Below are 72,089 nucleotides of genomic sequence, written 5' to 3'. Positions count from 1 at the left end.
CCAAGGTTAATTATCTCTTCTCAATGATTCCCACACAACCGCCGTTAAAATGGTTCAAAACATTAGATTCATTCATATCAAGCTTTGTATGGAACAACAAACCTGCAAGAATTAGTCTAAAAACTTTAAAATCTGCAAAAAGCTGTGGAGGATTAGAATTACCTAACTTCCACAAATACTTTCTTGCAAATAGATTACAATACATCTTAAAATGGTTAAAAAATAATCCAGAAACTAACTCATGGTTAGACTTGGAACAGGCGTTATGTGGAAAGATCAACCTATCAGATCTTCCATTTATTAGCCAAACAGTTAAAAAACAGGATTGTTTCAAAAGCATTAATATAAATGCCACTTTAACAGCCTGGTGGGAATTTCTCAAAATATCAAAATCATCAATTCAACCGTGCAAATTGACACCCATCTGGAACAACCCGGACATCCTTATTAACAAAAAAATGATTCACTTCCCAGCTTGGCAAGCAGGGGGCATAAAACAACTAGAGCACGTAATTACTGATAGAAGATTCATAGCTCCCCAGGAACTTCAAGACAAATATGGAATAAATAATGGAATATCAGCAACTTAAATCAAGTATTACTAAAAAGTATAAATTTAAAGACAACGATTTAAAGCTACCAGATGTAGTTACCACTCTGATTAATTTTTCAATGAATAAAACTCTCTCCAAAATATACAAACTTTTATGTAATTTAGATAACAATATTGCCCTTCCAACAAAAAAATGGGATGCAGATTTGAGCATCAGCACAGATGAAAGCTTCTGGTCAGAACTCTGTCTAAACACCTTTAAACTGACAAAAAGTCCAAATCTGCAGCTAATCCATCTCAAAACTCTTCACAGAATTTACTACACTGGACAGAGGATGTTCAAGATGGGTCTCAGTAACTCAGACATTTGGGAGCACTGTGATAGTAATCTACCCGACAGCTACATGCACGCACTGTGGTTCTGCACTCCTGTCCAGGCTCTCTGGCAGCAGGTATGTGCCGATTCATCAGTCTGGCTTAAGGTTTCAATCACTGCCTCACCGTCACTTTGTGTGCTTGGTGACATGAGTGCCATCGATATGGAAGAAGGATTAGCATCTATCATTTTCATAACTCTTTGTATTGCCAAAAAAACTATTTTAATAAATTGGAAAAACAAGAAAAATATAAACATAAGTCAACACAGAAATCTGCTGTTTGATCATATCAGCTTGGAAAAAATGTCAGCCCAAAGCTCAAGTAACTTTGAAAGAATTCAGTCTCTCTGGTCTCCTGTGGTTGACTCCATGACTTAGGGGGTGGAGGGCCTGGTCGTCGCTGCTCCTTGCCCCTCTGCTGTGGTTTGGGGTGGGGGTCGGGGCTTCCGGTGCCTGGCGGGGGCGGTGGGGGGCTCCGTTGGTCGGGGGGTTGGGTCCGGTGCCTGGGTGGGGCGGGCTGGGGCGCTGCGTGGTCCTCTGGGCTTGGGTGTGGGGGTGCGTGGTGGGGGGGTGGGGTGGTGGTCTGGCTTGGCTTGGAGGGGTGGTCCCTTTGCCTGTGCTGGGGGGGGTTGGCGGGGGGCCCTGCTCGGGGGGGGGGGGGGGGGGGGGGCAGCGGCGCCGGATGGGCTGCCCATCTGCACCTGGGGCTGGGATCGGCCCTTCCCTGGCTCTGGGACGGGACGGGACAACCCTCTCGGGGCCCCCGGTCGCTCTGGGTGTCACCCGCTTCGGCTGCGGGGTCTGGGGTGGGGTGGGGTGGGGGGCTTGTCGGCCCTGTCCTGTGGGGGGGCGTTCTGGGGGGGAGGCCCATCATTTGTACGGGTCGGGGGGGCTAACGGGTCGGGGTCTCCGCTGAGGCAATCGGTGGTTGCCTCGGCCGGTTGGCCTCCTTGGTCCCGTCGAGGCCTGACCAGAGCTCCTCTAGGGCTGGCGTCTGGGGGTGGGGGCCTGGGCTTGCTCCGGGGGGGGGGGGGGGGCGACGCTTTCCGGCTCCTCTCTCTCTGTGTGGGGTGGGTGGTGCCGGGCCTGGGGTGTCGGCGCCTCCGGGGGTGGGGCCCCTGGGCTGGGTGGCCCTGGCCCCTTTGCTGGGGGGGGGGCTGGGGGACGGCTGTTTCACCAGGGGACAGTCTACCAGCTGTCCCCAACTTACCCCCTTCCTCATATAACCTCATATTAGGGTGAGGGGGTGGGGGGCCTAGCCTGCGATGCGCCTTGGGGGGGGGGGGCTACTTGGCAGTGGCCCCCCTCCTATGGTTGCCGTATATCTTTCGGTTTTATTTGCACCTTAGACATGTAGGGTCCTTGGTAGGGGGGGTGCTTGGACATCACTGCAAGCAAGCAGCAGATGTCCTCCTGGCACCCTACCCGCCAATTTTAACCGCACCTTAGACATTTAGGGCCCCTTGGTGTGGAGGGTGAGGGGACATCACTGTGAGTAATCAGGAGATGTCCCCTTAGTGCCCTACTCGCCAATTTTAACTGCACCCCCCTTAGTACACACACCCCTCCCCCTTCAATATATACACTCAAACATAAACACACACACATGCACACAAACACCCTCTCAAACACCCATACACGCACACACATTTTACAAGGAAGGTGGGACCTGGGTCCATCTGTCCCCTACCCCTTCCCTGGTGGGGGGTGGGGGCCCCTTGGCGATGGCGGCCGTGTCCCTTGGGTGCCGGTTTTCTGGGCCCGGCGGTGCTCTCTCCGCACGGTGGGGGGGTTCATATTACACCTGAGCCGGGGTGTTCGTGTCCCTGGGGGGTGGGTCCTGGTCCTTGCCCCTGGGCGCTGGGCCCCGCCAAACTTCCAACATGGCCGAGCCTGGTCGGGCCATATTTATAACACCCCTTGTGGGCCACCCTTTTTTCCCCGGGGTTCCCCCCTCCTGGGCGGGGGCGGCGGGCCCCTGCCTTGCTCCTACCTGGACCAACCGTGGGCCGGGTGGGTGGTTGCCTGGGGTGCGGAGCGGGTCTCCCTTGGGGGGTCCTGGCTCGTACCTGGGGTCGGGGCGGGGGGATGCCCGGAACTCCTGGGTGGTGGTGGGGTGCTCGTCTGGGGCTGTGGGCGCCCTCTCCGGTGGGGCCCTGCGTTGGGCTCTCCCGGCGCGGCGGGGGGGCTCCTTTCCTGGCTGGGCTGGGGCGGCGCTCTCTTTCCCTCCGCGCCTCCCTGCTCTCTGGCTCTGGGGGCCTCGCGGCGGTCCTGCTGGCCCTGGCCTGGGTGGCGGTCTTGGTCGCCCGGGGGGCGGTTGTTCCGTGCCTGTTCCCGTGTGGCGTTGGGGGAGTTCCGGCTGCCGCTGCTGCTGCGGCGGGGGTCTGGGTGTGGGGGTGGCTGGGCGCTCCTCCTCCTTCTTTTCACATTCCACCATCCATTTTAGAAGAACATAAACACTCACTTGAGCACAGGTGTAAGCTCACCTTTGCACTAATAGTTTGCATGATTGAATGAATGAAAGATTTCACACTAGTTGGTTTAAAGGCATAGGTATGCGTTCGTGAACACTATCTGTTTTGTGTACATGTTGACATGTGGACATTTTTACAGCTAGCAGGTGTGTTGATAATATTTGAGTGTGTGTGAACAGGCCCCGCCCTTTTTGTACTACATTTGAACCGTACCGTAATGATAAACAACCAGTAAACCTGTCTGCTCTATGCTGCTTCATGGTCTTACCCCCCTTCCCCTCCTATTATCACCCTCCTACCCCCCCCTCTCTCTAACGTCGCTCTCTCTTTTTCCCCTCTTTCCTTTTCCGTCCGGTCCAACACCAAAGATTTTCAAACATGATTGAAATTCATAAAGTTTGGCCTCAATTACAAAAGGGGTTTATTCAGACATACCTTTGGTTTGTCTGAAGATTAATAACAATAACACAAGAGGCCCTCAGTTCTCATCTGTTTGCCTAGCTGTTGGACAGGACAAGTTTAGAGAAAAAAAAAAAAAAAAAAAAGAAAGATTAAACACTCAGGCCATGTCTCGATTACCGCAAACTGAACCAGATCACCGTCAAAGATAAATACTCCCTGCCATTGATCTCATCCGTTTTTGACTCCTTTCAAAAGCATTTTCACGAAGTTAGATCTCTGTAACGCTTACCATTTGGTTCGCATCAAACAAGGCAACGAATGGAAGACTGCCTTCAAAACCCCCCTTGGGCACTACGAATATTTGGTCATGCCCTTTGGCCTCACCAACGCCAATAACCACCCTCCTGTCCCCAGGGGTACCTTGTTCGTGCCGGCAGATCTCCGTTCTGAAGTTATCACCTGGGGTCATACTTCCTGTTTGGCTTGCCATGGGGGGGTGCACCGGACCCTAAGTCTCATCCGCAAGATGTTCCATTGCCCCTCCACTGAGAAAGATGTGCGTGAGTACATCGCTGCCTGCTCCACGTGTGCCCCGTCAAAGTCGTCATCCTTTGCTCCAGCAGGTCTGCTCCATCCTCTCCCCACTCCTAACCGTCCTTGGTCTCATCTAGCCATGGATTTCGTCACCGGTCTTCCCCCGTCTCACGGTAACCAATTTATCAATCAATCAATTTATTATTTGTATAGCACTTATAAAAGCCAAGGCAACCAAAGTGCTTAACATAAAATCAATAAAATCACAAACAATATGATGCAATAAAGAAACAATCACAATAAAACAATAAAATCAATTGAACAATAAAAGCAATAAAAAAATAAAAACAATAAAAGAATTAAATTAATAAAATGAACAAGTCCCACTAGATATGCTCACTGGAGTTAAAAACCTGAGTAAAAAGATGTGTTTTTAAAAGAGTCTTAAAATTACTGACAGTTCTGGCAGACCTCACAGAATAGGGGAGAGCATTCCAGAGTTTAGGACCTGCAACTGAAAAGGCTCTGTCTCCCCGAGTCACAAGCCGAGTCCTGGGAACCACTAAAAGTATTTGATATTCAGACCTTAGGACTCGACATGGACGATAAACATGCAAAAGCTCAGAAAGATACTGAGGTGCCAGACCATTCAGACATTTAAAAACCAAAAGTAGAATCTTAAAAGAAATTCTAAAAGACACAGGCAGCCAGTGAAGTGAGCGTAATATCGGGGTTATATGCTCACACCGTCTGGTCCCCGTTAACAGGCTGGCCGCTGAATTTTGAACCAGCTGGAGACGGCGGAGCAGAGACTGATCCATACCACTGTACAGAGAGTTACAGTAGTCCACTCTAGAGAAGATCAAGGCATGAATCACTTGTTGCAAAGCGTGAGGAGGTAGATATGGCTTGACTTTGCTGATTAGCCTTAAGTGATAAAAACTAGACTGGACTACAATACTGACCTGTTTGTCAAATTTAAAATGCCTGTCAAGGTTTACCCCAAGATTTCTAATGAACGGAGCATCTGAAGGGTCCAGGGGGCCAACAGCACTACAGCAGCCTGTCAGCAGGTCAGACTTTCCAAAAACAAACATCTCTGTCTTGTTTTTGTTCAGACAGAGGAAGTTCAGCTCCATCCAAGACTTGATGTCTGCTAAGCAGTTCTGCAATCTGTCGAGACCCTCCGCTCCACCAGATTTTAGGTAGATCTTAAGATAGATCTGGATATCATCTGCGTAGCAGTGGAATGACACGTTATATTTCCTAAAAATGGACCCCAGTGGCAGCAGATAAAGTGAGAATAAAAGCGGGCCTAAAACTGAGCCCTGGGGTACACCATATTTGAGCGGAGCCTCTGAAGAAGAGCACTGTCCTAGTTGGACAGAAAAACTCCTGCCACATAAATATAAACTGAACCAACTGAGTGCTGTGCCCTTCACATCGACAGACTGCTCCAGTCAGGATAATAAAACACTGTGATCCACTGTGTCGAAAGCAGCAGAGAGATCTAAAAGAATTAAAACAGTGGAGGCCCCAGAATCAGCAGCTAGAAGCAGGTCGTTACACACCCTGAGGAGAGCCGTTTCAGTGCTGTGGCAGGATTTAAAACCAGACTGAAACTTCTCGAAAATATCGTAATTTGTTAGACGGTCCTGCAGCTGTAGATAAACAACCTTCTCTAAAATTTTTGAAAGAATAGATAACTTGGAGATCGGCCTAAAGTTTGATAGAACATTAGGATCCAAGTTATGCTTTTTCAAAAGGGGGTGCACAACAGCATGTTTAAAGGCAGCTGGCACACAACCCGAGACAAGAGAGGAGTTAAGGAGACCAACTATCCAGGGGCCAATGGCATCAAAGACCTCCTTCAGGAGTCTGGGGGGAATACAGTCACCTGGGCAGGAGGAACGCCTCAGGTGTTGAACTATCTCAGAAATCTGAGAGACAGTGACAGGCTCAAACTGGTCAAAAACAGCAGGTGGGGGCGTTAAAACAGAGGGGTCAGGGGTACAAGGAGAGGGTAAAAACTTGACAGTACTGACTTTGTCAATAAAAAAATGTTAAGGACTGTTCACAAAGAAAAACAGAAGGAGTCAGGCAGGATAAATTACCAGGACTTAAAAGAGACTTTAAAGAGTTAAAAAGGATCTTAGGCTTGCTGATGTTCTCAGACACAACATTTGACATAAACTGGGTCTTGGAATTTTTTACAGCAGCCTGATACTCAGTCAAGGAGTTTTTAAAAATCTGTAATGAAACATGAAGCCCGTCTTTTTTCCATTTACGCTCCGCGCGACGGCAGGAGCGTCTGAGCGAGCGAGTATGTTCATTAATCCAAGGCTCCGGGGCCGGTTTGCTGCGTTTAGGCTTATATGGAGCAATGACATCTAAAATGCCCGTGCATACAGAGCTAAAATCCTCCAGGAGCTTATCAACATCTCCATCCTGAACATGATCCAAGGAGCAAAGCTCAGAGGCTGAGAAAGCCGCTGAAAACTGCAGCGCCGTCTGCGCGTTCATCAGGCGGCGGGGGCACGCGGGGGCGAGTTTATCAGGCGGCAGCGTTAAGAGATCAAAGTCAAATAAAACGGGCAGATGGTCAGAAAAACGGGGATCAATAATCTCCTTGACATCTCCATGTAATCCCAGAGTTAAAACCAGATCCAAGATGTGTCCTTGTAACACCGTCATCCTCACTGTTGTCGATCGTTTTTCAAAGATGGCTCATTTCGTCCCTCTTCCCCAACTCCCCACTGCCACAGAGACCGCTAACATTATGCTCAACCACGTTTTCCGCCATCACAGCAACCCTCTTGACATTGTGGCCCCCAGTTCACTTCTCAAGTCTGAAAGGCCTTCTGCACGGCCTTGGGGGCCACGGTCAGTCTCACGTCCGGCTACCATCCCCAGTCTAATGGCCAAGCGGAGAGAGCGAACCAGGAACTAGAGGCAGCTCTCCGCTGTCTGGCGGCACAGAACAAACAGGACTGGTCCCAATTCCTAGTCTGGATGCCCATAATTCTCATCCTTCATCTGCCACCGGGATCTCTCCTTTTGAGGCCACCCTAGGTTACTCACCACCTCTGTTTCAGTCACAGGAATTGGACCTGGCAGTGCCTTCGGTCCAACACCATCTTCAGCGTTGCCAACACATATGGACCCAGACGAAGGCTGCTCACCGCCGCACCAAGGAGAGCAACTGCCGCATCGCCAACCGTCGCAGGGTGGTGGGGCCCGATTACCAACCAGGTCAGAGGGTCTGGCTCTCAACCCACAACATACCCATTCAGGCATCCTCCAAGAAACTGGCTCCTAGGTTCATCAGACCCTATGTCATTGGGAAACTCATCAACCCTACCTGCGTCCGTCTCCATTTGCCCAGAGCCCTGAAGTTACACCCGTCATTTCACATCTCTCAGGTCAAACCAGTCCAGGACAGTCCTCTGTGCCCGCTGTCCGCTTCCCCACCGCCCACCCGTATCATCGACGGCGCTCAGGCCTACGACGTCAGCCGGATCCTTGACAACAATCGCTGGGGTCGCAGATTCCAGTTCATGGTCGACTGGGTGGGCTACGGCCCGGAGGAGCGCTCATGGGTCTCCTGTTCGCTGATTTTGGATCCCTCGCTCATTGAGGACTTCTACCAGGCCCACCCAGATCGCCGGCCTTGACAGCCTGCAGGGGGTCGTTGAAGGGGGGGTACTGATATGGTGCCTCTGTCAGACTCCTCCCCCTTTCCTCTCCGCTTGGCTCCTGATTCAGCCCAGCTGCGATCACTTACCTCATCTCATCACCTGCCTTCATAAGGAACTCCAGGATCAGTATTCTTTGCCAGTCCGTTGCCCCTGATGGTGCATATTTGGTCTCCAAGTCAAGTTCTTTATTCTCTCGTTACGCCTAGCCTGCGCCTAATCTCTCTGTCTGCTCACCCCCAGGATTCCATAGCCACAAGTGGTCACCTGAATCTGCCTCAGCCCGGAACCCTCATTCTGCCTACTCCTCTGGACACACCTCGAGGCTCTGCCGTTTCTCCTGTCCCCCGGATCTCTACTGCCGACGACAACTTCTTCCAGGACCTGCGGAGGAACCCACCAGTGACGCCACCGAAGTCTGCCTCATGTGTTGTGATCCCCACGAATCCTTCTCACACTCGTCTAACTTACCTGTCCATTAAATCTACTTACCTGCCACGCTCGTCCTCCTCTGTATTTCTTCCGGGTTCCAGCGTCTGGGTTCGAAATTGTTCTGTAGCCATGACATGTATTCTTTTGAAATCTTCATAACACATTTATATCATTTAGATGTGAGGATGGAAAGAAAGACAAGAAGAAAGAATCAGGACAGATGGAGGAAAAAAACGTGCATTAGAAAGAAGTTTAATTAATTTAAAACAAGAAAATCTTCTTCGTCTTCTGCTTCTTCTTGTGGTGTAAATGGCGGTAGGCACCATTGACAAAAAACATGAAATACCGTAATTTCCGGACTATAAGCCGCTACTTTTTTCCTGCGCTTGCAGCCGTGCGGCTTATTCAGTGACGCGGCTAATTTATGGTTTTAATTGGCGGCCGCCATGTACGCATTTTCGGACACAGTGAATGATTTGTATTCTCTATCTAACACCAAACACAAGTCATTTGTTTTTCAACATACCTCTTAGCAGCCAAACAGCATGGACTTGACTTCAGGTCTTAGACACTTCAGTCATGGTTCAACAAAACGAAACAGGCATGCCCGGCCGCATCCCAGAATCCTTTGGTGCCATTAGACCCAACGTGCACGTGATCGCCACTACAATATGATGCAGCTTTCAAGTTAAAAGCAATCGTTAAAAACAGCGTGAAAAAATCCACCATCACCATCGGGTTTGGAAAAGCCGGTCAGCTGCGTGACGGAGAGAATAGCGCATGGAGTGAATTTACCTCTGAGTCATAGTGACTCGGCTGGCTGCACGTAAATATGTGAGAATAACATCAGCCTTTATTTTGTCGGGACACGACTGGAAACACAAATTGACGTGGTCGTGTTAACGGTTTCTAAGGACTGAGCGGAGTTTTACATTGAAACGCTCACAGCCTCCGTGTGAGCTGGAGACTGCGTGTCGTGTGAGCTGCGGGGCCGATGGCAGTCTGAAGGCTCCCACATGTAACAACGCATCCGCCCCTCATACACAAAACGTACAGTATTAAGTCCGATTGCTCTGCACAGACACGATTTGCTCCGTTCACCGGCGCAATGGGGACGAAGTGCTCCTCCTTGAAGCCGCCCTGGCCAGAGCTGTCGGAGTAGATAGGAAGGGGAGACAAGGAGCGCGCGGGAGCGCGGAGCGCAGAGGCGTCGAGCCATTCTGCAGGCTGCAGCCAGGGCTTACTCGAGGCGTCCGCGGAGCAACAGTGTTTGTTGTGGAAGGAAACTTCTGACCCACGCGCCGCGAGGAGGCGCGCGTATTGCGCTGAGGCGCGCGCTTTTCAGTCGTCGCTGCTTTATTTTACTAGTGTGTTTTTTAACCAGCCCTGTTAGTACCATAACGCTGCCGCGACACAAGCGGAAGGAGAGCTTTACCCGTTCACCCCTCCATGCACTGCTGATACTTGCTCATTCTTAAACATGTACAACAGTATGGCGAGCCAGGCATTGGCCCCGCCTTTAGCCCCTAAGACTCATGGGAAATGGGGGATCGCGGATGTAAATTTCCTCATCATAACTGAGGGATGTAATGTTGATTATATGGTTACTGTTTGTAATTTTATGTATGATACCTAGATTGTCAATAACTTAAAAATAAATAAATAAATAAAAAAAAAAAAAAAAAAAACCATAACTGAGGAACTTGTGAACAGAATAGAGTTCCATGCTGTTTGGCAGATGTAGATAAACTCAAATACTTGAGCCTGAGGCAAAGTTGACTCCACCCACTGTGTGCTAATGAATCACACTTACTCTGGGAGTCAGGACGTGATTTGTCAGGATGACAATGTTGCCTAATACATGCGGCTTGTATTCCCACGCAGCTTGTGTATGTATAAAAGTAGTTAAACACATGAAAATGGGTGGGTGCGGCTAGTAATCGGGTGCGCTTTGTAGTCCGGAATTTACGGTAATTGTTGTTTGGCCATGTGATTTAGTGAAGAAGAACACAGGCAAGAGGTGAAGGAGACAGACATGAGGTTGCTGATGCATCTGATATAAAAGAGAACAGAGATGACTTCAGGTAGGAATAATTAAACAACTGAAGCCACAAAAACTTAAATACTTGTTCTGGTTCGAAATTTCTGCTGACCAGCAGTTCACTGTGTCGTGTGATGATGATAATGATACAGAGAAAGAGAGACGATCAGCTGATGATGAAGAGGGAGAAGAACAAAGAGGTGCAGCATGAGGGCTGGGGCAAGGCACTGCTCTGAAGATCCTTCAATTTCAATTTATTTATATAGCCCAAACACGCCTGAGATATGTGAGCCTTAAATGATAAGTCCTGGTCAAATAAAACCCCAAGGTTTCCAACTGTGGAATTGGGGGCTATACTTATGTCATTCTGGGAGACTATCTGATCAGACAGAGCATCTCTGAGGTTTTTAGGACCTAGTATGATGACCTCAGTTTTTTCTGGGTTCAAGAGGAGGTAATTAATTGTCATCCAGGTCTTGATGTCTCTGATGCAGGCGTTCAGTTTTCTCTATATTGTCACTCTGGTCAGGTTTAATAGATAAATACAACTGTGTATCATCTGCATAACAGTGAAAACTGTGTTTCCTGATTATGTTTTCTAGGGGTAGCATGTAAAGCATAAACAGGATGGGTCCTAAAACTGATCCCTGTGGGACTCCATAGTTAACTTGAGCGCACTGAGGGGAATGTCCATTTACATTAACAAACCGGTACCTATCGGATGAATAGGATTTAAACCACTGGAGAGCAGATCCTCTGATCCCTATGTCATGCTCTAATCTTTGGAGTAAAATACTGTGGTCGATAGTGTCAAAGGCTGCACGGAGGTTTAACAGGACCAGAATAGATAGTAGTCCCTTTTCTGAGGCCAATAACAAGTCATTAGAGACTCTAACTAGTGCAGTTTTCGTGCTGTGGTGAGGTCTAAACCCCGACTGAAAGTCTTCAAAGTGGCTGTTGTCTTGTAGGTGGCAGTAAAGCTGCCTAACTACAACTCTTTCTAGGATTTTAGAAACAAAGGGGAGGTTTGATATTGGTCTATAGTTGGACAAGATGCTAGGATCCAAACTGGGCTTTTTCAGAAGAGATTTAACAACTGCATATTTAAAGGACTGTGGCATTTAACCTGTTTCTAGAGCGTTATTAATTATAGTTAACATGGATTCATTAATTAGGGGGAAGGTTTCTTTAAAAAGTCTAGTGGTAATTGAGTCTAAGAGAATGGTTGAGGATTTGGAGGACGTAATAATTGATTTTATTTCTGCTTGATCTACAGCAGTGAAGCAGTCTAATATTACAGAGGATTCTATGGATGCCTTCATTTCTACCATTTCAGCCTGCTCTGGGCTGGTGGTAGGAATAATTTGATTCAACTTATGTCTAATATTTGAGATTATACTATCAAAAAATGTGAGAAAATCATCACAGCTGAGAGAAACAGGAACATGTGGTTCTAATGAGCTCTGACTACGAGTTAATCTAGCAATAGTACTAAACATAAATGTTGGATTATTTCCATTCTCTGATATCAAGGTTGAATAGTACTGGCTTCTAGCTCTACGCAGAGCTTTTTTATAATTTAAAAGGCCATGTTTCCAGGTATTCAGAGACTGCTCTGAACCAGAGCGGCGCCATTCTCTTTCTAATTTACGGGTTACTTGTTTAAGAGAACGTGTTTCAGCGTAGCGTAAAACCACGGTGCCACTCGGTTTTGTCCAACAAGCTTAGGTTTCAGGGGGGCAACAAAATTGAGTGTACTCCTGAGGGCTTGTAAGGCATCATTGACAAACTGGTCATTTATACTAGGACTGATGCTATGGGAGCTGGACTCAGAGTATTTTCTCAGAACGTCACTAAGTACTGGTTGAACTGTGAGTTTAAACTCAGACACAGAACGGTCAGATAAGGTTCTTCTAAGCTGTTTCTTATTCACTGGGACAGTAGCATGTTCTAATTTAAACTGGAAGGTAATCAGAAAGTGATCAAAAATGATGGGGTTAAGAGGAAGGACACTCAACTGGCTGATCTCTATACCATGGGTTAGAACAAGATCCATGGTGTGCTTATGACAGTGAGTGGGTTCATTCACACTTTGGGTGAAACCAACATCGTCTAATAAAGCTGCAAAAGCATTTCCTAGACAGTCACTGGGGTCATCAACGTGAATATTAAAATGCCCTATTATTATAGTTTGATCAGAATCTAAGATAATAGTCGAAAGGGAGTCTGAAAAATCTGTTAAAAATTCTGAATATGGGCCGGGGGGGCGATAAATAATTATGAATAAAACAGGTTTTTGAGTCTTTCTGTTTGGGTGATTTATAGACAATATGATGCTTTCAAATGAATTATAAGCATTTTTAACTTTAGGGCTGAGAAGTAAGCTAGACTGTGATATTACTGCCAAACCACCTCCTTTCCCTGAAATCCTGGATTTCTGATAATAAGCATAAGTGTGTGTGTGTGTGTGTGTGTGTGTGTGTGTGGGGGTGTCACAATGTGATGTGACAAGAGTGGCCTGGTGTACATAGGAGGCAGATGGCTCTTAAGTTCAGGAACAGGTTTTATTCTCTGGTCTCACACTCTGGCTGCACAGCTCACACCTCCTCTCACACTGAGCTCCTCTTTTATGGGCTCCAGTTAATTGGCTGGCCACACCCAGGAAGGAAGTCACATTTAAACAAACATTTCTAATAATTACAACAAAAGATAGAAATGTCTTGTAAATAATACGGTTAAAGTCCTGCAAATAAAGACATACATAAATAAACAACTGAAATCATTACAACAAAATGTATATACAAAGAAATCCAAATTCTATCCACTTCCTGTGCCCAACTATTAAATAGGAAGTAAAGGCCTTGGCCACCATTTTGTTCCTTGGGCAACAGGAAGAGAAGGTGAGAAACATTACAAAAATCAAAGAAGTCTTAAACATCTGGTGAATATGCATTATGTGTCTAAAGGTGATGAGTTATGACAGACTGGTGACAAGTAGAAAACTACTTTGTCACAGGGGGGTTGCTTCATTCAATCTAACATAGTCATCCTGTTGGAGCCACGTATCTGTTAAGTCTAGTAGACCAAGTTTGCCATCATTAATTAATTCATTGACTAAGAGGGACTTGGATTGAATGTTTAATAAACCACATTTAATGACCTATATAATTCTGCTTGTGAGTACTGCTGTCTGTCACTTTAAGGTTTCTATGACGCGCTCCTTTCACTTGTCTTTCAGCACATAAGCTAAAACTGGGACCTGCTTGACTTTCCCTGCATGGGTTTTGCACCAGCACTAACCCTAAGGGAGGCTCAGAGGAGCGTTTTACACTGCTGCTCTGCGCCCGGGTCTCGTCTCTGGGTTGTCAGGTTGACCAACTAAGGCTAGCAGAAATGTTTCCAGAAAGAAGAGCGGCACTGTCCAGAGTAGGATGGATGTCATCTCTCTGCATGAGACCCTAATGCATGGCCTTCACCCCACAAATTTGGGGACTCATTGAGTGAGTCCCCAAATTTGTGGAGTGTGGAGTGAGTTCTAGTCAAACAGCAATGATTAATCTAGTGATAGGAACATGAGTGATGTCACAACAGAAATTTAAGCACAACAAAATACATAGAGGACAGATCTACTAAATAAAACAGGAAGTTCACTGTCAAATCAATTTTCACCATGGAACAACCCTTTTACTTCCTCTGAGGGAAGTTGGATAAAAACAGAAGTATTTGGAGCCAAGTAAGTTCTCCAAGTAACTACTTTGTGGCTTGTTACAAATTAGAGCGGGTCCCCATTTGCTCCAATGATAAATGGTATTCAACTTGTCTTGATTCTCTTGACTTCTTATGGTTCCAAACGAACAAAATAAAAATTCTTAGTTTAAAAAAGATATATTAGTCTTTTTACCAACAGTGACAATGAATCCTCATTTAGTTGATCAGCTCACAAGGGTGTCAGGCAGGCAAACTCACAGCAAATAGGTCCTGGTTCAAATACCAGCTGTGTGGAGTTTGCATGTTCTCCTCATGCATGTGTGGGTGTATTCTGGGCACTCCAGCTTCCACCCACAGTCTAATAATATTCATAGGTTAATTGATGTCTCCAAAATGTCCCTAGGTGTACGTGTCTGGTTGCATGGCCTTGTGACAGACTGGTGACCTGTCCAGGGTACATCCTGCCATCACTCAACAATAGCTGGGGTAGGCTCCCCATGACCCGAAAGGGATTGAGCAAGTTCATTAGATAGATGAATGGAGGGTGCCAGGCTGTCTCTAAGCCAAAAAATCTGACCTGCAATCAAACCAGACTGTGATGTCACAACACACTATACTGCTGCTAAAATAAATGTGGGTCATGTGAAAGAAAACATGTAGAATAACAAAAAAAAAAACATAAAGAATGAAAGAAGTCCCTTAGAACAGTGTTTTTCAACCTTTTTTGAGCCACGGCACACTTTAACCTTGACAAAAATTCCGCGGCACACCAGCATCCAAAAAAAAAAAAAAAAAAGCAGAAATTCATGGTCTGTATTGATCGACAGCCCCCCCCCGCCCGCAATCTCACTTTAAGCCAATGCATCACGGGAGATGTAGTGTGAAAACTGCCGAAAAATTGCAGAAAGACTCGCGTCTCTGAGCTTCATTGTTTTGTTCACGTGTTCCACGGTCTGACACCGGACTCTGTGGAAAGCTACACCGCTAAAGACGAGCTTTAGCTGGTACTTTTGTTAGAACTGAGCGACTTTATCAGCAGAATTAAGAACAAGGAAGTGAAGACTTTAAGCACTTCTGATTGGTCAGACTGATGACATGTGATTAAGCCTTCAAGAATGATTGGCGGAGACAGTTAAAGGGGCGGGACTTTTCCGCAAACTGTCATATCTGCAGGTAAATCGCGGTACAGTCATTCTTATCAAAATGTCTTTAATAGAATTAAATAAACACAAAGAAAAAGTAATTTTAAGATCTTTTATATTCCTAACTACTCAGTGTTTTATCAGGGCCTGTTTGGATGAACAAAGAGCTGATTTCCTGGAGATGGTTAATGTTTTTAGATCAGTTAATGAGGGCAATTTCCCACGGCACACATGACCATCTCCCACGGCACACTAGTGTGCCGCGGCACACTGGTTGAAAAACACTGCCTTAGAATACAGTGACTAATAAATCCTCAGTTTTTGTGTGTATGAATATCGCTGTAAACCCGAATAAGTTCAGTGAACTCATAATTTTTGAGGAAACCGATTGCAAAATAATTTTTAAGTTAACTTACTTAAAAAGTATAAGTTAATTTGAACTTAAAATGTTTGAGTTGAATAAAATAAAACAACTAAAATTAATTTAATTAACTATAAACTATAACTTTTTATTTAATTAACTTAAAGATTCTTACTTTACTGAACTAGCATATTTTGATTGTATTGAACCTTACTACATTAGTTAATTAACTAAAAGACTTTAATATATCTCAACTCAAAATTTATCTTTTGAAGTCTAAACTAAGTCTTTTCTATCCTTCTTAGTCAGGGCCATTCTTACAAAAGAAAAACTGAGGCAGAATTGCAATTGCAAGTTTATTTTTCAAACACCTTACACAAGTACATTTGAACAACTTGTGGTATTAGAAAATGTATAACACTGCAGAATTTGTGTAAAGAAAAAAAGTGCATCAGCCATCAAAAAAACATCAGTCTTTAAAACAAACAAATGTGCACCAATCTTTTTTTACACCATTTCCTTATACAACTTTATTAAAAAAGCATTCTGCATTTCAAGAAAAGCAAAAATTGAATATCAGCCTTTTTTTTTCACACTTTTCCCACATAAAACTTTTTCTTTGTTTGCCCTTTCCCACAAACATTAGCGCTCAAAAGAATACCCATTTGGGAATGTCGCCTACCACAAGCTCATCTTCCACCACACCTGCTGTACTGAGCGGACAGAAATGCACTGAAGTTGTACTGTTCTTGTTGACGGTCAGAATGCCAACAGAGGTGCTGCTGATGTCTGGCTCTGGTGACTCTTTAATCTGCAAAGAAAAAGGAACAGTGTAGTATTGAAGAGAGTGAATTGATCGTTTGAGGGAAGAAAACTTAATGCAAAAACTACAACCTGAAATTGAATGACATTTTAAAACAATTAAAGAGATTTTAAGTGTCCACATGAAGGAGGGATCCTCCCCAGGACGGACAGGCGATGTACCAGAACTCTTAGAGAAGAATTACATTTTCTAGCGCAACAACTGCATTTTTAAAGTCCAGCATATTGGCGTCATCCAGATGAAATAGAGGACGGCTGTGGGCCCGAGACGAGCCAGAGTCGAGGTCCACGGTCAGGTACAGGAGCACAGATGAGCTGGAGTGCAATATTTTAGGAGACTATGTGCTTTGCCACATAACATTGCTTTGGCACGACTTTCTGGTTAAGTTGTATTACCCACACAGCTGGAGTATTAACCAGCACACTTTCACTGGTACTATTTAGTGAATAAAACATTATCCACCATAAAGTACTTACATTCCAAACTTTGAAGAACTGTGGGTCCTCCTCACGTTTGTATATTGGAAGCCAGTACAGAACAGGAGTACGTTTGACATCAGCAGTCTGTTCTTGCTGCACAGAGACAAATACAAATTAATATGGCAAACGTATTTCAAATGACTGCACCCTTTGGTCTGGCTCAGTTCAGTTCATCTAGTCTTTTTAATTATCTTAAAATTGTACAGTTATTTCAAAAAATACACCAAACATAAGATGACATTACATTCATATTTACAAATGCATCGGGATCAACATTGATGTTTTTTTCATTCACTGAATTAGAAACGCTCAGTGATTAATATAAACCGATCCAAGTCAGCCCCTTCTTTTAGCTATACTAATGCATAATGTTGATCATGCCATGCAGTTACACCTCACCTGTTTATCATAGAGGTGCAGAATGTCGCATAGAGCCTTCCGGTTCGTGCTGCCTTCTGTCTCAAAAAGATCAGCATCCTCTGCGTCTGTCTGTCCAGGTCAAAATAAAACTGTTTTTGCAGGTTGACATTTGTGATGCGATGAAACTCAGCTCACATCTACAAAAAAATATTAAAATGTTAAACACATTTTAAAGCTTTTTCAAGCTACTGGTAGCTTGGAAAAATCGCTGCATTTTACAATAGCCTCAATACTCTGTCCACAATATGTAATCTAGGATGCATATTAATATTTTTTAATATTTGTTCATTAGCTAGAATGACATATTTCAGAGGATGTTTAAGGAAGAGACAAAACAGTTATATTAAAATATTTGACATTGTGAAACACAAATCACAACCAAACCAGTGGCCAAAATACCGTTTTTTGAGTCTTAAGCAAACTAAATGATACATTTAGTATTTTAACTCGAGCCAAATTCAGGACAAAGTTATAACTGCTACATAACATTAAGGTAGCTTGGACATTTTTACTTATTTATAATTAATTTGTCAAAAAGGTCAAATGTTCTCCATAGCCGGAGGATTCATTGGACTGGGAGCTGCTCGTGTCTTAAATATTGCAGCCATGTTAATTATTACAATCAAAACTTACCTCCGCTCTTATTTTTCAAACGCACCGCCGGTTCACTAAAAGAAGATACGAGAACACGTTAGCGTAAGGCAGCTAGCTTAGCCCACATTTGCATTTATTAGGTTACTACGTGAAATACAAGTTACACAAAAACATAACGATTACCAAATCACAGAGCCTGTGGTAAAAAGTAGTAGAAAAAAAAGGCAATTCCCACTGACTCGTATATGTGGCTGTGGCAGCCGCTCTGCCAGAGCTAGCGGTTAGCTAGTAGTAACGGTTAGCTAGTAGTAACGGTTAGATAATTTAAAATGTGCGCCAACCAACTCGGTAAACGTAAAACTTGAAACTTTGCCCCAACAACTTCTTTTAACCACAAGCAATAATTATCTGATGACATGATACTGCAAAACATACATAATTGTTTAATTCAGAACAAATATTCAAAGATACATACAAACTCGTGGAGCACGTCATGAATACAAAGGATATACTAGAAGGAACATCAAGAGAAGCAACAAATATATAATACAGAGGCGAAAGTCATACAATATGATAAAAAATAAAATAATACGACTTACCTAGACGTATGTGCGTTATCAACTTGGGCCAGACACTCGCATCAGACCTCCGCCATCTTGAAGACTTCTGTGGCTGAGTTCACGTTCATGGGCGTACGTTATGACGTCATCACGTCTCATTACTCATAAGTCTTGACTCCAAGGTTTCATTTACTCAAAATTTTTTAGTCCAATAAAGATATAACTGTGGCAAAAGTTGAATCGGCTTATAGGTTTTAAGCTGACTCAACTTGTTTGTTACTGTTGAGTTCAGTGATTATAAAACTTTTGAGCTCATTGGACTATCCGGGTTTACAGTGTAAAATAAAATAAAATAAAATAATACGATTTACCTAAACATGTGTAACTTATCAACTTGGGCTCGCTGCGCCTCGCTTCCGACCTCCGCTATCTTGAAGACTTCTGTGGCTGAGTTCACGTTCATGGACGTTATGATGTCATCACGTCTCTTTACTCATAAGTTTTGACACCAAGGTTTCATTTACTCAAAATGTTTTAGTCCAATAAAGATATAACTGTGGTCAAAGTTGAATCAGCTTATAGGTTTTAAGCTGACTCGACTAGTTTGTTACTTTTGAGTTCTGTGATTATAAAACTTCTGAGCTCATTGGACTATTTGGGCTTACAGGCTTCTATGGTAAGAGGACAAACACTGACCAAAACATGATGGGTTTGGGTCTGAGGCACCAACAACCAACACAAACTGCTGTACAGTTAGACAAAAAAACAACAGCAAAAGAAAGCAATTTCATTAACTGAACAAACAAACAAATACAATAACCAATTATCTAAAGTCAATGGTAAAAACTACCATGAAAATGGAATAAAAAACATAAAAAGTAGAACTGCATTATTAAGATTATTATCAAGCTTGATAGTTTCTCCAAGCTTTGCAAAAAAGTAGGGGTTTACATGCAGATTTTAAACCCAGAACAAGTTTTGAGCAGTTTCGATGTAGAAAGACTCAGAACCAAATATTGGAAAATGTCTTGCCCCCCTTAATTTAGATGTTGACTTTGAAACCTTCAGAAGAAGTGGAGTAAAGGTTAGGTTTCATTACATCTCCAACCAAATGCAAGCTGACACTCCATAAGCTCAAGTTCTGGACCTCTCCACCTAGGTTTCACTTTTTGGCCTTTAGCCTCGCCTCTCACTATTCACTGTGGCAGCAAGAAGTGAGTACTGTCTTCTTTCTGCACTGTGAGTGGTCTATTAGTAAGCTGCACAGCACTGAGTCTGAATTAGAATTCACTTCCACCTGCCGCAAGCAAAGGGGAGTCCAGGCAACATTTTATTCTTCCCACCACAGTCGCTGGCAATGACCTGTATCAAGTCTCTGAATTAATAAACCGTGACTTGGCTACACTGACCCATAAATTACTCTTGTTGTTGAAGATTATCGGCTCCTTTGAAACACAGGCCTTTGAAGGTTTTGGTCAGAGGGTAACGGTGTGCCACCAGAGATCAAATCCTGCCACTGCAAACATGTCCATCAGGTGTCTGAGCTCACATAATCTCAGTAAGTTTGCTGCCTGAAAGGGATTTTTTTTGGGGGGGGGGGTGTCATTAAAATACAGTGTCAGATCCCAGACAAAGTTTACATAACTTTATGGAAAGAGTTGTACTAAAATGAACATAAAACGAGATCTGACAGTGAATTTGAACAATTTGTGGAAAACTTTATATCACTAACTACCAAATCAGGAGCGCACAATAAAATGATCACCAGGTTATTCAACAGCATTATGGGGTGTAAAAAAGACGGCACTCTATATATTAAAGCAAAGTGGAAAAAAGAGGGTAATTTGACAAACACAGAGAAAAGCTGAAAACAAATGTACATTATAATTGGCTAAAGCTGAATCTAATATTCGGTATTAATTTTGCTAGAAAACTATTGTTAGATTTTTTTCGTTACACCGGTTCAGAAAAGGTATCGGGCCATGGGAGAATCTTGCTGGAGATGTGTATGGGGCTGCCAACCATTTCCATATTTTTTGGGACTGCCAAGTTATTTTTCAACATTGGTTTGCAAATCATTAACATATACATAATGACTGCATTTAGTTTTCCTTTGAACTTTGAAACCCTGTATTCAGGTAAAACCTGTATTTTAACAGACGTACGTAAAGGAACAAAATTCTTAGCATTTAGATTCATTTTTATAAAATGACAAAGAAAATGTGAACTTCTACCTGGTTTGTAAGTTATCCCATTAGAAAAGACCTTTTGGATTATGACGGTTCTACATTTATATATGACTAAATTATTAAAAAATGAACCAGGGTAAAATCTGGGAATAATCGAAAGAATGAAAAAAATAATGGTGTTCAGTTAAATACTGAACACCATTATTTACCACCAGTACAAACCTCAAGGTAATTTTTTCTCAAAACAGCACCACAATTTGCTACCTTCACCTCTGCTGCAGTTAGCATTTTACATGAAATCCTTTTACACATCTCATAAACTCACTCACCCTCTCTGACTTGGACATGTGTTAGTCATTTGCACTGAAAAACACAGAGTGATAGTGACAGACACTTGATAGAGGAGTCCTTGACTTGACAGGATGAGTGGTTTAGACAGACAGCGCTGCACAAAGGGTGAAGAGCTGAAGGCCTGCCAGGAAACCTGGCCTCCCACCCGCGGCCCTGCAGGACCCACAAGCTGGTGTGTGTTCATGCCAGTAGATGAGAACAGCCGGTGAGCAGACGATGTGTGCATTTGTGCGCCTTTGTGGGAGTATGCGTCGAATATGACGCCAGAAGACTACAAGCAGGTATAAGTATGTGTAGACATGGTGTTAACAAGCACAATACACAGGCTTGTGTAGGTTTTCCTAATCCTCCCTACTTTTTCATCTTAGTTTTTCTGAAAAAGCTTGTTACAAAGCAGATTTTTATACTCAAACATCTCTCTTAAATTTTAAACAACGGAGTGTAACATAATTAAGACTTAAATCACAAAATTTCAGTCTTTTAAAGTTTAAAACTGTAGAAGAAATCAGGATTAAATCTGAAACCAACATTTCTCTAATTAATAAGAGTACCGTAATTTCCGGACTATAAACCGCTGCTTTTTTCCTGCGCTTACAGCCCTGCGGCTTATTCAGTGACACGGCTAATTTATAGATTTAATTGGCGGCCGCCATGTACGTACTTTCGAACTCAGTGAATGATTTGAATTCTCTATCTAACATCAAGCACAAGTACATTGTTTTTCAACACACCTATCAGCAGCCAAACAGCATGCACCTCACTTCAGGTCTTAGACACTTCAGTCATGGTTCAACAAAAAGAAACACGCATGCCCGGCCGCATCCCAGAATCCTTTGGTGCCATTAGACCCAACGTGCACGTGATCGCCGCTACAATATGATGAAGCTTTCAAGTTAAAAGCAATCGTTAAAAGCAGCGTGAAAAAATCCACCATCACCAAGGGGTTTGGAAAAGCCGGTCAGCTGCGTGACGGAGAGAACAGCGCATGGAGTGAATTTACCTCTGAGTCATAGTGACTCGGCTGGCTGCACGTAAATACGTGGGAATAACATCAGCCTTTATTTTGTCGGGACACGACTGGAAACACAAATCCACGTGATCGTTTTTACTGAGCGGAATTTTGCATTGAAAAGCTCACAGCCTCTGTGTGAGCTGGAGACATCTTCTCCTGCTGCCCGATCACGTAGAGCTGTGGGGCCGATGGCAGTCTGATGGCTCCCACACGTAACAACGCATCCGCCCCTCATACACAAAACGTACAGTATTAAGTCTGATTGCTCTGCACAGACATGATTTGCTCCCTCCAGCGCAGAATGGGGACGAAGCGCTCCTCCCTGGAGCCGCCCTGGCCAGGGGTTTCGGAGAAGATAGGAAGGGGAGACAAGGAGTGCGCGGGAGCGCGGAGCGCAGAGGCGTCCGCGGAGCAACAGTGTTTGTTGTAGAAAGAAACTTCTGACGCACGCGCCGCGCTGAGGCGCGCATATCGCGCTGAGACGCGCGCTTTTCAGTCGCCGCTGCTTTATTTTACTGGTGTATTTTTTTAACCAGCCCTGTTAGTACCATAATGCTGCCGCGACACAAGCGGAAGGAGAGCTGTTCCCGTTCACCCCTCCATGCACGCCTGATACTTGCTCATTCTTAAACACGTACAACAGAATGGCGAGCCGGGCGTTGGCCCCGCCTTTAGCCCCTAAGACTCATGGGAAATGTGGAATCGCGGATGTAAATTTCCTCATCATAACTGAGGGATGCAACGTTGATTATATGGTTACTGTTTGTAATTTTATGTAAGATACCTAGATTGTCAATAAGTAAAAAAAAAAAAAAAAAAAAAAAACATAACTGAGGAACTTGTGAACAGAATAGAAGTCCATGCCGTTTGGCAGACATAGGTGTACTCAAATACATGAGCCTGAGGCAATGCTGGCCCCACCCATTGCATTACACTTAATCTGGGAGTCAGAATGTGATTGACAGGATGACAACGCTGCCTAGTACATGCGGCTTGTACTCCAATACGGCTTGTGTATGTACAAAAGTAGACAAACAAGTGAAAATGGGTTGGTGTGGCTTATAATCGGGTGCGCTTTTTAGTCCAGAATTTAAATTACCTCTTTAATGGCCCATCTGCCAGCAGCAGGTAAACAATAAAACATGATTGAATGTTCAAATGCTGTTAGTCAGATCAATACCATGCATGGTTTGAGGGAAAGCTGTGATTTTGGCTAAAACAGCATAATCATAGTTAAAGACCACTGGGAACATTTTGAAAAATGATCAAAATATAATTGGGGTGGGTCTTTAAGTGCATAACATGCAGTGTAGTTCTGATAAATGAAAAAAAAATTATTTAAAAAGATTTTTTTTTGCATTAAAGAGATTTTTTTTTCCAATAAGCTTTTACCTGCTACCTGTAAAACTTTCTTAGCTACAATTCTAGCTTAACAAGGATACAAACACTGAACCAAAAATTTCAGATTTTGTAAACAGGATTGTGTGAATGCAAAATTAAATCCTGAAAGTGGACAGGCATATTGAATTATTCAACAAGGTTTACTTTTGTGTAAAGTTGAACGTTGTAGCTTTGTGGTCAAACAAGATTGCTCCCTGAAGAAACCAGTTCCGGCTCCAATGAAATTAAGTTAATTTAGTTGCCATTTTTTGCAGTACACGTGGTAAATGGCGTATACTTATATAGCGCCTTTCTTCCTACAAGGACAAAGCGCTTTACAGTCACAGACCCATTCACCCAGTCACACACACATTCACACACTGGTGGCGGCACTGCTGCCAAACACAGGCGCCCGCCTACCACCAGAGGCAAGGTGGGATTCAGTGTCTTGCCCAAGGACACTTCGACTCATGGGCGTGCAAGGCGGGAATCGAACCTGCAGTCTTACGACCATGGGTCGACCGCCCCACCGCTGCACCACGGCACCATGTTGGAACCAGACGTCGTCACTAAGTATTTACTGGTCCGAGTTGGTGTCAGATAAATGCATCTAGACATTAAAGAAAAACACAATTATAAACAACAAACCACAACAAGAATCAAGTTTCTCATGCACGAGGGAGAGGAGCAAATGTGTTGGACAAGGTCCACCACGTTTCTCTTCTCAAAGGTCTGCCCCTCCCTGTGCTGCTTTTATTAAGAACACAAGTGGGAGGTAACAATTCAAGACAAAGACAAAAAGTTCATTAGGGGGTGTCATACAATGACCCCTTTGGTGGATTCTAACTTCAAACAGTATCACTTATCAGCTGAGGACAGTGTGTCGTAAAACCCCCCTGTTCCTGGCTGGGCATGAGAAGCAGATGACCAAAACACACAGAACTGTTTTCAGAAGAGGTAAAAAGGTCAATCTGAGTTAACATTTAAAGAAATACATTTAAACAATGATAATAATAAAACAAATTCCTTCACATACTCCCTCCTGTTTATCATTGATAAATGTTAAAATCACACATCCAATATCACATCCCTTTTCAGTTTTCTGTGACATCTTCATTTTCATAACACTTTCAATTTACACTCAGATGAGAAGTTCTTTTTTTTTTTTTTCAAGTTCTTACAGTTTCAAAATCATTACAGTCATCTTGGTCACCCTTTAATAACAAGTTGTATTCTTGACTCAGAAGAACACTTTGTACTCCACCATTCACTGCTCTGGAAATCATAGATTGAATACAAGGAAAAATGCACATAGTGAACACACAACATATAATCAGTACCATAAGAATAGGTGTCACTATTTTTAACAAAAGTTGCCACCAGGAACCAAAAGCAAACCAGGAGAAGAAATCCCAAGATTGGGGTTTCCTGTCATCCTGCATTGCCTGCTGAACCTATTCAAGTTGATGTAATGCTTCAGTGACGCTGTGACCTTCATCGGTGTTGTCAGGAATAAATGTACAACAGGTGTCATTTAACATTTTACAAACACCTCCCTCCTGAGCAACCAATAAGTCCAAAACCAATCTGTTCTGTAGAACCATAAGTCTCATGCTTGACATTTCTTCACTATAGCCTTTAAATGCTTTAATTGTAGCGTTCAAAAATAATCAAAAATAAACCTAATCTATAATCAATGGTCTCAATTCTGAAAGTGTTTTTAGCATTTCCCACTCAGGGAAACAATGCCATAGTTACCTTTTCCCCAGTATTCCAGTGTTTATGGTCTCCAGGAACATGTGATCCCCAAATGGAATCATGTGGCTTGACATCAATAAGGTTACGTCTGTGGCTCAGGTGAGGCTCATGGACTGCAGAAACTATGAAAGTGTGACCTGTGACCTTTACAGAAGCACAAATCCCACTCCAGTCTCTAGGCAGACTGAGGTAGAGGGCCTGCCCACATAACCAAAACATTTGATCAACCACATAAGTACCATTGTTACCTGGAATTAAATCTGGATTAGATCCAACACAACGTCCTCTGGGGCAGGGAACTGCATGGGAAACCCTGTCATTGATTATCTGGATCAGCCATCGTCGAGAAATGTTTAGTCTGTCCTCGTTGGTGGTTCTTCTTGCAGGTGGATAATGATTCCAAAAGAACCAAATCCTTGTGGTGGCTCCTGTCAGGAATAGCAGGAACAGTAAACAAAATAAACTGTCTCTTAGCCCAGTTGGACACGCCATGGTGGATATGTACCTATCTTCGGGAGGGAGAGGTTACTAGCACATCACCTCCTCAAGTCCTCTAACAGTGTAGGATCCGTGTAGTGCAAAAGAGTTCTGGTGTGCTTTCTTCCCTAAGACTAGGTGGATGTCTCGGCTTCGCTGACGTTGAGACAAGCAGCTTCTATACAGCTGCCTCCCTTTGTAGTCAGACTTCCCCACCTAGCAGTTGGAATTAGCCTCACCCAGATGCTTTTTCTTGCAGTGTGACAGGTGGATCCAAGACGTCCTTTCAGCAATCTTTACAGCTGTTGGTGTAGTCAGCAGGACTTGGAATGGCCCTTCCCCCCGTGGGCTGGACCAACACTTCCTTTTTATGGCCTCCACAAACACCCAGTCACCAACCTGCACTGGTGAAGTGTCCTGTGGAGATAAAAAGGAATCTGGCACTTGATTTGTCCTTTGCACATCTTTAGTGGTAAACATTTTTCTCAAATAATCCACTAAATTTGCATCATCATCTGGAGAATGTTGCTGTGTAGGATCAAGGTCTGGTAACCTATAAGAACGTCCATACAACATTTCAAAAGGCGTTAAAGGTTGACCTGCTGTGCGTGTGATACGCATGCTTAGCTGAACTAAGTCTATGCAGTCAGGCCACTGTTTGTCTCTTCCCTGCATTTCTTTAACTTTGATTTGATAGTGCTATTAGTTCTATTAACTAATCCTGCACTCTGTGGGTGATAACTACAATGTCTCTTTAAATCAATACAAAGATGTTGAGCCATTTTGTCTATCACTTGATTTACAAAATGTGTACCATTATCACTTCTTATCACTTGTGGTATGCCAAAAGTTGGGATTATTCTTTTACAAATAGCTTTAGCTACTGTAATAGCGTCTTGTGTTGCACATGGAAAGATTTCAACCCATTTGGAAAATGCATTAATAATCACTAAACAATATTTCAATCCTTTACTTTTATTCAATTAAATAAAATCCATATGGATTGTATGGAAAGGAAAAGTTCGTTCAGGAAATTTTCCTCTCTTAGGTGTAACATTGCCTTGGGGATTATGACGCATACATGTAACACATTGTTTACAAAATTTTTTTTATAGAGAATAAATCCATAAGTTGTATAATATTTCTCTAATAAGTTCACCATCCCCCCTGTTGAATCATGGCAAAGCCCATGACTCAAAATTGCTGCCCATTTGTACATGGATTTTGGTAAAATAGGTTTTCCTTCTGTGCTGACATAAAGACTTTGTTCCAACTTTGCTCCTTTTTCAACCATAAATCTTTTTCTTGTTTCGGTGCGCTGTGTTGCATTTCTTTTAAAACATCATCGGTTGCATCTGCAGTCACATCCTCATTTGTGCATATTTCTACATCTTTTGTTGCAGCTTGCTTTGTTGTTGCATCTGCAAAGGAATTTCCTTTAGAAATATCATCTGTTCTTTGTGTGTGTCCCTCACATTTACATATTGCCACTTTAGATGGTAACATTACAGCAGTCAATAATTCTTTCAGTAAGTTTACATGCATTATTGGTTTTCCTGTTGACGTTTTAACCCTGAGTTCTTCCACTGTTGACAAAACAAATGCACTGTAGCAAACACATATTGGCTATCAGTATAGATTGTAACTGGCTTATCTTTAAACAGTTTGCATGCTTCAATTAAGGCTGTCAACTCTGCTGATTGTGCTGAGTAATTTCCACACAGGGGTCCTACCTTCAGAACCTTTTCTTGAGTTACAACAGCTAAACCCCACTTTGTTTCTGCCTGTTCAAAGTATAAGTCACTTCCTGCACATGTTCTTTCATTTCTTCCCATTTTTGTCGTGAACCTTTAGAACAAGAAATAAATGGAACTGCATCTGCCATTTGTTTCCAACTTGTCACTCTTTCTGTACACATTAAGTTTTTTGCTTCTGGTGTAACTGTCACAGTACAGAAACTAGTTTCATCTTTCCAATAAAAATCATTTATTGTACATTTTTTGAAATCCTAGTTTACTCACTGCTTCATCATATCTCCTGTCAGGGCTAGGAGACTTTTTGCATCTTAACATGACATACAGAATGTCTGAAGACATAAAATCTGCATGGGGTGACACTCTGGCTTTTGCTTTCTCCATTAAGTTTTTTGCAGTCTGTCCAAGATCAGTTTTAGGTAGATCTAAAGTCCAATAATAGTGTGGTTCACCTCTGCCTTCTAGCACACAGATGTCTGTATCGGGGCAACGTCGTGCTTGCATCCCCCCTTCTCTGGTGGGGTAAATTCCTAACTTTAATCTTATCATGACATCTCTCCCTAAAAGATTAAAAGGACAGTTTGGTGCTAAAACCACAGGAATGCTTGTTGTTTCATTAGTGTCAGGATTTTCAAAACAAACTGGTTTACTCTAATGTTTAGTTTCAATTTGACCATCTGCAGATCTCATTTGTATTGTTTTATTTGACTTAGGAAAATCATTGTAATAACTTCTTATCACAGTTCTACAAGCCCCTGAATCACAAAGAAAAACAAACGGTTGTCCCTGAACATAAAGAGTTATTTCTGGCTTTTCCATAAGACAAACTTCAGTGAGATCTAAAAATTCATCACAAATTCGTTGAATTTCTGGTTCAGATTCATTGTTAATCTTGACATTACTTCTACCATCTAGTCAATCTGATTTCTTCCTTTCAGGACAATCTCTCAGCTAATGATCTCTCTGTCCACAAATCCAACATCCATCATCAACTTGCTCTGACCCTCTGTTGCTACTTCCTCTAGACCTTCCTCTAAAATTTTCTTTAAAATTTCCTTTTCCACGACCACAATTTCTTCCTCTGTTCACATTCCTTCCAAAAAACACATCACTACTTTCCTCCTGCCAAAATGTATGTTCACTTTGATTCCTAAATTTCTTTTTATTCACCATCACTTTTTCTGCATGAACAGCAAAATTCCTAAACTGTTGTAGTGCTCCTGTTGGTAGATCAACGTAAAGTTTCCTTATCTAGTCTGCAATCTCTGGTCTCATAGCTTGCAGTAAAGCTTGTTTCAGCTGCTGTCTATAGGGACCATCATCATTATCATTATCCCTGAGTCCACAATTAGCTTTAAAACTTCTTCAAATTTGACTCTAAAATCAAACACTAATTCTCCATCTTTTTGCTTAGTTTGACCAATCTTTCCATAATCAGGTCTCATTGGAAAGGCTTCTCTAATTCTTTGTCCTAAAAGTGTAAGACTTTGAATCAACTCTTAAACTGTTATGTGGAAGAGGTCTGGGTGGATCGTCATCATTCATAGGATTCCTTTACTTTTGCCCAGTCTGCTTTCATAGCAGTCATCCATGCTTGTTGACATTCAATGCCATTCAGATGATAAGCTCTCTGAACTTCCATCATTTGCCCGTGAGAGATAACTCCCCTCACTGCCTTCCTAACATCCTCTAATGTCCAGGTCCTAAACACAAGAAGTGTAGGCCTCTGGCCATTTTCTCCAGCTCTAGGATTGGGCACTTCAATGATTGGAAATGTCTCTGCAACTTTAGATGACTCTCCAGCTTCTTCCAAACCAACCCCCATAGTTTTACTCCATTCAAGTTTTTTCCCTTTTCCTCCTAACATTATTTTTTCTTTTTCTGGTTTATTTAAATCAGTCAGTGGTGGGTAAAAACCCGTCAACAGAGGAGCATTTGTCCCCTGGTAGGGAGGAGGTGAGAAATCAGCTGGTTTCTGCTCTCCCCCCCTTTCATCCTGCTCCTGCTCGGTCTGCAGCCCGCTGCAGCCTGCTGTTGCAGGGGTCTGAGTCGCACATCTGATTTATCTCTAGTTTTACTTTTCTGAATGCCATTCTTTATTTTTCGTTGCTTCATTTAAGCACAGTTTTGCACAAATTAATTCTTCACCATTTTTTTGTTTTTTTTTTCTAGTTTTTAATTCTGTTTTTAATTTGTAACCTTTGAACTAATTCAGTACATTCCCCTTAAAATCCTAGTTTTTATCCCATTTTACCAAGAATGTAGTTGAACCTGGATGAACCTCTTTCCATATATTTTTAATCTCATGATAATTCAACTTTTTTATTTGAATTCCCCCATTTTTTAAATCTTTTTATTCATTACGTTAGTCACAGAGTGTGATCAGAACCAACAGAGAATTTCTCTCAGGACCGAATTTCACTCCCCGTGCAACAAGCTTCTAGGTCAGACCTGTTGTCTGATCCGGTCACACGTTTAGGGTCCTCCCAGGAGCAAAACACGTTTTAGACTCTGGGTTCTTTTCACCTAAAGCCTAATGAGATGAAATCTTGTTCTACTCCAACAAGCAGCCTTGTGTTCAAGCAGCCTTGTGTTAACACCGCAAGGTTTCCAGCTGCTCACTGCTTCGAACAAGTTCACTCCTTTCACACATGCACACACACATTCACACCAAAAAAAAACTTTTTTTATTTTATTTTTGTTGTTATTCTAGGCCTTTTAGGGACTTGAACCCTCTTACGCGTTTTAGGCTGCAGGACTCGAACCTACACCTTTATTTAGAATTCTGGACTTTTCCGGGACTCCAAACCCACACGTGTTTTAGGCAACAGGACTTGAACCTGTCCCTCAGAATTCTGGGCCACTTCGGGGACTCGAACCCCTGAAAAAGCGCTGTACTTGCCTTGTCGTTGTGGTCTGACTGGTTAACGAATAACGTCAATCCGGACCCAGGGATCAGACCAGTCGATTGGCCGGCGTAGAATTCACTACGACGGACTTTCCTCCGGAGACCTAGTCTCACGGGCTGTGCACAGACTTCAATCGGCATGATCCTCCCCCAAGGACGCAGATATGTTGTCATCCGGCTCGAATGGACCAAAGAATGTCAGATAAATGCATCTAGACATTAAAGAAAAACACAATTATAAACAACAAACCACAACAAGAATCAAGTTTCTCATGCACGAGGGAGAGGAGCAAATGTGTTGGACAAGGTCCACCACGTTTCTCTTCTCAAAGGTCTGCCCCTCCCTGTGCTGCTTTTATTAAGAACACAAGTGGGAGGTAACAATTCAAGACAAAGACAAAAAGTTCATTAGGGGGTGTCATACAATGACCCCTTTGGTGGATTCTAACTTCAAACAGTATCACTTATCAGCTGAGGACAGTGTGTCGTAAAACCCCCCTGTTCCTGGCTGGGCATGAGAAGCAGATGACCAAAACACACAGAACTGTTTTCAGAAGAGGTAAAAAGGTCAATCTGAGTTAACATTTAAAGAAATACATTTAAACAATGATAATAATAAAACAAATTCCTTCACAGTTGGTGTGAGTCAACGTCTCACCAATCAGGAGTGAGCTTGTTGGAAGTCCACCCCCTTACCACTGAAAGCGGCCTCAAGAGAATCTTTCATACGTTTCAAACGATCGCTGTGGAACATATTTTAATTGAGGCATCTGACTGGTCAGTTTATAATTTGAATAACTTGCACAACAGAAAGAAATATTATGAAACAAAATTTAGGATTAATAAGAAAACATTAAAAAAAAACATATCAGAGCAAGGATACTGATTGTGGCAAACAGAAAGAGTAATAGCTGTTTACTTCTGTGTAATAGTCAATGGGATTTTGACTTTTTGGAGCCAGCGGATACTTCCTGTTTGGAATGGCAGAGGGGAGGGCTTATACAGTCCAGTAGTCATGTTGTCAAGGCTATTTCTGAAAAAACACGACAGTATTAAAAAACAGACTCAGGAGGCTAGAACGATTTCTTGTGAGAAGAGCCGAAAACAGACAACCGTTTGACACCTCTGCCTCAAGCAGCTCTAAGAATGTCTGTTCCGACTTCATCCTTTTATTCAAGAAGTGGGTTTCCCTGGTTACAAAGAAATCTTTGGGATGCAGGGTCAGTAGTTATCAACACTGTTTAATCTTCTCGCTGCAGAAATGGGAGGGTCAGTGGAGAGTTCTTGAGTGGAGCACTTATGTTTCTAATCTCCAACTGTTTTCTGGACACTCCTTGTTCAACCTCCTTGTCTGTCTTTTCACGCAGAAAAACTCCAGCACTGCAGATTCAATGTGGGTCAAACAAAGTATAATCACAGTTTTAAACAGCAATTAGAATAAGAATAAGAAAATAAAGCATATACATCCAACACATATACAGTCGATGCTTGGAATCTGCTAGTTGCAGGCTAGCATAGTTTACACTACTGTTCTGTACTTGGAGTTGTGTAGTAGCTCTGTCTTGGGATAACAAAAATGTACATGTATATTTACCTTATAAAGTGATTTTCAAATGAGAAATACTTCCAGCACAGAAAAACCCGCTGCACTTTCTTATCTTGGGCCTTGGGCCATTTGTTAACGTTTTAATCAACGATACATCCACTGTTCTTTTTCTATTAAAGTCTCTAAAAAAATGAAAGTCCCGACCAGCTGCCTCACTGGATTTGACATGCAAACTTCGGCCAATCAGATCAACCGGAAAGGTTACCACCCCCAAGTGAAAAAACCCCTTGAACACTGTGAGCAAACCCAGCGAGTCTGCAGGAGTGCTGCTCGGTTAGGATTGCAATCATGCAGTTGTAAAATGTGGGGTCGCTCAGTTAGCATTACGCGTGCATGGTTGTATGGTTCGTTCACTCAGCTCCTGAATACACTCGCTCAGTTATCTTTGCGCTCGTTCAATATACGGTTTATTGTGGCCTTTAAAAATAAACATTCATTTCACATTTTAAATGAGTAACTTTTAAACATTCGTTGCCAGAACTTTCTTTGAAATTTGCGTTTTGTGAGCTTCCCAAATGCTTTTGCTAAAAATGGTAAACACAATTTCAGGACACTTAAGCAAACCTAGCATAACTTCAGTTGAGCTAACAATATGTACACAAACCCTCACACTTTTCACACCTACGAAAGAAAAAAACATGCTTTCACATGCTGAAGGAAAAACAATGGCAAGCAAACATCATATGTGACCATTGAACTGGTGGATTTTGTCATGAAATGCAGATTCCACCGGGAGAAGACATGTTTTTTTTGCTGTCCTTTCCTGAAATACATTTGAAGCGTTTGAACTTTTATTTTCATCTCACATTTTTTGAAGTAAATGGCAAATAGAGATTGATTCGTGTTGTTGAGCCTGGTGTTTGTTTATCACAGATAACACCATCAAAAAAGAAAAAAAAAAGAAAAAGAAAAGGGAATCAGAAAATACTAACACCTTAAAGTATAAATGAAGCACAAATGTGAACAACTCACATTTCTAAATATTGAATGATCAAAAACTTTTATTATTATCTCGTTAACAGAATTCTTACAGAAATCATTGAAAGAAAGTGAAGTTATTATTATAGTTATACATATTTAATGATATATTGACTAAAAAAACTGACTTTTGAGGATTGCATTCATTGTCATCATGCATATTTATGGTAAAACATTATTGCGAAAATCTCATTTACCTGTCAGATCAGAGCTTCAGTTGTCAAAGATTTAAGATATAAGATCCTCAAATGTGGGCAGAAATGTATAACGCTACCTAAATAATTACTGCATGTACCAATAATACTTGGTACATTTTGGACATTTTCAATTCTCCTCTTGCTGACCTCCCCAGGCAGTTAGGGATCTGTCAAGTATTTGCAATGCAGATTGGTACCAACCATAATTGTCTACATTTGATATTACCCTCCAGCCTTAAAGAATAAAATGTAAAATTACAAACTTATTGGCTTTTTTCTTAGCGAGTGCTTTATGAACAACTGACCTCCCTAATTTTTCATAATAAAATGATTTTAATAAGAAATAAAGACCTGTAACTGAGCCAAAACATCGTATACACTTTGACCTGCCTTGTATTAGTATGCAACCAGGAGAGAGGAACACTTCACTGGTTACAGGCTGTGTGTAACCTACATGACAGCCAAACGGTGCTTCCAGCCTGGACTACCTGCTTGATGAATAGCCTGAATGTCTGTTGCAGAAGAATGCGTCTAAAAATGAGGCATAAACAGCTTGAGGGTGAACACTACAAAACCTTGAGGGTGAAAGATATTTATCATCCTGCAACTATTATTCCAAATTATGACACTTTTAGAGAACAAAAAGATGAATCCCACATACCATTCAAGGCACAGCGACATTGAAAGAAACCATTCAACATTTCATGCAGTTTACCATAAAATTATTAGTAAATTTGTTGCAAAGCAAAACAAACGATTAAGTTTGTAAGAAATTTTAGAAATGTTCTCATTCATTCTTTTTTTTATGTTGACAAGATGTTTTTCTTTATTTTTGATTGTGTTTCCTTGTTGAGTTGTTATTGGCATGTTGGAAAATAAAATAAAATAAAATCAATCAATGTCACAAAACATCCCAGAAATCATTTTTTACTGCTTTAGGCAACAAATTGCTGTGAAAAAAGACATTCATTTTGTCTTTATTAACTGGTAACTAATTGTATAGAGCTTTTCCACCTTCCTTGAGGGCCCAGGGTGCTTCAAAGCATTGGTGCTATTCACCCATTCATGAGCACATTCAATAGTCCGAGTCCACTGTGAAAATAAAAAAGTATTTATGCTATTGTCTTTTATTTTGAATTATGAGACATATATGCCTCCATAAATTACCAATAAATAATACTCAACCAACCGCTAACCACTGCACGGTGGCGCAGTGGTTAGCGCTCTTGCCTCACAGCAAGAAGGTCCCCGATTCAAGTCGCAGCTGGGGGACCTGAACCAGAACATCACACAGGGACCTTTCTGTGTGGAGTTTGCATGTTCTCCACGTGCATGCATGGGTTCTCTACGGGGTCTCTGGCTTCCACCACCCATCCAAAAACATGTTTCATAGGTTAAATGTTTACTCTAAATTGTCCCTAGGTGTGAATGTGAACGTGCATGGGTGTGTGATTGTGGCACTGCGACAGACTGGCGACCTGTCCAGGATGTCCCCTGCCTTCACCTGCAAGTGAATAGGCTCCAGCAGCCCCAAAAACGGATTAGAAGATGAATAAATTATATTCATGACATGGTCATGCATTGTACATATGCTGAACGTCATGATAAGTGACACTAGGCATCAGGTTTAGAGGTAAACTTCCCCTCTTACGGCTAGTTTTTGTCCAGATGATAAAGCAAAAGTTTCTTCCAAAGAAACAAAGTCTAAATTGTTCAATCCCTCTGGTGTCACTTCCTCGTGTCTCATCTCCTCCTTCTCATTGTCTTTTCTGTCCTTCTCTTCTGTTGCATCCCAGTCTTCAAAATTATCAAATAGACCAAACAGGTTAAAGGAAACTATAAAATCACTCATGTCTTTCCTACTGTCTTGCTGTTGTGATCCACTATGGAGGATGTGTCAATACATGTTTTGAGTTTCTGTTGCTCCGGTTACAAACTGGTGTTTAGGCCAGAAAAATGACATAGAACATGTGACTTAACCTATTTTTTAATTTTGCATTATCACTGTGGATTATCACTTTTAATCTACACCCTGCAGCTATTCAGTATAAAGTATTCACCTGGATCATTTAGTTAAATTGATTATGTGTTATTGAAGTTGTTCTATGAACTCCTGGTTGAGTTCTTGTTAGGTTCTTGAGCCATTTCACTCATCCCTGGGAAGTTATATCTCTGCTCCAAGTTGTTTCTTCTGTGGATAATCAGCTACCTCATTTGTCAGGAGCACCAGCTAAAAAAAAGATGAAAATAACTTTGTTTCTGGAATCTGGAATACCAGGAATACATTTTTTTTACAGTGCGATATATAGTTGCAATTGAAATGAGTCTACTCTCAAGGTTTTTTACATCCGTGAATCATTTTGCCATTAGGTTGTGTTCACAAATTGAGTTCAAGAGGCCTCTGTTCCCCCAGGACCATCCCAAACTCAAGAAACATAAGATAATGACACATTGCACTGCTGCTGGTCACATCCTTAAATGGAGCTGCCTCGTGTCTTCTGCTATTTTTTTCAACTGTTCATGTGGAAGAACACGAGCGAACCGATGACCCTCATTTAAATTAGAAACATATTAGTGTTCACCGGATGTCAGTAATTAGTGACTCTTTTCTTTGTCGGTAATAGCCGAGTGGCAAAGAGAGCACAACTGTGGCCTCTCCAAACCCAAAGGACTCTTAAGCGGACATTTTCAAACTAAACACAAACCCAGCAATTGAACACACTCCCATCATTGATTAACACAAGACTGAAAACATTCACAGCCACGCTAATCCAAAGAGCAAATCTCCATATGCCTGGACAAACCTAATTAACACCAGTCACTTATTCGCACACCCAGCACTGAGTTTTTCCACTAATTAGGTGGCTTTTATACCAGCAATGGTTTGACAATGTTCCACGGCCTTGAACGCGTCACAGAACATTACGAGGTCTTTGTCTTCAGCCCCCCCACACACTCTTCTTTTCATTTTTGGATACGCTGGATTTATGCAAAATGGTGCCAAGCTGTTAATCACCAAGTCATTAGCTATGCATCACTTACTTGAGATGCCCAACACGCCTCTTGATTAGAGGCTGAGCAAACTCTGGAAGACTGATTTAGTGAATATTTAGCAATTAACTGTCATATCCATGCTTGTCCTGTTACATCTCATCATCACATCAGAAAATCTCAAACCAAACTGGTAGAATCAAGAGCTAATAATATGGAATGAAATGGAACTTCAAACAACTTTGAAAGGAAGTTCGCATCTATCAGTTTTCCAAAGTATTGATCACCAGCAACTTGCAGCATAAACTCAGTTTCTAATTTGTTTTCAATGAATATGGATCTCAAATGAGAACAGATTCTTTAAAACTTGTTACATATCAAATTGTACCACAGCTTCACTTAAACTGTAAAGTTCTTGCAGTTTCTAGTTTTCTCTGTCAATGTGAAGAAATTGCCAGATAAGAAAGCCGCCATTCTCTTTTTAACCTGACAGCTGGCTTTGAGACGCTTAGGAAGCACAGCGGTTGTGTTGCATTGTCAAACCCAAAGCTATATTGACTTAATGAAGTGCTCCCAAGCCCCAGAGCATCCTCTGATCCTCTCACTTCAAATCAAATCTAGCGATGAATTCTTTGCTTTTACTGATGGACAAATACATTCTCTTCTTCACAACATTTATCATTTTTCAGGCATCATCATTTTTGCAGTCTAGTTAAAAATAAGGAATTAGGCACCAATTTATTTCTCTGAATAAAGGAACCCTTCACATTGCTAATGGAATTAAAAAATAAACTGAAAAAAAATGTAAGTGAAATAGATTCTCTGTTTAGAAAAAAGTATTTTGTTATTCTCTAACAAGTTGTAGTCGGAATTCTGTCATGGTTGGTGGTTACTAGGACTCTGGATCATGAAGAATAAGTAGTTGTGATCATGTGGTCTATAAACCACAGACAGTTAAGAACTGAAGGTGAGATGTTACTAAAGGTTACTGTGAACAATCAGAGAGACTGACAGAACAATGAAGGTTCAATGAAGAAAGTAAGACTCAGAATTACTAACATCAACAAAGAAAGCTTATGTAATGAACATTTTAATGGCCAGTTACTGATGAGCTGTTGTACAAGTGTTTACAGCTCCTTGCTGCCTTTGCCAGCTGTTCTTCCCCGATGAAATAATGTTTCAATTGCATGGTAACACGGCTGCATGGCAGTGTAGTAGTTAGTCACTCATGCCTCACAGTGAGAAGTCTCTGGCTCAAATCCCAGCTGAGACCCCTCTGTGTAGAGTTTGCATGTTCTCCTCCTGTATGCGTGGGTTTTCTCTAGGAACCTCAGCTTCCCACCACAGTCCAAAAACATGCTGCATAGGATGGTTGGTTAATAATTGTAAATTGCCTTTTCCGTCTGTGTGTGGCCCTGTGATGGACTGATGACCTGTCCAATGCGTACGACACCTTTGCCCAACAGTAGCAGGGATAGGCTCCAGCTCCAGCCCTGTGACTTCAGAAAATGTTTGGATTGTAAAATAACAGCATTTAAAAAATTCCAAATGCACAAACATTAATTTACCACAAGACTACAGTTTTACTTGAATATTGTGTTGGAAATGAATTGTGATAGCTAAATGTTAAAGAAAAAATTGTTGCCCAATGTAAACCAGCATTTAGAGGTTTCAAGTGAAGTTGTGATTACAGAGTAGTGACAAAATGTATGTCGTAAATCATTCCCAAAACTTAAAACATGCCTTTAGCATTTCTCTAATAATGACATTTCAAAAAAAAAAAAGCCTTTTAGTGTTTTAATTAGTGGTCATCAAAGTAGCACACTCAGACTTAAGGGCTGGGCTGACAAGTTGGACAAGCAAACTGCTAGAAGAAACCTCACAGAGAACCTGTCTTAATCCACAATGGTGTTTCAGGGCCACCCAAATAATTAAAAAACGTAACATTACGAGATTTAAAGGTGTAAATTTGAGACTTTTTCTAGTAAATTTACAAGATTAAAGTGGAAGTGAGCATACAGGGCAGCAAGTAAACGCCGTCCAGCAGCAGAGCAGACCCACTAAAACTTAGTTGAACAGGTGAGCTGAATGTTAATTGATAATGTTCCAAATGTTTGGAAGCTCATTTGTTTGATTTACGATTTGATGATGTTTTATTTATTGATTGTGGGTTGCATGATCTCTGCAGCCCGTTGATGAAGACATTGGTATACCTGCAGCTGCCCACTTCAATCCTTTCTTGTGGAAGTCTGTGTGACAATTCTGTCTGAGGAGGAGCACTTTTTTGGCATTTTCAGTGTCCTTATGCTAATATAAAGGACTATTTTCAAATTCCTCTCTTTTTCTCGTCATTTAACAGTGATGACTTTTTTTCTCGTATATTTACAACTTTAGTGTTAATTAAAAAAAAACGTGTTTGTAAACTGGCCCTAAAACTCAGTCGTATTAATCTGTTTCTGTCTTTTAGGATTTTGACTCTTAAGCTGCATTCACACCAAACGCGATCTGAGCGGAAAATTTGCCTCAGCTGTCTTTCACTGCACTGTGAATACTCTCCTCTATGTTCTTAGTGTGATCTCTACATGGAGCGGTGTCTGTGTTTATGCCCTTTACAATGTATGGAAGACATGGATGATGTTATTCTGAAGAGCTCCACAAAATCATTGGTATTAACATCTCCATGTCTGGGTTCATGAGGTCATTCAGAGATAGTCCCGTTACCGGCAGCTTCACTCCCGCTCCGAGAGCTGTGTCTGTACGGCAGCTGCTTCCGTTGTGTTTCTGTGTCTCTGTGACCCAGTTTGAAGGCTCACTGTCCCGCATTAGCCCGAGAGGGGACCTTTTTTATTATTCTCTATGGAAAAAAAAGATCACTAAGTTCAGGAGACCCAAGCAGGCTACCTTCTCGTCCCACAGCGGCTCTCTGTAGCAAATTTCAGCTTCAGTTATTACAACTGTTTTAGTTTATTAAGCCTAAGCACTTTTAGTTGCTCTCTGCCAGACTATTTTGTCCTCAGCCCTTTTGTCACCTCACATAGTTTACATTTTTGTAAAAACTTTGAGTTACTTCCATTATGTCATACACCCATATTCCAAGCCAAATCTGGGTTTCAGCTCCTTCAGGTTGACATGTTGCCCATAGAACGCAGGCATTAATCCCAAAGTTTTTTATTTTTGTCTTTAACTGTTCACTGTTGAGTTTCATTTTCCCACTCATAGCTCACACACAGTTATATTACACTTTTTGCTCTTCACTTACAAAGCTAGTGAAGCACAACTACAGACTATTTTTAAAGGAAAGTTTCTCATAAAATTAATTGACACTGTCTGGAAATATGAGGACGAAGTCAAATGAGCTATTTTGGAATCTAAACACACATCACTTCCTTGATGAGGGTTGTCACTAAGAGTCACAGCCTTACTGGCCACAGCGTAGATCAGATAACTAGGAGAAATCAAATAGATGCCCATCATCAGAAAACCCTGATCTACATGGTACTTCACCACCTGACTCATAAAGAACAATGTTTGTACAAAATGGCATAACTTTTAAAATGTAAATTTTAGTGAAGAAACAATAATTGCATTAAAAATACAAGTTACTCTCATATGACTTCAGTTACTTACTTATGTGACAATATAAAAATGCAAAATATGTTGATTGGGTGGATATTTATTGTAATAGAAATCCTTAAAACTATATTGGATAACTGATGTTAATGGGTAACATTTAATTATTAGATCTACACTTGAAAATCCGACTACTAGAGAAATCAGATAATTATTGGATATTTAATGCTTATGACAAGGACCTTGGTACCAGTTACCAGTGGTAAGACAAAAATGTAGTTCCAGTTTCATCTTAATCTATACCAACTCAAAAAACCACAGTAAAAAAACGTAACTTTAAGCAGACTTACTTTCTGGGGAATTATGCTGCTTCTGTTCGTACAAACATTCAATACCCAGATTCCTGTCATTCAGCACAAGCTGTCGCCATGCCTCGTTTTCAGCATCCTTGCTCCTCTCTGGAGATGCTGACTTAGAAAGCTGTTTGCCACAGCTCTTACTGGGGGGGGGGATCCCTGGGGTGTTGTGGGAATAATTGTTCAGCCAGATGTTGCGATGACAGTAGTTATCATCAGAGCCATAAATAAACACGGATACCAACACATCAATCTGACAGAACATTGAGTAACATGAAGTCAGTTTAACTTTTAACTGAAGTTAACCGAGATAATTATGTTAATGAATGCAGGAAAAATTATGTTTTTCCCAAGTTTTGTAATTTCAAAGCTTATTTTTTTTTTGATGAGGACAGACATTTAACAACAATTCTAAAATTAAAGCTACAAGTAGCATTTAGCGGGCCCGAGCACGTGCGGCCGCATGGCACGAGCGACCGCCCCGTGAGCAACGCCCTGCTCGAGCCATTTTCGTCGTTTTTTCTTGTCCATTCTGGAGCTCCAAGCTATTGTTAATACGACAGCAGCCTGGGGGGGGGGGGGGGGGGGGGGGGGCTGTAATCTGTTGCCTTAAGGGACAAAGACTTTTGCATATAGCATGAAAAAAATTCAAGCAATGATGATAATTGCTATCACTGTCCCTAAGGATGAAAACAATAGAACTCATTCAATTTCCACTACAATGTCTAGATGAGTGTCAGCTATGTCTGATAACTTGGCCAATTAGCTGGACCGGGATCTTGCAAAGTGCAGGTGGTTAACGTCCAGTGTGATGAGTCTGTGGACGGCAACAGTACAGCATAGCTTTTGGTTTCCACAAGAGAAGAACTCCTGACACATCTGCCCTAACAGACAACTACAAGAGGAGTTGAAATGTATAACACGGTGAAGGAGTTTTTGTGCAGAAAAAGGTACAATTAGAAAAGCTGGTAGCAGTGACTGCAGATGGGACTCCTGCTATGATCAATAGACAAACAGGTTTCATCACTCACTGTAAAGCTGACCCAGACTTTCCAAAATGTCTGCATTACTGCTGAGTCATTCACCAGCAGGCCTTATGTGCAGAAGTGATTGGCTCTGGACATATAATGACTCTTATTCTGAAAATCGTAAAGAACCTCAGCTGCAAAGCAAAACAGCACAGGATTTTTAAGGTGCTATTGGAGGAGATGTCTGTTGAATATGGTGAATATGAATATGGTGAATCTGAACTTGCATTCTTGACTGACATTACTGGAAAACTAAACCACTTGATCTGCGAGCTGCAAGACAATGGCAAAACTATTTTTTTTTGACCAGCCTGCCTGAGCCAGTGTTTTTCTTGTGGGGATCTTTTCTGCCAGGGCTTGTCAGCTTGGTCAGTGGATGTTGCTGCAGTTGTCTCCCTTGCTGGGACAGCTGGAGTTAAACACAGCAGCCTCACGGCTGTGAAGTGGACCCCGTTGCTGTCCCAGTCTGGATGGGCACTGTGGCGATGTTCCAATGGCCAGGCTGGCTCCTGGTATAAAGAGATTCCCAAATACCATTTCCTAACCGCAGAGCCAAGGATGTGTTTACATGTTTAGGTCAAAAATGTGATGGACAGCTTCATGTTGTCTAAACATGCCACCCTGTTATTAATCCAGTTGATATGGTTCTCCATCTGTGTCTAGGTGATAGAAAAGCATTTTTTTTATATTTAGAGCTCTAAGCAAACAAACAGTTGTCTATATAAAAGAGCTTTTACAATTGTGCACTTTTAGCAGGTCTCTGAGTTCATGTGACCAATGTATGGTGGATTTTCACAGACCTTGTTTAAAACTGAAGGTGAGAGAGACTTAGAGAAATGGCTTCATTGTTCTGGAGTTCTTTGTTTCATCCACAGAAGAGTAGAATTGGTGATTGATTTTGAAAAGCTGCTGAAAAAAGTATCTTTTTCAAATTGCAATTTCTAACTTGGGTTTTACATTTTGTGTTCCATTTTTTGTGCTTTAATTGGGAAGCATTTGTTATTTGTTTGGTGTTTTTAAGGTTCTGCAAATATACACATCATTTTTTAGAGCCATTTGTTATCAGTTGTGTTTGTTGATTTGTAGTTTAATTTCATTGGATGTATAGATGTCGTGTGGGGGGGAGGCTCGAGAGCAGGTAGGACCCAGGCGCAGAGACGGGAGGCAAACGGGTTCAGGGCAAGTGGGTTTATTTAACTAACAAAAAGCGCTGCAGAGCAGGATGACAAAACTAAAAACAAAAACTTACTGTGGCATGGCAAGGGACATGGACGCCAGACAAGAAGACGTGATCAACATGAGCAGAAGTTAATGGACCAGCACAGGAGGAAGGCAGAGACAAGACTTATATACAGACAGGGCAGACAAGACACAGGTGAACACGATTAGGGCAGATGGGGACCAAAGGAAGTAAAACTCAAGAAACATGACAAGACAGGAAACCTTTCAAAATAAAACAGGAAACAGAACCAAACAAGACAGAACAAGAACTAAAGCGAAAAAAAAGACAACAAACTGAAACCATGACAATAGAAAGGAAAAGAAGTTCAAACATTGATTATAAAAAAGGATATAAGAGATAAAAAAAAGAAAAAGGAAAAGAAAAAAGATAAAATATTGATTTAATTGCATTTTGAATGAATAAAAAACAATGATTAATAGAATCAGAATCAGAATCAGGAATCAGAAAAAGTTTTATTGCCAGGTTCAGTAGAGCGCACTTTACAAAACGAGGAATTTGACTTGGTGTATAGTGCAATTAAGAATAAGTTAAAAATTAAGTTAACAACAACAACACACTATATACAGTAGAGTAAGGTGAATTAAAGTGGGAGCACAGATGGGCTGGGATGGTGGGGCCTGTAAGTGGCACCGACAGTCCTTTGGTGGGCGGGGGGGGGAGGGGGGGTCACCTGGGGGAGTTGGGGTTCTGTTCAGCAGGCTGGCTGCAGTGGGGAAGAAGCTGTTCTTGTGGCGCGAGGTCCTGGTCCTGATGGACCGGAGCCTCTTGCCAGAAGGGAGGGGCCGAAAGAGATTATGTCCTGGATGAGAGGGGTTGGCTACAATCCTGGCTGCCCGCCTCCAGGTCCTGGAGATGTGCAGCTCCTGGAGAGACGGGAGGTGGCAGCCGATCACCTTCTCTGCTGAGTGGATGACGCGTTGCAGCTTGGCCTTGTCTCTGGCCGTGGCCGCAGCGAACCAGACTGTGATGGAGGACGTGAGGGTGGATTCGATGATGGCGGTGTAAAAGTCTACCAGCATCTTTTCAGGGAGGTGAAACTTCTTCAGCTGCCTCAGGAAGTACATCCTCTGCTGGACCTTCTTAGTGATGGAGCTGATGTTCTGCTCCCACTTGAGGTCCTGGCTGATGATGGTTCCCAGGAAGCAGAAGGACTCCACAGAGGTCACCGGGGAGTCACAGAGGATGACAGGGGGGAGGGGGGCTGGGGCCTTCCTGAAGTCCACTGTCATCTCCACTGTCTTCAGAGCATTAAGCTCCAGGTTGTTAGCGCTGCACTATGACACCAGCCTGGCTATTTCACTCCTGTAGGCCGACTCATCTCCGTCAGAGATGAGGCCGATGAGTGTGGTGTCGTCAGCAAACTTCAGGAGTTTGACAGACAGGTGACCAGCTGTGCAGCTGTTTGTGTACAGGGAGAGTAACAGGGGTGAAAGGACACAGCCCTGGGGGGATCCGGTGCTTGTGGACCGAGTATCTGAGACGAGCTTCCCCAGCCTCACATACTGCTGTCTGTCCGTCAGGAAGTCTGTGATCCACCTGCAGGTGGAGTCAGGCACATTCATCTTGGAGAGTTTTTAATACTAAAGATGTATGAAAGACATACCGAAAAAATACGTCTTTCAGTGTTTAACTGGCTGTCTTTGGATTATGCATGCCTGAGTAATGGCCATTCTTACTTCTCATCTCTCTGTTCACTGCTTGCTAATTTACATAGCAGGGGTCCCAGCAGGAGGGGGCGGGGTTGTAACACGACTCCTTCAGCAGAGCCAGGCTGAGAGAGGCTTTGACATGTAAGATGTTAGATGTTAGAATGCCAGATGTTAGAATGACCAGTTCATTTTATATCTATGAAAATATTCAGGTAGCTATGGGACATGTTTAGCTATAGGTCTGTGAAAATTGGTGTCGATTGTTGAAACATAAGTTACCATAAAAAATTGTTTGTTTGGAGTCTAGACAGATTTAACACAGGTTTTTGGATGAAAAAGGATTTTTTATAAATCATCTGTTACACTTTTAAGTCTGAAAAAAATATGGAAGGCAGCAAACACAGATCCCTACCGTTTTTAATTTTTTTGTGCTGATATTTGAAAGATAAGTTATGCAAAAAAATAGGTGTTTGCAGTTTTGCCTAAAAAGACGTTTTCGGACCTTTTTGGATGAAATGTTGAATAAAAGTTCACCTGTAACTTCAATAATTCTGAATTTTTTTAGGAAGCAGTAGCACATAAATGCCTATGAAAGTTGAATTCTTGGTGCTGATAACCTAAACATAATTTATGCTAAAAATCTTTGTTCAGTCCAAAATTTCATTAAAAAAATCAAGTGATGAAGTTTCTCGTAGACCCTATAGTGTTACATATCAAAGCTGGAGGTTATTAAAGGCATCTAATTCTGAAATCTCAGCTTCCTGAGACAAACGGCTGATTTATAATAAATTTCTATTATTTGGGTGCACATAATCGACCACTTCCTGTTACGCAGGCACCGTCAGGTGTACACCCATGAAACTTTACATGATGAGAGAGGACCCTTCTGAGTATCTCCAGTTTTAATTTCATGCACATCGGACAAAGCAAAGAGAAAATACAGGGCAGAATGTGCCCCATGCAATAACTAGGTGGCGCTATAGAGCTCGTCCAAGATTGTCATATCCATGGGTTCAGAATAGAAGCTTCATCATATCCATTGAATTTCAGTGAGATTGGACAAGGAATGTGCACGTGAGAGCAACTTTTGTGTGCATAGCGAGATGCCCAACTTTGCCGCTCTGTCACGACCACACCCCCGCATTGAAAGTTATGGTTTTTTGTCAGAGTAAACTTCAATGGCTTTTCAACAGGTGGACGTCATTTTCAGGTGTGTCGGCTCATCCTACTCGGAGTAGTGATGCTCCAAGTAAAACATGTCATTTCCTCTTGCCAGCAGGTGGCGCTACACTTTTTCCAGATTTTTTCACTGCAGATGTGTTCAGAGTCAGACTACAATCATGCATATCAATTTTGGATCAGATTGGATTTTGCATGGCTGAGTAATGGCCATTTTTCTTTTCATGGCGTGTTTTCGAAACGACCTCCAATTTTGACGCGCCGCCATGGTCACAAACATCCATAAAAACTTAAAAGCTTCGCAATTTAACATCGGACATGTGTCTAGTTTACACAACCAAAGTTTGAAGTCATTACTCCAAAATCTCTAGGAGGAGTTCGTTCTAGAGCGAGGCCTGCAAATGTCCAAAATGAAGCAAAAATGACATATTGACCTCAATATATCAGACTTCCTGTGCGAGTTACAGGTGGGTCCTTTCAGACTTTTTTGTAAGTCTCCATCTGAAGAACATGCCCTGTAAAAATCAAGCTTGTACGTTAAAGCGTATGCGGGGCGTCGGGACAAAAGTCACTGTAGGTGGCGCTATCGAGCCGTTTTTGTGCGCCCATGCCAATCTCCTATAAAATACGAAATTTTTCGCGACTCCTGATGTGTGTGCCAAATTTGGTGAGTTTTGGGGTATGTTAAAGGCCTCAAAAAGGCGACTCTTCCGGTAGAATAATAATAATAATAATAATTAAAGCTACAAGTAGCATTTAGCGGGCCCGAGCACGTGCGACCGCTTGGCACGAGCGACCGCCCCGTGAGCAACGCCCTGCTCGAGCCATTCTCGTCGTTTTTTCTTGTCCATTCTGGAGCTCCAAGCTATTGTTAATACGACAGCAGCCTGGGGGGGGGGGGGGGGGGGGGGCTGTAATCTGTTGCCTTAAGGGACAAAGACTTTTGCATATAGCATGAAAAAAATTCAAGCAATGATGATAATTGCTATCACTGTCCCTAAGGATGAGAACAATAGAACTCATTCAATTTCCACTACAATGTCTAGATGAGTGTCAGCTATGTCTGATAACTTGGCCAATTAGCTGGACCGGGATCTTGCAAAGTGCAGGTGGTTAACGTCCAGTGTGATGAGTCTGTGGACGGCAACAGTACAGCATAGCTTTTGGTTTCCACAAGAGAAGAACTCCTGACACATCTGCCCTAACAGACAATTACAAGAGGAGTTGAAATGTATAACACGGTGAAGGAGTTTTTGTGCAGAAAAAGGTACAATTAGAAAAGCTGGTAGCAGTGACTGCAGATGGGACTCCTGCTATGATCAATAGACAAACAGGTTTCATCACTCACTGTAAAGCTGACCCAGACTTTCCAAAATGTCTGCATTACTGCTGCGTCATTCACCAGCAGGCCTTATGTGCAGAAGTGATTGGCTCTGGACATATAATGACTCTTATTCTGAAAATCGTAAACAACCTCAGCTGCAAAGCAAAACAGCACAGGATTTTTAAGGTGCTATTGGAGGAGATGTCTGTTGAATATGGTGAATATGAACATTATGAATCTGAACTTGCATTCTTGACTGACATTACTGGAAAACTAAACCACTTGATCTGCGAGCTGCAAGACAATGGCAAAACTATTTTTTTTTTGACCAGCCTGCCTGAGCCAGTGTTTTTCTTGTGGGGATCTTTTCTGCCATGGCTTGTCAGCTTGGTCAGTGGATGTTGCTGCAGTTGTCTCCCTTGCTGGGACAGCTGGAGTTAAACACAGCAGCTCACGGCTCTGAAGTGGACCCCGTTGCTGTCCCAGTCTGGATGGGCACTGTGGCGATGTTCCAATGGCCAGGCTGGCTCCTGGTATAAAGAGATTCCCAAATACCATTTCCTAACCGCAGAGCCAAGGATGTGTTTACATGTTTAGGTCAAAAATGTGATGAACAGCTTCATGTTGTCTAAACATTCCACCCTGTTATTAATCCAGTTGATATGGTTCTCCATCTGTGTCTAGGTGATAGAAAAGCATTTTTTTTTATATTTACAGCTCTAAGCAAACAAACAGTTGTCTATATAAAAGAGCTTTTACAATTGTGCACTTTTAGCAGGTCTCTGAGTTCATGTGACCAATGTATGGTGGATTTTCACAGACCTTGTTTAAAACTGAAGGTGAGAGAGACTTAGAGAAATGGCTTCATTGTTCTGGAGTTCTTTGTTTCATCCACAGAAGAGTAGAATTGGTGATTGATTTTGAAAAGCTGCTGAAAAAAGTATCTTTTCAAATTGCAATTTCTAACTTGGGTTTTCCATTTTGTTTTCCATTTTTTGTGCTTTATTTGGGAAGCATTTGTTATTTGTTTGGTGTTTTTAAGGTTCTGCAAATATACACATCATTTTTTAGAGACATTTGTTATCAGTTGTGTTTGTTGATTTGTAGTTTAATTTCATTGGATGTATAGATGTCGTGTGGGGGGGAGGCTCGACAGCAGGTAGGACCCAGGCGCAGAGACGGGAGGCAAACGGGTTCAGGGCAAGTGGGTTTATTTAACTAACAAAAAGCGCTGCAGAGCAGGATGACAAAACTAAAAACAAAAACTTACTGTGGCATGGCAAGGGACATGGACGCCAGACAAGAAGACGTGATCAACATGAGCAGAAGTTAATGGACCAGCACAGGAGGAAGGCAGAGACAAGACTTATATACAGACAGGGCAGACAAGACACAGGTGAACACGATTAGGGCAGATGGGGACCAAAGGAAGTAAAACTCAAAAACATGACAAGACAGGAAACCTTTCAAAATAAAACAGGAAACAGAACCAAACAAGACAGAACAAGAACTAAAGCGAAAAAAAAGACAACAAACTGAAACCATGACAATAGAAAGGAAAAGAAGTTCAAACATTGATTATAAAAAAGGATATAAGAGATAAAAAAAAAGAAAAAGGAAAAGAAAAAAGATAAAATATTGATTTAATTGCATTTTGAATGAATAAAAAACAATGATTAATAGAATCAGAAATCAGAAAAAGTTTTATTGCCAGGTTCAGTAGAGCGCACTTTACAAAACGAGGAATTTGACTTGGTGTATAGTGCAATTAAGAATAAGTTAAAAATTAAGTTAACAACAACAACACACTATATACAGTAGAGTAAGGTGAATTAAAGTGGGAGCACAGATGGGCTGGGATGGTGGGGCCTGTAAGTGGCACCGACAGTCCTTTGGTGGGCGGGGGGGGGGGGGGGGGTCACCTGGGGGAGTTGGGGTACTGTTCAGCAGGCTGACTGCAGTGGGGAAGAAGCTGTTCTTGTGGCGCGAGGTCCTGGTCCTGATGGACCGGAGCCTCTTGCCAGAAGGGAGGGGCCGAAAGAGATTATGTCCTGGATGAGAGGGGTTGGCTACAATCCTGGCTGCCCGCCTCCAGGTCCTGGAGATGTGCAGCTCCTGGAGAGACGGGAGGTGGCAGCCGATCACCTTCTCTGCTGAGTGGATGACGCGTTGCAGCTTGGCCTTGTCTCTGGCCGTGGCCGCAGCGAACCAGACTGTGATGGAGGACGTGAGGGTGGATTCGATGATGGCGGTGTAAAAGTCTACCAGCATCTTTTCAGGGAGGTGAAACTTCTTCAGCTGCCTCAGGAAGTACATCCTCTGCTGGACCTTCTTAGTGATGGAGCTGATGTTCTGCTCCCACTTGAGGTCCTGGCTGATGATGGTTCCCAGGAAGCAGAAGGACTCCACAGAGGTCACCGGGGAGTCACAGAGGATGACAGGGGGGAGGGGGGCTGGGGCCTTCCTGAAGTCCACTGTCATCTCCACTCTCTTCAGAGCATTAAGCTCCAGGTTGTTAGCGCTGCACTATGACACCAGCCTGGCTATTTCACTCCTGTAGGCCGACTCATCTCCGTCAGAGATGAGGCCGATGAGTGTGGTGTCGTCAGCAAACTTCAGGAGTTTGACAGACAGGTGACCAGCTGTGCAGCTGTTTGTGTACAGGGAGAGTAACAGGGGTGAAAGGACACAGCCCTGGGGGGATCCGGTGCTTGTGGTCCGAGTATCTGAGACGAGCTTCCCCAGCCTCACATACTGCTGTCTGTCCGTCAGGAAGTCTGTGATCCACCTGCAGGTGGAGTCAGGCACATTCATCTTGGAGAGTTTTTAATACTAAGTCTAGACAGATTTAACACAGGTTTTTGGATGAAAAAGGATTTTTTATAAATCATCTGTTACACTTTTAAGTCTGAAAAAAATATGGAAGGCAGCAAACACAGATCCCTACCGTTTTTAATTTTTTTGTGCTGATATTTGAAAGATAAGTTATGCAAAAAAATAGGTGTTTGCAGTTTTGCCTAAAAAGACGTTTTCGGACCTTTTTGGATCAAATGTTGTCTAAAAGTTCACCTGTAACTTCAATCATTCTGAATTTTTTTAGGAAAACTAAACCACTTCAACTGTGATCTGCAAGGCAATGGTAAAACTATATTTTTTATGGAACAGCCTGCAGTGTTTCTTGTGGGGATCTTTTCTGCCAGGGCTTGCCGGCTTGGTCGGTGGTTGTTGCTGTTACCAATCCAGTTGATATGGTTCTCCATCTGTGTCTAAGTGATATAATCAGAATCAGAATCGTTTATTGTCATTGTACATGGGGATACAATGAAATTGCAGCAGCCTTGGAGTGAAGGAGTTACATAAAATAAAAATAAAAATAGAATAGAAAAAGAAATACTGTATTTACAAAAATGAACAATATGGACAGAAACTGTTAAATATTAAATATTTGTGAATAAAATAGAATGGAATTACATGAGTTGCTGTGAGCACAGCTTAATAAATATCAAGTTATTGCACAGTGACCCGGTTAGACAGTCAGGATATTGCACGCATTGTAGTAAAATTAGAGTGAGGTGTGGTTGGTGGACGTATGTGCATTCCGTATGATAATTGCCTGTGGAAAAAAGCTGTTTCTTAGTCTGTTTGTCCTGGTTCTGATGGACCTGTACCTCCTTCCAGAGGGCAGCAGTTCAAACAGAGGGAAAGCAGAATGGGTGGAGTTAGTGGTGATGCTAGTCACTCTGCTGAGGCAGCGAGACTGGTAAATGTCCTTCAGTGAGGGGAGGGGGCAGCCGATGATCCTCTGCGCTGTCTTTACCACTCTCTGGAGACTCTGCCGTTCTGCTTCAGTGCAGTGGGAAAACCACACTGTGATGCCATAGGACAGAATGCTCTCAATGGTTGAGCGGTAGAACGTTACCAGCAGCTCCTGGCTGACGTCGTTCCTCCTAAGTTTTCTCAGGAAGTGCAGGCGTTGCTGGGCCTTCCTGATGACAGTCATGGTGTTGTTAGACCATGTGAGGTCAGCAGAGATGGTGGTGCCCAGGAGGGTGAAGCTGTGGACCCTCTCCACACAGTTTCCATCGATGTAGAGTGGGGGTGGATCTGTTCTGTTTTTTCTGAAGTCCAGGATGATCTCCTTGGTCTTGGTGGTGTTCAGGATGAGGTTATTAGCCTGACACCACCTTGAGAGTTTCAGGACTTCGTCTCTGTAGGCCGTCTCGTCGTCCCCAGAGATCAGCCCCACCACAGTAGTGTCGTCTGCAAACTTCACCACGGTGTTGCTGGTGTGGGCTGGTCTGCAGTCTGCTGTGTACAGTGTATACAGCAGAGGACTCAGCACACATCCCTGTGTGGAGCCTGTGCTCAGCGTCCGGGTGGAGGAGAGGTGGGGGTCAAGTTTGACTGTCTGTGGTCTGTTTGTCAGGAAGTCCTTGATCCACGAGCAGGTGAGTGGGTGGAGTCCTAGTTCAGACAGTTTGTTGACCAGAATGTCAGGAATGATTGTGTTAAAGGCTGAGCTATAGTCCACAAAGAGCATCCTGGCGTAGGTGTCTCTGTGTTCCAGGTGGCTCAGCGCAGTGTGGAGGGTGATGGAAATGGCATCATCCGTTGATCTGTTTGCTTTGTAAGCAAACTGGTGGGGGACGAAGATTGGAGGGAGGGAGTCTTTGATGTGTCCCAGGAGCAGCCGCTCCAGACACTTTGTGATGACAGCAGTGAGTGCAACTGGGCGGAAGTCCGTGAGGAAGGCTGTGGATGAGGACTTTTTGGGTATCGGGATGATAGTGGATGACTTCAGGCAAGCAGGGATGAAAGCCTGAGCTAGCGACAGGTTGAAGATTTTTGTGAAGACCTGGGAGAGTTGATCGGCGCAGGCCCGCAGAACCTTTCCGGGAACTCCATCAGGTCCCGCCGCTTTCCTGGGGTTTACCCTGCTGAACATCCGTGCCATCCGTGCCACGTCCATAAAGGCATTGTTTTTATATTTAGAGCTCTAAGCAACCAAACAGTTGTCTATATAAAAGAGCTTTTACAATTGTGCACTTTTAGCAGGCTGAAAAAATTATCTTTTTAAAATTGCCATTTCAAATTTGGGTTTTAAATTTTGTGTTCCATTTTTCTGTGCTTGTATTGGAAGGATTTGTTATTATTTTGTTTAAAAGTGCTACATATTGTATATACACATAATTTATTTAGAGAAATTTGCTATACGTTGTGTTTTTTGGTTTTGTAGTTTAATTTCATTGGATTTATATTAAGGAAAAGAAGTTGCAGCATTGATTAAAAAAGGATAAAAGAGACATTTACTGTCTAAGTCTTATGTTACATCTGTAGAACTGTACTGAGAGTTGGGTTTTGTTTTGGAGCACATTCATATGTTTTGTTTGTAAAAAAAAAAAGATAAAATATTAGGTTAATTGCATTTTACATGACTAGAAAAGCAATGATTATTCATAAAAATCTATGAAAGACATACAAAACAAATGAAAAAGCAGTCTGCCCTCCCTCTTGTGTCTAAACTATTGTCACCTCACTTCTGGGTTAGTTAGCATATGAACTGGCAGCTGGTGTGTGTGTGTGTGGGGGGGTGAAATTTGACTCCAGCAACAGGGATGATTGAGGAGCAGGCTGCAGCATGAGGAAAAGACTTAAGCATGTAAGAGGAAATGACATCCTACAGTTGACCAGTTCATTTTATATCTGTAAAGAATATTCAAGAAGCATTTAGACATGTTCCGCTATATGCGTGTGAAACTTGGTGTGGATATTTGAAGCATAAGTAATTTTAAAACACACTTGTTTGGAGTCCAGACGGAAAAAGCACAGGTTTTGGGATGAATCAGGATTTTTTTAAAATCATCTGTTTCACCTGGACTTCTGAAAAAAATATGGAAGGCAGCAAACACAGATCCCTACATTTAAAAAAATAAATGGTGTTGATATATGATGATTAAGTTATGAAAAAAAATAGGTGTTTGTAGTTTTGCCTAAAAAGACGTTTTCGGACCTTTTTGGATGTAATGCTCTCTAAGATGTCACCTGTAACTTCAATCATTCTGAATTTTTTTAGGAAGCAGTAGCACATAAATGCCTATGAAAGTTGAATTCTTGGTGCTGATAACCTAAACAGAATTTATGCTAAAAATCTTTGTTCAGTCCAAAATTTCATTAAAAAAATCAAGTGATGAAGTTTCTCGTAGACCCTATAGTGTTACATATCAAAGCTGGAGGTTATTAAAGGCATCTAATTCTGAAATCTCAGCTTCCTGAGACAAACGGCTGATTTATAATAAATTTCTATTATTTGGGTGCACATAATCGACCACTTCCTGTTACGCAGGCACCGTCAGGTGTACACCCATGAAACTTTACATGATGAGAGAGGACCCTTCTGAGTATCTCCAGTTTTAATTTCATGCACATCGGACAAAGCAAAGAGAAAATACAGGGCAGAATGTGCCCAATGCAATAACTAGGTGGCGCTATAGAGCTCGTCCAAGATTGTCATATCCATGGGTTCAGAATAGAAGCTTCATCATATCCACTGAATTTCAGTGAGATTGGACAAGGAATGTGCACGTGAGAGCAACTTTTGTGTGCATAGCGAGATGCCCAACTTTGCCGCTCTGTCACGACCACACCCCCGCATTGAAAGTTATGGTTTTTTGTCAGAGTAAACTTCAATGGCTTTTCAACAGGTGGACGTCATTTTCAGGTGTGTCGGCTCATCCTACTCGGAGCAGTGATGCTCCAAGTAAAACATGTCATTTCCTCTTGCCAGCAGGTGGCGCTACACTTTTTCCAGATTTTTTCACTGCAGATGTGTTCAGAGTCAGACTACAATCATGCACATCAATTTTGGATCAGATTGGATTATGCATGGCTGAGTAATGGCCATTTTTCTTTTCATGGCGTGTTTTCGAAACGACCTCCAATTTTGACGCGCCGCCATGGTCACAAACATCCATAAAAACTTAAAAGCTTTGCAATTTAACATCGGACATGTGTCTAGTTTACAAAACCAAAGTTTGGAGTCATTACTCTCAAATCTCTAGGAGGAGTTCGTTCTAGAGCGAGGCCTGCAAATGACCAAAATACAGCAAAAATGACATATTGTCATCAAAATATCAGACTTCCTGTGCGACTGACAGCTTGGTCCCAAGAGACTTTTTTGTAGGTTTCTATCCGATGAACATGCCCTGTTAAAATCAGGTTTGTACTATAAAGCATATGGAGGTGCTCGCGAAAACAAATTTTGCAGGTGGCGCTATCGAGCCATTTTTGTTTACCTATGCCGTTCTCCTATAAAATATGAAATTTTTCGCGACTCCTGATGTGTATACAAAATTTGGTGAGTTTTGGGGTATGTTAAAGGCCTCAAAAAGGCGACGGAAAAGTCGGAAGAATAATAATAATAATTAAAGCTACAAGTAGCATTTAGCGGGCCCGAGCACGTGCCACCGCCTGGCACGAGCGACCGCCCCGTGAGCAACGCCCTGCTCGAGCCATTCTCGTCGTTTTTTCTTGTCCATTCTGGAGCTCCAAGCTAATGTTAATATGACAGCAGCCTGTGGTGGTGGGGGGGGGGGGGGGGGGGACTATAATCTGTTGCCTTAAAGGACAAAGACTTTTGCATATAGCATGAAAAAAATTCTTAAATCTAAGCCTCGTTTAGACCTGCTCATTTTCTCATCAAGTAGAAGAAGGTTTTTATCAGATTAAGAAACAAGCAATGATGATAATTGCTATCACTGTCCCTAAGGATGAGAACAATAGAACTCATTCAATTTCCACTACAATGTCTAGATGAGTGTCAGCTATGTCTGATAACTTGGCCAATTAGCTGGACCGGGATCTTGCAAAGTGCAGGTGGTTAACGTCCAGTGTGATGAGTCTGTGGACGGCAACAGTACAGCATAGCTTTTGGTTTCCACAAGAGAAGAACTCCTGACACATCTGCCCTAACAGACAACTACAAGAGGAGTTGAAATGTATAACACGGTGAAGGAGTTTTTGTGCAGAAAAAGGTACCATTAGAAAAGCTGGTAGCAGTGACTGCAGATGGGACTCCTGCTATGATCAATAGACAAACAGGTTTCATCACTCACTGTAAAGCTGACCCAGACTTTCCAAAATGTCTGCATTACTGCTGCGTCATTCACCAGCAGGCCTTATGTGCAGAAGTGATTGGCTCTGGACATATAATGACTCCTATTGTGAAAATCATAAAAAACCTCAGCTGCAAAGCAAAACAGAACAGGATTTTTAAGGTGCTATTGGTGGAGATATCTGCTGAATATGGTGAATCTGAACTTGTATTCTTGACTGACATTACTGGAAAACTAAACCACTTGATCTGCGAGCTGCAAGACAATGGCAAAACTATTTTTTTTTATTGACCAGCCTGCCTGAGCCAGTGTTTTTCTTGTGGGGATCTTTTCTGCCAGGGCTTGTCAGCTTGGTCAGTGGATGTTGCTGCAGTTGTCTCCCTTGCTGGGACAGCTGGAGTTAAACACAGCAGCCTCACGGCTGTGAAGTGGACCCCGTTGCTGTCCCAGTCTGGATGGGCACTGTGGTGATGTTCCAATGTTCAGGCTGGCTCCTGGTATGAAGAGATTCCCAAGTACCATTTCCTAACCGCAGAGCCAAGGATGTGTTTACATGTTTAGGTCAAAAATGTGATGAACAGCTTCATGTTGTCTAAACATGCCACCCTGTTATTAATCCAGTTGATATGGTTCTCCATCTGTTTCTAGGTGATAGAAAAGCATTTTTTTATATTTAGAGCTCTAAGCAAACAAACAGTTGTCTATATAAGAGCTTTTACAATTGTGGACTTTTAGCAGGTCTCTGAATACATGTGACCAATGTATGGTGGATTTTCACAGACTTTGTGTAAAACTGAAGGTGACAGAGACTTTGGAGAAGTGGCTACATTGCTCTGGACTTCTTTGTTTCATCCACAGAAGAGTAAAATATGTGATTGATTTTGAAAAGCTGCTGAAAAATGTATCTTTTTAAAATTGCAATTTCTAATTTGGGTTTTACATTTTGTGTTCCATTTTTTGTGATTGTATTAGAAAGATTTGTTATTTATTTGGTGTTTAAAGGTGGTACATAATGTATATACATAATCTTCTTAGAGACATTTGCTATGTGTTGTGTTTGTTGTCGTTGTAGTTTAATTTCTTTGGATGTATTGAAAGGAAATGAAAAGAAGTTGCAGCATTGATTAAAAAAGCATAAAAGAGACATTTACTGTCTGATGTTACATCTGTAGGAGTGTACTGAGGCTGGGTTTTGTTTTGGAGCACATTCATATATTTTGTTTGTAAAAAAAAAAAAGATAAAATATAAAGTTAATTGTATTTTGGATGAATAAAAAAGCAATGATTAGTGCTAAGGATGTATAAAAGACAAACAAAACAAAGGAAAATGCTGTAATTTAGTGTTGAACTAGGCTTTCTAACTGTTCTACTTTCTGTCTGCCACTCCTGGCTAATTTACATGTGAGCACACAGCCGGGGGTTGGGGGGGGGGCTAACTCCACTCCTGCAGCAGGGGAGACTGATGAAAAGCTTGAGGATGTAAGATTGAATAAATAAAATCCTAGAGTTGACCAGTTCATTTTATAAATGTAAATATTTTTTATTTTGGTGCTGATAAACTAAACAGAAGTTATGATAAAAATATTTGCTTGAGTCAAAATGTCCAAAAATTTGCTTTCAGCACAATAGGGTGATTAAGGTGGTTAAATGTTTCTCGTACGTATAGTGCTGCTTTTCAAACGTGGAGCTTTGTAAGACGCATCTAATTCTGAAATCTCAGCTTCCTGAGACAAACGGCTGATTTCCTATGAAGCTTGATTATATGATCATGCTTCATGATCATTTATGAACATATATAGCTCGTCCAAAATTGTCATATCCATGGGTTCAGAATGGAAGTTTCATCAAATCTATTTAATTTCAGTGAGATCAGACAAGGAATGTGAACGTGAGAGCAACATTTGTGCAGGCGAGATACCCAACTTCGCCGCTCTGTCACGACCACACCCCCGCGTTGAAAGATTTGTTTTTTATCAGAGTAAACTTCAATGGTTTTTCAACAGGTGGACGTCATTTTGAGGTGCGTTTGCTCATCCTACTTGGAGCAGTGATGCTCCAAGTAAAACATGTCATTTCCTGTTGCCAACAGGTGGCGCTACACCTGTTTCGGATTTTTCCACTGCAGATGTGTTCAAAGTCAGACTACAATCATGCACAACAAATTTGGATCAGATTAGATTATTTATGGCTGAGTAATGGCCATTTTTCTTTTCATGGCGTGATTTCGAAACGACCTCAAATTTTGACGCGCCGCCACGGTCACAAACAACCGTAAAAACTTAAAAGCTTCGCAATTTAAGATCGGACATGTGTTTAGTTTACAAAACCAAAGTTTGGAGTCATTGTTCAAAAATCTCTAGGAGGAGTTCGTTCTAGAACGAGGCCTGCAAATGACCAAAATACAGCAAAAATGACATATTGACATCAATATAGCAGACTTCCTGTGCGACTGACAGCTTGGTCCCAAGAGACTTTTTTGTAGGTTTCTATCTGATGAACATGTCCTGTAAAAATCAAGCTTGTATGTTAAAGAACATGGCGGGGCTCTCAAAAACAAACATGGTAGGTGGCGCTATTGAGCCGTTTTTTGTTCACCCATGCAAGTGCTGTGTATCTAAGTTGGAGATATGTAAGAGGCCTCTCATTCTGAAATCTCAGCCTCGTGATACAAACGGCTGATTTTTTATGAATTTTTAATTATCTGACTGCAACGCAATCAACCACTTCCTGTTTGGTGGTGGCTTGCGCAGGCACCGTCAGGTGTACACCCATGAAACTTTAGACGATGAGAGAAGACCCTTATGAGTATCTCCTGTTGTAATTTTATGAATGTCGGACAAAGCACAGAGAAAAGATAGGTCAGAATGTGACATAAAATGTATTTGTCAATATCTAGGTGGCGCTATGGAGCTCGTCCAAGATTGTCATATCCATTGGTTCAGAATGGAAGCCTCATCACCTCTATTGAATTTCAGTGAGATTGGACAAGGAATGTGCACGTGAGAGCAACTTTTGTGTGCATGGCGAGACGCCCAACTTCGCCGCTCTGTCACGACCACACCCCCGCATTGAAAGTTATGGCTTTTTATCAGAGTAAACATCAATGGCTTTTCAACAGGTGGACATCATTTTGAGGTGTGTCGGCTCATCCTACTTGGAGCAGTGATGCTCCAAGTAAAACATGTCATTTCCTTTTACCAGCAGGTGGCGCTACACCTGTTCTGGATTTTTCCACTTCTGATGTGGTCAAAGTCAGACTACAATCATGCATATCAATTTTGGATCAGATTGGATTTTGCATGGCTGAGTAATGGCCATTTTTCTTTTCATGGCGTGTTTTCAAAATGACCTCCATTTTCGACGCGCCGCCACGGTCACAAACATCCGTAAAAACTTAAAAGCTTCGCAATTTAACATCGGACATGTGTTTAGTTTACAAAACCAAAGTTTGGAGTCATTATTCACAAATCTCTAGGAGGAGTTCGTTCTAGAGCGAGGCCTGCAAATGTCCAAAATGGAGCAAAAATGACATATTGACCTCAATATATCAGACTTCCTGTGCGAGTGACAGGTGGGTCCTTTCAGACTTTTTTGTAGGTCTCCATCTGAAGAACATGCCCTGAAAAAAATCAAGCTTGTACGTTAAAGCGTATGCGGGGCGTCGGGACAAAAGTCACTGTAGGTGGCGCTATCGAGCCGTTTTTCTGCGCCCATGCCAATCTCCTATAAAATACGAAATTTTTCGCGACTCCTGATGTGTGTGCCAAATTTGGTGAGTTTTGGGGTATGTTAAAGGCCTCAAAAAGGCGACTCTTCCGGTAGAATAATAATAATAATAATAATAATAATAATAAACATTCGAATTACAATAGGGTCCTTGCACTCCGTGCTCGGGCCCTAATAATAAACCTAACAGATACAATAGGGTCCTTGCACTCCGTGCTCGGGCCCTAATTAAAGCTACAAGTAGCATTTAGCGGGCCCGAGCACGTGCGACCGCATGGCACGAGCGACCGCCCCGTGAGCAACGCCCTGCTCGAGCCATTCTCGTCGTTTTTTCTTGTCCATTCTGGAGCTCCAAGCTATTGTTAATACGACAGCAGCCTGGGGGGGGGGGGGGGGGGGGGCTGTAATCTGTTGCCTTAAGGGACAAAGACTTTTGCATATAGCATGAAAAAAATTCAAGCAATGATGATAATTGCTATCACTGTCCCTAAGGATGAGAACAATAGAACTCATTCAATTTCCACTACAATGTCTAGATGAGTGTCAGCTATGTCTGATAACTTGGCCAATTAGCTGGACCGGGATCTTGCAAAGTGCAGGTGGTTAACGTCCAGTGTGATGAGTCTGTGGACGGCAACAGTACAGCATAGCTTTTGGTTTCCACAAGAGAAGAACTCCTGACACATCTGCCCTAACAGACAACTACAAGAGGAGTTGAAATGTATAACACGGTGAAGGAGTTTTTGTGCAGAAAAAGGTACAATTAGAAAAGCTGGTAGCAGTGACTGCAGATGGGACTCCTGCTATGATCAATAGACAAACAGGTTTCATCACTCACTGTAAAGCTGACCCAGACTTTCCAAAATGTCTGCATTACTGCTGCGTCATTCACCAGCAGGCCTTATGTGCAGAAGTGATTGGCTCTGGACATATAATGACTCTTATTCTGAAAATCGTAAACAACCTCAGCTGCAAAGCAAAACAGCACAGGATTTTTAAGGTGCTATTGGAGGAGATGTCTGTTGAATATGGTGAATATGAGCATTGTGAATCTGAACTTGCATTCTTGACTGACATTACTGGAAAACTAAACCACTTGATCTGCGAGCTGCAAGACAATGGCAAAACTATTTTTTTTTGATCAGCCTGCCTGAGCCAGTGTTTTTCTTGTGGGGATCTTTTCTGCCAGGGCTTGTCAGCTTGGTCAGTGGATGTTGCTGCAGTTGTCTCCCTTGCTGGGACAGCTGGAGTTAAACACAGCAGCTCACGGCTCTGAAGTGGACCCCGTTGCTGTCCCAGTCTGGATGGGCACTGTGGCGATGTTCCAATGGCCAGGCTGGCTCCTGGTATAAAGAGATTCCCAAATACCATTTCCTAACCGCAGAGCCAAGGATGTGTTTACATGTTTAGGTCAAAAATGTGATGGACAGCTTCATGTTGTCTAAACATGCCACCCTGTTATTAATCCAGTTGATATGGTTCTCCATCTGTGTCTAGGTGATAGAAAAGCATTTTTTTTATATTTAGAGCTCTAAGCAAACAAACAGCTGTCTATATAAAAGAGCTTTTACAATTGTGCACTTTTAGCAGGTCTCTGAGTTCATGTGACCAATGTATGGTGGATTTTCACAGACCTTGTTTAAAACTGAAGGTGAGACAGACTTAGAGAAATGGCTTCATTGTTCTGGAGTTCTTTGTTTCATCCACAGAAGAGTAGAATTGGTGATTGATTTTGAAAAGCTGCTGAAAAAAGCATCTTTTTAAAATTGCAATTTCTAACTTGGGTTTTACATTTTGTGTTCCATTTTTTGTGCTTTAATTGGGAAGCATTTGTTATTTGTTTGGTGTTTTTAAGGTTCTGCAAATATACACATCATTTTTTAGAGACATTTGTTATCAGTTGTGTTTGTTGATTTGTAGTTTAATTTCATTGGATGTATAGATGTCGTGTGGGGGGGAGGCTCGAGAGCAGGTAGGACCCAGGCGCAGAGACGGGAGGCAAACGGGTTCAGGGCAAGTGGGTTTATTTAACTAACAAAAAGCGCTGCAGAGCAGGATGACAAAACTAAAAACAAAAACTTACTGTGGCATGGCAAGGGACATGGACGCCAGACAAGAAGACGTGAACATGAGCAGAAGTTAATGGACCAGCACAGGAGGAAGGCAGAGACAAGACTTATATACAGACAGGGCAGACAAGACACAGGTGAACACGATTAGGGCAGATGGGGACCAAAGGAAGTAAAACTCAAGAAACATGACAAGACAGGAAACCTTTCAAAATAAAACAGGAAACAGAACCAAACAAGACAGAACAAGAACTACACCCAAAAAAATGACAACAAACTGAAACCATGACAATAGAAAGGAAAAGAAGTTCAAACATTGATTATAAAAAAGGATATAAGAGATAAAAAAAAAGAAAAAGGAAAAGAAAAAAGATAAAATATTGATTTAATTGCATTTTGAATGAATAAAAAACAATGATTAATAGAATCAGAATCAGAATCAGGAATCAGAAAAAGTTTTATTGCCAGGTTCAGTAGAGCGCACTTTACAAAACGAGGAATTTGACTTGGTGTATAGTGCAATTAAGAATAAGTTAAAAATTAAGTTAACAACAACAACACACTATATACAGTAGAGTAAGGTGAATTAAAGTGGGAGCACAGATGGGCTGGGATGGTGGGGCCTGTAAGTGGCACCGACAGTCCTTTGGTGGGCGGGGGGGGGGGGTCACCTGGGGGAGTTGGGGTTCTGTTCAGCAGGCTGGCTGCAGTGGGGAAGAAGCTGTTCTTGTGGCGCGAGGTCCTGGTCCTGATGGACCGGAGCCTCTTGCCAGAAGGGAGGGGCCGAAAGAGATTATGTCCTGGATGAGAGGGGTTGGCTACAATCCTGGCTGCCCGCCTCCAGGTCCTGGAGATGTGCAGCTCCTGGAGAGACGGGAGGTGGCAGCCGATCACCTTCTCTGCTGAGTGGATGACGCGTTGCAGCTTGGCCTTGTCTCTGGCCGTGGCCGCAGCGAACCAGACTGTGATGGAGGACGTGAGGGTGGATTCGATGATGGCGGTGTAAAAGTCTACCAGCATCTTTTCAGGGAGGTGAAACTTCTTCAGCTGCCTCAGGAAGTACATCCTCTGCTGGACCTTCTTAGTGATGGAGCTGATGTTCTGCTCCCACTTGAGGTCCTGGCTGATGATGGTTCCCAGGAAGCAGAAGGACTCCACAGAGGTCAACGGGGAGTCACAGAGGATGACAGGGGGGAGGGGGGCTGGGGCCTTCCTGAAGTCCACTGTCATCTCCACTGTCTTCAGAGCATTAAGCTCCAGGTTGTTAGCGCTGCACTATGACACCAGCCTGGCTATTTCACTCCTGTAGGCCGACTCATCTCCGTCAGAGATGAGGCCGATGAGTGTGGTGTCGTCAGCAAACTTCAGGAGTTTGACAGACAGGTGACCAGCTGTGCAGCTGTTTGTGTACAGGGAGAGTAACAGGGGTGAAAGGACACAGCCCTGGGGGGATCCGGTGCTTGTGGTCCGAGTATCTGAGACGAGCTTCCCCAGCCTCACATACTGCTGTCTGTCCGTCAGGAAGTCTGTGATCCACCTGCAGGTGGAGTCAGGCACATTCATCTTGGAGAGTTTTTAATACTAAGTCTAGACAGATTTAACACAGGTTTTTGGATGAAAAAGGATTTTTTATAAATCATCTGTTACACTTTTAAGTCTGAAAAAAATATGGAAGGCAGCAAACACAGATCCCTACCGTTTTTAATTTTTTTGTGCTGATATTTGAAAGATAAGTTATGCAAAAAAATAGGTGTTTGCAGTTTTGCCTAAAAAGACGTTTTCGGACTTTTTTGGATCAAATGTTGTCTAAAAGTTCACCTGTAACTTCAATCATTCTGAATTTTTTTAGGAAAACTAAACCACTTCAACTATGATCTGCAAGGCAATGGTAAAACTATATTTTTTATGGAACAGCCTGCAGTGTTTCTTGTGGGGATCTTTTCTGCCAGGGCTTGCCGGCTTGGTCGGTGGTTGTTGCTGTTACCAATCCAGTTGATATGGTTCTCCATCTGTGTCTAAGTGATATAATCAGAATCAGAATCGTTTATTGTCATTGTACATGGGGATACAATGAAATTGCAGCAGCCTTGGAGTGAAGGAGTTACATAAAATAAAAATAAAAATAGAATAGAAAAAGAAATACTGTATTTACAACTCTTAACAAAAAATGAACAATATGGACAGAAACTGTTAAATATTAAATATTTGTGAATAAAATAGAATGGAATTACATGAGTTGCTGTGAGCACAGCTTAATAAATATCAAGTTATTGCACAGTGACCCGGTTAGACAGTCAGGATATTGCACGCATTGTAGTAAAATTAGAGTGAGGTGTGGTTGGTGGACGTATGTGCATTCCGTATGATAATTGCCTATGGAAAAAAGCTGTTTCTTAGTCTGTTTGTCCTGGTTCTGATGGACCTGTACCTCCTTCCAGAGGGCAGCAGTTCAAACAGAGGGAAAGCAGAATGGGTGGAGTTAGTGGTGATGCTAGTCACTCTGCTGAGGCAGCGAGACTGGTAAATGTCCTTCAGTGAGGGGAGGGGGCAGCCGATGATCCTCTGCGCTGTCTTTACCACTCTCTGGAGACTCTGCCGTTCTGCTTCAGTGCAGTGGGAAAACCACACTGTGATGCCATAGGACAGAATGCTCTCAATGGTTGAGCGGTAGAACGTTACCAGCAGCTCCTGGCTGACGTCGTTCCTCCTAAGTTTTCTCAGGAAGTGCAGGCGTTGCTGGGCCTTCCTGATGACAGTCATGGTGTTGTTAGACCATGTGAGGTCAGCAGAGATGGTGGTGCCCAGGAGGGTGAAGCTGTGGACCCTCTCCACACAGTTTCCATCGATGTAGAGTGGGGGTGGATCTGTTCTGTTTTTTCTGAAGTCCAGGATGATCTCCTTGGTCTTGGTGGTGTTCAGGATGAGGTTATTAGCCTGACACCACCTTGAGAGTTTCAGGACTTCGTCTCTGTAGGCCGTCTCGTCGTCCCCAGAGATCAGCCCCACCACAGTAGTGTCGTCTGCAAACTTCACCACGGTGTTGCTGGTGTGGGCTGGTCTGCAGTCTGCTGTGTACAGTGTGTACAGCAGAGGACTCAGCACACATCCCTGTGTGGAGCCTATGCTCAGCGTCCGGGTGGAGGAGAGGTGGGGGTCAAGTTTGACTGTCTGTGGTCTGTTTGTCAGGAAGTCCTTGATCCACGAGCAGGTGAGTGGGTGGAGTCCTAGTTCAGACAGTTTGTTGACCAGAATGTCAGGAATGATTGTGTTAAAGGCTGAGCTATAGTCCACAAAGAGCATCCTGGCGTAGGTGTCTCTGTGTTCCAGGTGGCTCAGCGCAGTGTGGAGGGTGATGGAAATGGCATCATCCGTTGATCTGTTTGCTTTGTAAGCAAACTGGTGGGGGACGAAGATTGGAGGGAGGGAGTCTTTGATGTGTCCCAGGAGCAGCCGCTCCAGACACTTTGTGATGACAGCAGTGAGTGCAACTGGGCGGAAGTCCGTGAGGAAGGCTGTGGATGAGGACTTTTTGGGTATCGGGATGATAGTGGATGACTTCAGGCAAGCAGGGATGAAAGCCTGAGCTAGCGACAGGTTGAAGATTTTTGTGAAGACCTGGGAGAGTTGATCGGCGCAGGCCCGCAGAACCTTTCCGGGAACTCCATCAGGTCCCGCCGCTTTCCTGGGGTTTACCCTGCTGAACATCCGTGCCATCCGCGCCACGTCCATAAAGGCATTGTTTTTATATTTAGAGCTCTAAGCAACCAAACAGTTGTCTATATAAAAGAGCTTTTACAATTGTGCACTTTTAGCAGGCTGAAAAAATTATCTTTTTAAAATTGCCATTTCAAATTTGGGTTTTAAATTTTGTGTTCCATTTTTCTGTGCTTGTATTGGAAGGATTTGTTATTATTTTGTTTAAAAGTGCTACATATTGTATATACACATAATTTATTTAGAGAAATTTGCTATACGTTGTGTTTTTTGGTTTTGTAGTTTAATTTCATTGGATTTATATTAAGGAAAAGAAGTTGCAGCATTGATTAAAAAAGGATAAAAGAGACATTTACTGTCTAAGTCTTATGTTACATCTGTAGAACTGTACTGAGAGTTGGGTTTTGTTTTGGAGCACATTCATATGTTTTGTTTGTAAAAAAAAAAGATAAAATATTAGGTTAATTGCATTTTACATGACTAGAAAAGCAATGATTATTCATAAAAATCTATGAAAGACATACAAAACAAATGAAAAAGCAGTCTGCCCTCCCTCTTGTGTCTAAACTATTGTCACCTCACTTCTGGGTTAGTTAGCATATGAACTGGCAGCTGGTGTGTGTGTGTGTGGGGGGGGGGGGTGAAATTTGACTCCAGCAACAGGGATGATTGAGGAGCAGGCTGCAGCATGAGGAAAAGACTTAAGCATGTAAGAGGAAATGACATCCTACAGTTGACCAGTTCATTTTATATCTGTAAAGAATATTCAAGAAGCATTTAGACATGTTCAGCTATATGCGTGTGAAACTTGGTGTGGATATTTGAAGCATAAGTAATTTTAAAACACACTTGTTTGGAGTCCAGACGGAAAAAGCACAGGTTTTGGGATGAATCAGGATTTTTTTAAAATCATCTGTTTCACCTGGACTTCTGAAAAAAATATGGAAGGCAGCAAACACAGATCCCTACATTTAAAAAAATAAATGGTGTTGATATATGATGATTAAGTTATGAAAAAAAATAGGTGTTTGTAGTTTTGCCTAAAAAGACGTTTTCGGACCTTTTTGGATGTAATGCTCTCTAAGATGTCACCTGTAACTTCAATCATTCTGATTTTTTTTAGGAAGCAGTAGCACATAAATGCCTATGAAAGTTGAATTCTTGGTGCTGATAACCTAAACAGAATTTATGCTAAAAATCTTTGTTCAGTCCAAAATTTTATTAAAAAAATCAAGTGATGAAGTTTCTCGTAGACCCTATAGTGTTACATATCAAAGCTGGAGGTTATTAAAGGCATCTAATTCTGAAATCTCAGCTTCCTGAGACAAACGGCTGATTTATAATAAATTTCTATTATTTGGGTGCACATAATCGACCACTTCCTGTTACGCAGGCACCGTCAGGTGTACACCCATGAAACTTTACATGATGAGAGAGGACCCTTCTGAGTATCTCCAGTTTTAATTTCATGCACATCGGACAAAGCAAAGAGAAAATACAGGGCAGAATGTGCCCAATGCAATAACTAGGTGGCGCTATAGAGCTCGTCCAAGATTGTCATATCCATGGGTTCAGAATAGAAGCTTCATCATATCCATTGAATTTCAGTGAGATTGGACAAGGAATGTGCACGTGAGAGCAACTTTTGTGTGCATAGCGAGATGCCCAACTTTGCCGCTCTGTCACGACCACACCCCCGCATTGAAAGTTATGGTTTTTTGTCAGAGTAAACTTCAATGGCTTTTCAACAGGTGGACGTCATTTTCAGGTGTGTCGGCTCATCCTACTCGGAGTAGTGATGCTCCAAGTAAAACATGTCATTTCCTCTTGCCAGCAGGTGGCGCTACACTTTTTCCAGATTTTTTCACTGCAGATGTGTTCAGAGTCAGACTACAATCATGCACATCAATTTTGGATCAGATTGGATTATGCATGGCTGAGTAATGGCCATTTTTCTTTTCATGGCGTGTTTTCGAAACGACCTCCAATTTTGACGCGCCGCCATGGTCACAAACATCCATAAAAACTTAAAAGCTTTGCAATTTAACATCGGACATGTGTCTAGTTTACAAAACCAAAGTTTGGAGTCATTACTCTCAAATCTCTAGGAGGAGTTCGTTCTAGAGCGAGGCCTGCAAATGACCAAAATACAGCAAAAATGACATATTGTCATCAAAATATCAGACTTCCTGTGCGACTGACAGCTTGGTCCCAAGAGACTTTTTTGTAGGTTTCTATCCGATGAACATGCCCTGTTAAAATCAGGTTTGTACTATAAAGCATATGGAGGTGCTCGCGAAAACAAATTTTGCAGGTGGCGCTATCGAGCCATTTTTGTTTACCTATGCCGTTCTCCTATAAAATATGAAATTTTTCGCGACTCCTGATGTGTATACAAAATTTGGTGAGTTTTGGGGTATGTTAAAGGCCTCAAAAAGGCGACGGAAAAGTCGGAAGAATAATAATAATAATAATAATTAAAGCTACAAGTAGCATTTAGCGGGCCCGAGCACGTGCGACCGCATGGCACGAGCGACCGCCCCGTGAGCAACGCCCTGCTCGAGCCATTCTCGTCGTTTTTTCTTGTCCATTCTGGAGCTCCAAGCTATTGTTAATACGACAGCAGCCTGGGGGGGGGGGGGGGGGGGGGGGGGCTGTAATCTGTTGCCTTAAGGGACAAAGACTTTTGCATATAGCATGAAAAAAATTCAAGCAATGATGATAATTGCTATCACTGTCCCTAAGGATGAGAACAATAGAACTCATTCAATTTCCACTACAATGTCTAGATGAGTGTCAGCTATGTCTGATAACTTGGCCAATTAGCTGGACCGGGATCTTGCAAAGTGCAGGTGGTTAACGTCCAGTGTGATGAGTCTGTGGACGGCAACAGTACAGCATAGCTTTTGGTTTCCACAAGAGAAGAACTCCTGACACATCTGCCCTAACAGACAACTACAAGAGGAGTTGAAATGTATAACACGGTGAAGGAGTTTTTGTGCAGAAAAAGGTACAATTAGAAAAGCTGGTAGCAGTGACTGCAGATGGGACTCCTGCTATGATCAATAGACAAACAGGTTTCATCACTCACTGTAAAGCTGACCCAGACTTTCCAAAATGTCTGCATTACTGCTGCGTCATTCACCAGCAGGCCTTATGTGCAGAAGTGATTGGCTCTGGACATATAATGACTCTTATTCTGAAAATCGTAAACAACCTCAGCTGCAAAGCAAAACAGCACAGGATTTTTAAGGTGCTATTGGAGGAGATGTCTGTTGAATATGGTGAATATGAGCATTGTGAATCTGAACTTGCATTCTTGACTGACATTACTGGAAAACTAAACCACTTGATCTGCGAGCTGCAAGACAATGGCAAAACTATTTTTTTTTGATCAGCCTGCCTGAGCCAGTGTTTTTCTTGTGGGGATCTTTTCTGCCAGGGCTTGTCAGCTTGGTCAGTGGATGTTGCTGCAGTTGTCTCCCTTGCTGGGACAGCTGGAGTTAAACACAGCAGCTCACGGCTCTGAAGTGGACCCCGTTGCTGTCCCAGTCTGGATGGGCACTGTGGCGATGTTCCAATGGCCAGGCTGGCTCCTGGTATAAAGAGATTCCCAAATACCATTTCCTAACCGCAGAGCCAAGGATGTGTTTACATGTTTAGGTCAAAAATGTGATGGACAGCTTCATGTTGTCTAAACATGCCACCCTGTTATTAATCCAGTTGATATGGTTCTCCATCTGTGTCTAGGTGATAGAAAAGCATTTTTTTTATATTTAGAGCTCTAAGCAAACAAACAGCTGTCTATATAAAAGAGCTTTTACAATTGTGCACTTTTAGCAGGTCTCTGAGTTCATGTGACCAATGTATGGTGGATTTTCACAGACCTTGTTTAAAACTGAAGGTGAGAGAGACTTAGAGAAATGGCTTCATTGTTCTGGAGTTCTTTGTTTCATCCACAGAAGAGTAGAATTGGTGATTGATTTTGAAAAGCTGCTGAAAAAAGCATCTTTTTAAAATTGCAATTTCTAACTTGGGTTTTACATTTTGTGTTCCATTTTTTGTGCTTTAATTGGGAAGCATTTGTTATTTGTTTGGTGTTTTTAAGGTTCTGCAAATATACACATCATTTTTTAGAGACATTTGTTATCAGTTGTGTTTGTTGATTTGTAGTTTAATTTCATTGGATGTATAGATGTCGTGTGGGGGGGAGGCTCGAGAGCAGGTAGGACCCAGGCGCAGAGACGGGAGGCAAACGGGTTCAGGGCAAGTGGGTTTATTTAACTAACAAAAAGCGCTGCAGAGCAGGATGACAAAACTAAAAACAAAAACTTACTGTGGCATGGCAAGGGACATGGACGCCAGACAAGAAGACGTGAACATGAGCAGAAGTTAATGGACCAGCACAGGAGGAAGGCAGAGACAAGACTTATATACAGACAGGGCAGACAAGACACAGGTGAACACGATTAGGGCAGATGGGGACCAAAGGAAGTAAAACTCAAGAAACATGACAAGACAGGAAACCTTTCAAAATAAAACAGGAAACAGAACCAAACAAGACAGAACAAGAACTACACCCAAAAAAATGACAACAAACTGAAACCATGACAATAGAAAGGAAAAGAAGTTCAAACATTGATTATAAAAAAGGATATAAGAGATAAAAAAAAAGAAAAAGGAAAAGAAAAAAGATAAAATATTGATTTAATTGCATTTTGAATGAATAAAAAACAATGATTAATAGAATCAGAATCAGAATCAGGAATCAGAAAAAGTTTTATTGCCAGGTTCAGTAGAGCGCACTTTACAAAACGAGGAATTTGACTTGGTGTATAGTGCAATTAAGAATAAGTTAAAAATTAAGTTAACAACAACAACACACTATATACAGTAGAGTAAGGTGAATTAAAGTGGGAGCACAGATGGGCTGGGATGGTGGGGCCTGTAAGTGGCACCGACAGTCCTTTGGTGGGCGGGGGGGGGGGGTCACCTGGGGGAGTTGGGGTTCTGTTCAGCAGGCTGGCTGCAGTGGGGAAGAAGCTGTTCTTGTGGCGCGAGGTCCTGGTCCTGATGGACCGGAGCCTCTTGCCAGAAGGGAGGGGCCGAAAGAGATTATGTCCTGGATGAGAGGGGTTGGCTACAATCCTGGCTGCCCGCCTCCAGGTCCTGGAGATGTGCAGCTCCTGGAGAGACGGGAGGTGGCAGCCGATCACCTTCTCTGCTGAGTGGATGACGCGTTGCAGCTTGGCCTTGTCTCTGGCCGTGGCCGCAGCGAACCAGACTGTGATGGAGGACGTGAGGGTGGATTCGATGATGGCGGTGTAAAAGTCTACCAGCATCTTTTCAGGGAGGTGAAACTTCTTCAGCTGCCTCAGGAAGTACATCCTCTGCTGGACCTTCTTAGTGATGGAGCTGATGTTCTGCTCCCACTTGAGGTCCTGGCTGATGATGGTTCCCAGGAAGCAGAAGGACTCCACAGAGGTCAACGGGGAGTCACAGAGGATGACAGGGGGGAGGGGGGCTGGGGCCTTCCTGAAGTCCACTGTCATCTCCACTGTCTTCAGAGCATTAAGCTCCAGGTTGTTAGCGCTGCACTATGACACCAGCCTGGCTATTTCACTCCTGTAGGCCGACTCATCTCCGTCAGAGATGAGGCCGATGAGTGTGGTGTCGTCAGCAAACTTCAGGAGTTTGACAGACAGGTGACCAGCTGTGCAGCTGTTTGTGTACAGGGAGAGTAACAGGGGTGAAAGGACACAGCCCTGGGGGGATCCGGTGCTTGTGGTCCGAGTATCTGAGACGAGCTTCCCCAGCCTCACATACTGCTGTCTGTCCGTCAGGAAGTCTGTGATCCACCTGCAGGTGGAGTCAGGCACATTCATCTTGGAGAGTTTTTAATACTAAGTCTAGACAGATTTAACACAGGTTTTTGGATGAAAAAGGATTTTTTATAAATCATCTGTTACACTTTTAAGTCTGAAAAAAATATGGAAGGCAGCAAACACAGATCCCTACCGTTTTTAATTTTTTTGTGCTGATATTTGAAAGATAAGTTATGCAAAAAAATAGGTGTTTGCAGTTTTGCCTAAAAAGACGTTTTCGGACTTTTTTGGATCAAATGTTGTCTAAAAGTTCACCTGTAACTTCAATCATTCTGAATTTTTTTAGGAAAACTAAACCACTTCAACTATGATCTGCAAGGCAATGGTAAAACTATATTTTTTATGGAACAGCCTGCAGTGTTTCTTGTGGGGATCTTTTCTGCCAGGGCTTGCCGGCTTGGTCGGTGGTTGTTGCTGTTACCAATCCAGTTGATATGGTTCTCCATCTGTGTCTAAGTGATATAATCAGAATCAGAATCGTTTATTGTCATTGTACATGGGGATACAATGAAATTGCAGCAGCCTTGGAGTGAAGGAGTTACATAAAATAAAAATAAAAATAGAATAGAAAAAGAAATACTGTATTTACAACTCTTAACAAAAAATGAACAATATGGACAGAAACTGTTAAATATTAAATATTTGTGAATAAAATAGAATGGAATTACATGAGTTGCTGTGAGCACAGCTTAATAAATATCAAGTTATTGCACAGTGACCCGGTTAGACAGTCAGGATATTGCACGCATTGTAGTAAAATTAGAGTGAGGTGTGGTTGGTGGACGTATGTGCATTCCGTATGATAATTGCCTATGGAAAAAAGCTGTTTCTTAGTCTGTTTGTCCTGGTTCTGATGGACCTGTACCTCCTTCCAGAGGGCAGCAGTTCAAACAGAGGGAAAGCAGAATGGGTGGAGTTAGTGGTGATGCTAGTCACTCTGCTGAGGCAGCGAGACTGGTAAATGTCCTTCAGTGAGGGGAGGGGGCAGCCGATGATCCTCTGCGCTGTCTTTACCACTCTCTGGAGACTCTGCCGTTCTGCTTCAGTGCAGTGGGAAAACCACACTGTGATGCCATAGGACAGAATGCTCTCAATGGTTGAGCGGTAGAACGTTACCAGCAGCTCCTGGCTGACGTCGTTCCTCCTAAGTTTTCTCAGGAAGTGCAGGCGTTGCTGGGCCTTCCTGATGACAGTCATGGTGTTGTTAGACCATGTGAGGTCAGCAGAGATGGTGGTGCCCAGGAGGGTGAAGCTGTGGACCCTCTCCACACAGTTTCCATCGATGTAGAGTGGGGGTGGATCTGTTCTGTTTTTTCTGAAGTCCAGGATGATCTCCTTGGTCTTGGTGGTGTTCAGGATGAGGTTATTAGCCTGACACCACCTTGAGAGTTTCAGGACTTCGTCTCTGTAGGCCGTCTCGTCGTCCCCAGAGATCAGCCCCACCACAGTAGTGTCGTCTGCAAACTTCACCACGGTGTTGCTGGTGTGGGCTGGTCTGCAGTCTGCTGTGTACAGTGTGTACAGCAGAGGACTCAGCACACATCCCTGTGTGGAGCCTATGCTCAGCGTCCGGGTGGAGGAGAGGTGGGGGTCAAGTTTGACTGTCTGTGGTCTGTTTGTCAGGAAGTCCTTGATCCACGAGCAGGTGAGTGGGTGGAGTCCTAGTTCAGACAGTTTGTTGACCAGAATGTCAGGAATGATTGTGTTAAAGGCTGAGCTATAGTCCACAAAGAGCATCCTGGCGTAGGTGTCTCTGTGTTCCAGGTGGCTCAGCGCAGTGTGGAGGGTGATGGAAATGGCATCATCCGTTGATCTGTTTGCTTTGTAAGCAAACTGGTGGGGGACGAAGATTGGAGGGAGGGAGTCTTTGATGTGTCCCAGGAGCAGCCGCTCCAGACACTTTGTGATGACAGCAGTGAGTGCAACTGGGCGGAAGTCCGTGAGGAAGGCTGTGGATGAGGACTTTTTGGGTATCGGGATGATAGTGGATGACTTCAGGCAAGCAGGGATGAAAGCCTGAGCTAGCGACAGGTTGAAGA

At 42.6% G+C, this 72,089-nt stretch overlaps 3 long non-coding RNA genes across 3 annotated transcripts; all 3 read right to left on the bottom strand.

Annotated features, from left to right (window-relative positions):
• Positions 1–16,023: 16,023 nt before the first annotated feature.
• Positions 16,024–18,666, bottom strand: LOC105358135 (uncharacterized). The gene is made up of 5 exons (XR_002875091.2): positions 18,635–18,666; positions 18,075–18,109; positions 17,421–17,578; positions 17,019–17,114; positions 16,024–16,530 (listed from the first exon to the last, which is right to left on the bottom strand). It is a non-coding gene; the product is annotated as an uncharacterized LOC105358135 (long non-coding RNA).
• A 5,519-nt stretch (positions 18,667–24,185) lies between these two features.
• LOC144986608 (uncharacterized) lies at positions 24,186–31,058 on the bottom strand. The gene is made up of 2 exons (XR_013650427.1): positions 30,419–31,058; positions 24,186–26,179 (listed from the first exon to the last, which is right to left on the bottom strand). It is a non-coding gene; the product is annotated as an uncharacterized LOC144986608 (long non-coding RNA).
• A 448-nt stretch (positions 31,059–31,506) lies between these two features.
• On the bottom strand, positions 31,507–33,336 carry LOC105358421 (uncharacterized). Its single transcript, XR_912054.4, has 2 exons — positions 32,019–33,336; positions 31,507–31,804 (listed from the first exon to the last, which is right to left on the bottom strand). It is a non-coding gene; the product is annotated as an uncharacterized LOC105358421 (long non-coding RNA).
• Positions 33,337–72,089: the final 38,753 nt, after the last annotated feature.

This window comes from Oryzias latipes, chromosome 17 (assembly GCF_053564925.1).
Source record: "Oryzias latipes strain Hd-rR chromosome 17, Olatipes_Hd-rR_3.1".
NCBI lineage: Eukaryota > Metazoa > Chordata > Actinopteri > Beloniformes > Adrianichthyidae > Oryzias > Oryzias latipes.
The sequence above is the reverse complement of the archived record's forward strand: the minus strand, read 5'-3'. Positions and strand labels throughout refer to the sequence as shown.